We start from the raw sequence: 51,876 nt of genomic DNA on the forward strand, positions 1-51,876 counted from the left end.
TGAGAGTTACTCCAGATCCTTTACAAAGATGCTCTAAGCCCAGTACCAGATGAAAACAGGAAGTGGGAGGGGAAGCTGCCAGCCACTTCTAACCATGAAGAAATACCTGGGAGAGCCTTCTGGATGCTGGAAGGATGAATAACGGGGGTCTCTGGAGCCTGCCCCCTGTCAGATCACTGTAGCTTCTGAGCCTCCAGTTCAGTTCAGCCCCATGTGTCACGGCCGGTGGTAATGAGCCCTCGCTCTCTGTTTGGTCTTTATTCTCCCCCATGTGGGGCTGAAGTCTGGATTGAGCCGTTATTCAAGATGTACAGCTTTCTTGACAGGAAAGTAGTGTCACAGAAACAGCAGGGGCTTGGGAAGATGATCTAACTGCAAATCCTACCTGGCTCAGCCACCAGCTAGTTCTGTGATCTTGAACAACTTTTTTCACTTCTCTGAGGCCCTCTCTTGGCTACGACACACCAGTTGGTTGACAGGATGAAATGACGAAAGTGCCTCACACCTGTAATCCCAGCACTTTGGGAGGCCAAAGCTGGTGGATGGCTTGAGCCTGAGAGATGACAGCATGCCGGCAGTCCTCACAGCCCTCGCTCGCTCTCGGCGCCTCCTCTGCTTGGGCTCCCACTTTGGTGGCACTTGAGGAGCCCTTCAGCCCACCACTGCACTGTGGGAGCCCCTTTCTGGGCTGGCCAAGGCCAGAGCCGGCTCCCTCAGCTTGCAGGGAGGTGTGGAGGGAGAGGCGCGAGCGGGAACCGGGGCTGCGCGCGACGCTTGCGGGCCAGCTGGAGTTCCGGGTGGGCGTGGGCTTGGCGGTCCCCGCACTCGGAGCAGCCGGCCGGCCGGCCCTGCCGGCCCCGGGCAATGAGGAGCTTAGCACCCGGGCCAGCGGCTGCGGAGGGTGTACTGGGTCCCCCAGCAGTGCCAGCCCGCCGACACTGCGCTCGATTTCTCACCAGGCCTTAGCTGCCTTCCCCTGGGGCAGGGCTCGGGACCTGCAGCCCGCCATGCCTGAGGCTCCCACCCCCTCCACGGGCTCCTGTGCGGCCCGAGCCTCCCCGACGAGCGCCACCCCCTGCTCCAGGGCGCCCAGTCCCATCGACCACGCAAGGGCTGAGAAGTGGGGGCGCACAGCACCGGGACTGGCAGGCAGCTCCACCTGCAACCCTGGTGCGGGATCCGCTGGGTGAAGCCAGCTGGGCTCCTGAGTCTGGTGGAGACGTGAAGAACCTTTATGTCTAGCTCAGGGATTGTAAATACACCAATCAGCACCCTGTGTCTAGCTCAGGGTCTGTGAATGCACCAATCGGCACTCTGTATCTAGCTTCTCTGGTGGGGCCTTGGAGAACCTTTATGTCTAGCTCAGGGATTGTAAAACACCAATCAGCACTCTGTATCTAGCTCAAGGTTTGTAAACACACCAATCAGCACCCTGTGTCTAGCTCAGGGTTTGTGAATGCACCAATCGACACTCTGTATCTGGCTACTCTGGTGGGGCCTTGGAGAACCTTTGCGTCCACACTCTGTATCTAGTTAATCTAGTGGGGAGGTGGAGAACCTTTGTGTCTAGCTCAGGGATTGTAAACGCACCAAGCAGCGCCCTGTCAAAACAGACCACTTGGTTCTACCAATCAGCAGGATGTGGGTGGGGCCAGATAAGAGAATAAAAGCAGGCTGCCCGCCCCCCCCCCCCCCCCAACTAGCAATGGCAACCGGCTTGGGTCTTTATCCACATTGTGGAAGCTCTGTTCTTTTGTTGTTTGTGATAAATCTTGTTACTGCTCACTCTTTGGGTTCACACTGCTTTTATGAGCTGTAACGCTCACCACGAAAGTTTGCGGCTTTGCTCCTGAAGCCAGCGAGACCACGAGCCCCCGCGGGAGGAACGAACAACTCCAGACGCGCTGCTTTAAGAGTTGTAACACTAATGGTGAAGGTTTGCAGCTTCACTCCTGAAGCCAGCGAGACCACAAGCCCCCCAAGAGGAGTGAACAACTCCAGACGCGCTGCCTTAAGAGCTGTAACACTCACCGCGAAGGTCCGCAGCTTCACTCCTGAGCCAGTGAGACCACGAACTCACCAGAAGGAAGAAACTCCAGGTGCACCACCTTAAGAGCTGTAACGCTCACTATGAGGGTCTATGGCTTCCTTGAAGTCAGTGAGACCAAGAACCCACCAATTCCCGACAGAAGCCCAGGATTTTGAGATCAGCTTTGGCAACATGCTGAAACCCCTTCTCCACAAAAAAAAGTTACAAACATTAGCCGAGCGTGGTGGTCCGTGCCTGTGGTCCCAGTTACTCGGGAGGCTAAAGTGGGAGGATCGCTTGAGCTTGGGAGGTGGAGACTGCAGTGAGCTGTGATTGTACCACAGCACTCTACGCTAAGGGATAGAGTGAGACCTTGTTTCTCCCACAAAAAAATTGACAAAAGTGTAATAAAAGGTGCCTCACATGGCCAGCCACATTGGCTCATTCCTGTAATCCCAGCACTTTGGGAGGCTGAGGCGGGCAGATCACCTAAGGTCAGGAGTTTGAGACCAGCTTGACCAACATGGAGAAAGCCCATCTTTCCTAAAAATACAAGATTAGCGGGCGGCGGTGGTGGTGGTGGTGGAGCATGCTTGTAATCCCAGCTACTCAGGAGGCTGAGGCAGGAGAATCGCTTGAATCCAGGAGGCAGAGGTTGCAGTGAGCCGAGATCGTGCATTGCACTCCAGCCTGGGCAACAAGAGCCAAACTCTTGTCTTAAAGTGCCTGACATATAAGAGGTATGCAGTGCAATAGTTGCCAGGCAACATGTTTAAGAACGTGGAGGTCCTGCCTTCCATGATCCTGTTAAAAACCCATCGTCAAGGCCAGGTGCAGTGGCTCATGCCTGTAATCCCAGCACTTTGGGAGGCCGAGGCAGGTGGATCACCTGAGGTCAGGAGTTTGAGACCAGCCTGACCACCAACATGGTGAAATCCCACCTCTACTAAAAATACAAAATTAGATGAGCTTGGTGTTGCATGCCTGTAATCCCAACTACTTGGGAGGCTGAGGCAGGAAAATCACTAGAACCAGGGAGGCGGAGGTTGTAGTGAGCCGAGATCGTGCTGTTGCACTCCAGCCTGAGCAACGAGCGAAACTCCATCTCAAAAAAACAACAAAAACCCACCCTCTACTCCGAGGGAGCTGGGCACAGAGCTGGGCCCCATCAGTGCAAGGTGCTGAGCCACGGAGCCAAGGCGGAGCTGCACGACCGGGGACCAGATAACAGTGTGTGAGATCAGACGTCCCTGCCATTGGTGACCACCAGGGGGCCCCCAAGCACCAGAGATGGCCCCACCCAGTCACCACGTCCGCTTCTCATCCAGAGATGTCTATTTCTTGGCACACTGGGGTAAATTAGGACAGAAGGTGACAGTCTTGGGTGTGGTCAGTCAGACTGCCCCAGGCAGGCCCTGTGGCCTGTAGAAGACGTTCAGGCCTAGGCTGGGCACGGTGGCTCACACCTGTAATCCCAACACTTTGGGAGGCTGAGGCGGGTGGATCACGAGGTCAGGAGATCGTGACCATCCTGGCTGACACGGTGAAACCCCGTCTCTACTAAAAATGCAAAAAATTGGCCGGGCATGGTGGCGGGCACCTGTAGTTCCAGCTACTCGGGAGGCTGAGGCAAGAGAATGGCGTGAACCTGGGAGGTGGAGTTTGCAGTGAGCCGAGATCGCGCCACTGCACTGCAGCCTGGGCGACAGAGCAAGACTCCGTCTGGGAAAAAAAAAAAAAAGAAAACGTTCAGGCCTGAGCCAGAGGCCCAGGCTGTAATTCTGTCACTTACCATGACCTTGGGCAAGGCACTTCCTTCCCTGGCCCAGTTCACGGGGTTGTAATCGACTCCAAGGTCCCTTCCAGCATTAACACTGCATGGTTCTAAGATGAGAAGATGGGGCAGTTTCCCCTCTCTCACCCCAGCCCGTGTCCACTTCAAGGTGAATGGCCAGGGAAGTCACGTGTCCCAATCCCCCAGTTCCAAAGCCCTTGGGGACCCTACTGTCAGGGTCGTGCACGAGGAGGTGAAGGTCAGGTGAGCCAATCACCTCGAAGGGTCTTGCCTCATTCGGGACAGACATCCGGTTTCCTCTAGGCTCTACCGGGATTCTAGGGGCTTAGCCGAATGAGTCATGGGGGGCGGGGGGGTTTCTGGGGGAGTTCCCAGCTAATCAACTTGGGACAGAACAGCCTGGAACTTTCGATGGTGCCTATCCAAGTGTGGGGTGGGCACAGCAGCTAAGACCCAATGTGATTATCTCAGGTAGGGGCTCAGGAGTTCTCCCAGACAGGCAGCCTCCGGAGAGTTTGGGGGTAGGAATGGGGGCAACCAGCTTCTTTCTTTCTCTCTTAGAATTTGGGGGCTTGGGGGACAGGCTTGAGAATCCCAAAGGAGAGGGGCAAAGGACACTGCCCCCGCAAGTCTGCCAGAGCAGAGAGGGAGACCCCGACTCAGCTGCCACTTCCCCATAGGCTGCTGCCGCCTCCAGGCGTCTATCAGCGGCTCAGCCTTTGTTCAGCTGTTCTGTTCAAACACCCTGGGGCCATTCAGGCCTGGGTGGGGCAGCGGGAGGAAGGGAGTTTGAGGGGGGCAAGGCGACGTCAAAGGAGGATCAGAGATTCCACAATTTCACAAAACTTTCGCAAACAGCTTTTTGTTCCAACCCCCCTGCATTGTCTTGGACACCAAATTTGCATAAATCCTGGGAAGTTATTACTAAGCCTTAGTCGTGGCCCCAGGTAATTTCCTCCCGGGCCTCCATGGGATTATGTATAAAGGCCCCCCTAGAGCTGGGCCCCAAAACAGCCCGGAGCCTGCAGCCCAGCCCCACCCAGACCCATGGCTGGACCTGCCGCCCAGAGCCCCATGAAGCTGATGGGTGAGTGTCTTGGCCCAGGATGGGAGAGCCGCCTGCCCTGCCTGGCATGGGAGGGAGGCTGGTGTGACAGAGGGGCTGGGGATCCCCGTTCTGGGAATGGGGATTAAAGGCACCCAGTGTCCCCAACAGGGCCTCAGGTGGTAGGGAACAGCATGTCTCCTGAGCCCGCTCTGTCCCCAGCCCTGCAGCTGCTGCTGTGGCACAGCGCACTCTGGACAGTGCAGGAAGCCACCCCCCTGGGCCCTGCCAGCTCCCTGCCCCAGAGCTTCCTGCTCAAGTGCTTAGAGCAAGTGAGGAAGATCCAGGGCGATGGCGCGGCACTCCAGGAGAAGCTGGTGAGTGAGGCGGGCGAGAGGGCTGTGGAGGGAAGCCCGGTGGGGAGAGCTAAGGGGGATGGAACTGCAGGGCCGACATCCTCAGGAAGGGACATGGGAGAATATTAGGAGCAGTGGAGCTGGGGAAGGCTGGGAAGGGACTTGGGGAGGAGGACCTTGGTGGGGACAGTGCTTGGGAGGGCTGGCTGGGATGGGAGTGGAGGCATCACATTCAGGAGAAAGGGCAAGGGCCCCTGTGAGATCAGAGAGTGGGGGTGCAGGGCAGAGAGGAACTGAACAGCCTGGCAGGACATGGAGGGAGGGGAAAGACCAGAGAGTCGGGGAGGACCCGGGAAGGAGCGGCGACCCGGCCACAGCGAGTCTCACTCAGCATCCTTCCATCCCCAGTGTGCCACCTACAAGCTGTGCCACCCCGAGGAGCTGGTGCTGCTCGGACACTCTCTGGGCATCCCCTGGGCTCCCCTGAGCAGCTGCCCCAGCCAGGCCCTGCAGCTGGTGAGTTTCAGGAAAGGATAAGGCTGATGAGGAGGGGGAAGGAGAGGAGGGACACCCATGGGCTCCCCCAGGTCTCCAGGTTCCAAGCTGGGGGCCTGACGTGAGTATCTCAGGCAGCACCCCCTAACTCTTCCGCTCTGTCTCACAGACAGGCTGCTTGAGCCAACTCCATAGCGGCCTCTTCCTCTACCAGGGGCTCCTGCAGGCCCTGGAAGGGATCTCCCCTGAGTTGGGCCCCACCTTGGACACACTGCAGCTGGACGTCGCCGACTTTGCCACCACCATCTGGCAGCAGGTGAGCCTTGTTGGGCAGGGTGGCCAAGGTCATGCTGACATTCTGGGCACCGCAGCCGGGCCTGTGTACGGGCCCTGTCCATGCTGTCGGCCCCCAGAATTTCCTCATTTGTAATAACGCCCACTCAGAAGGGCCCAACCACTGATCACAGCTTTCTCCCACAGATGGAAGAACTGGGAATGGCCCCTGCCCTGCAGCCCACCCAGGGTGCCATGCCAGCCTTTGCCTCTGCCTTCCAGCGCCGGGCCGGAGGCATCCTGGTTGCCTCCCATCTGCAGAGCTTCCTGGAGCTGGCGTACCGCGTTCTACGCCACCTTGCCCAGCCCTGAGCCAAGCCCTCCCCATCCCATGTATTTATGTCTATTTAATATTTATGCCTATTTAAGCCTCATATTTAAAGACAAGGAAGAGCAGAACGGAGCCCCAGGCCTCTGTGTCCTTCCCTGCATTTCTGAGTTTCATTCTCCTGCCTGTAGCAGTGAGAAAAAGCTCCTGTCCTCCCATCCCCTGGACTGGGAGGTAGATAGGTAAATACCAAGTATTTATTACTGTGAGTGCTCCCCAGCCCCGGCTCTGCAGTGGGCACTGGGATGAGCCGCTGTGAGCCCCTGGTCCCGAGGGTCCCCACCTGGGACCCTTGAGAGTATCAGGTCTCCCATGTGGGAGACAAGAAATCCCTGTTTAATATTTAAACAGCAGTGTTCCCCATCTGGGTCCTTGCACCCCTCACTCTGGCCTCAGCCGACTGCACAGCGGCCCCTGCATCCCCTTGGCTGCATCCCCTTGGCTGGACAAGCAGAGGCAGCCAGAGCTGGGAGGCGTGGCCCTGGGGTCCCACAAATTTGCTGGGGAATCTCATTTTTCTTCTTAAGACTTTCGGGACATGGTTTGACTCCCGAACATCACCGACGTGTCTCCTGTTTTTCTGGGTGCCCTCGGGACACCTGCCCTGCCCCCACAAGGGTCAGGACTGTGACTCATTTTAGAGCCGGGCAGGTGCCTGGACATTTGCCTTGCTGGACGGGGACTGGGGATGTGGGAGGGAGCAGACAGGAGGAATCATGTCAAGCGTGTCTGTGAAAGGAAGCTCGACTATCACCCTCCACCTCTTCGCCCCCCACTCACCAGTGTCCCCTCTGCTGTTGCGTTGTAACTCAACTTCAGGATAATAAAGTGTTTGCCTCCAGTCATGTCCCTCCTCTTTCTTGAGTCCAGCTGGTGCCTGGCCAGGGGCTGGGGAGGTGGCTGAAGGGTGGGAGAGGCCAGAGGGAGGTCGGAGAGGAGGACCGGGGAGGAGGTCCGGGGAGGAGGAGGAAGGTTCTCAAGTTCTTCGGATATTCATTCCATTAGCACATATTTATCTGAGCACCTACTCTGTGCAGACGCTGGGCTAAGTCCTGGGGACACAGCAGGGAACAAGGCAGACATGGAATCTGCACTCGAGTAGCCACAGCCTGGCAGGGAAGACAGAGGCACAGGGACCACGGGAACCCAGAAAGGATAGGGCATGGGGTCTGGGTGGGCTTAACAGGCCAGACACAGCCAGACAAGATGAAGCCAGAGAGTGCTGAGCATCTGCACCAGGCTTGTCATTTACCATCTTCCATAAACTTGAGCCCATCTATCAAGTTGCCCACAAAGTGGAAGCCAAGTTCAAAGTGACCACTGGAGTCAGAGCTTCTCTCCTCAGACTCGGTCTCTGCACTCGCCCCAGCTGGTCACTTCCTGCTTGTGGCAGCCCTGGGCTGAAGAGCGCTAAGCTCACAGCACAGGAGGGTGGGGAGCTGTGGCAAGTAGGGGGGCCAGCGACCACACCACAGGTGTGAGGCCTGCCTGCAGCCAAAGACTCCTGTGTGGCTTTGGGGTACCCCCACCAGTCCCCAGTCCACTATCTGCCCAAGCCTTCTCCTCCTCAGCTCCTCAGTCCCTCCCACCTCCCCGGCCCGTGGCTCCTCGGAAAGCAGGGTCAGAAGTGCCCACTGCCAGCTCAGAGTCATCCATCTAGGGGCTCAGAGATGTATGAAGCAGGCAAGGAAGGGTTAAAGAAAGTTCCCGCCCCTCATCCCCCCGCCTCCCATCCCCCAGTCCTTTTTTGGAGGCAACAGATCAAATCCCAGGCTAGTCAGAGTGTGGGTGGGGTTGGACCAGGTTCGGGAGACAACAGAGCAGGCCACCCTGCCCCAGCACTGTGGGGCCCTGAGCCAAAGCCTCTGCCCTTTCAGGGTACAGCTGGCTTTGGGGGAGGGGGCAGCAGGCCGGCCAACTTGGCTTCAAGGAAGGGAAGCTGCTTTCCCCTGGCCCTTCCCCAGCTGAGCAAGCCCACATAGGACCCTGAACCCTGCCATCTCTGCACCTCTTCCTCCTCCTCCTCACCACTGGAGTGAGCCTTCCCCGGCCACAGCACAGGGAGTCCAGGGAGAGGACACTATGCCCTGCCCTGGGTGGCACCAACACCAACAGCACACACAGTCACAAAGGGACCCACGAGGAGCTTTATTTACACATGAACAAAGGGAGATATCCCTCACATATTACCAAATATATATATATATATGTATATACACACACACACTCTGCATCTAGAAAGTTCCTCAGAGGTAAGACTACTCCTGGGCTGGGGCGGGCGCACACAGGGGTGACCACTGGGTTTGTGGTCCAGGCTGCTCACACTCCTCAGGTGCCAGCAGATGGAGAGGAAATTTCGAAAGAAGAAACCGGGAGACATCCTGGAGGTCAGGAGTCAGGAGCGGGGAACTGGAAGCCGCCAGAGGCTCTTGCACCATGTGGAGCGGATGTGAGCCACGATGCCTCATCTTTCCTCACTGCTTCCCTTGGAGGCGCCTGGGGCTGCACCAGTCCCCAGCCCCCACTGCAGCCATGCCAAGCCCCTCAGAGTGCAGCAATGGCTTTAGCAGCCACCTGGCGGCCCAGGGGCAGGCTGAGGTCTGTGATGGCCAGAACCACCTTAGGGCTGGACATGGCTGACACCTTCACCAGTTCCGACACCTGCCACGGACAGACAGATGCTGCTTGCGGGACGGCTGCTGGCGGGTGTGCTGTCCCAGGGGGAAGGAGGCCCCTCCCTGCTCTAAGGGCTGCCCCGAGGCCCCAGCACCAGCAGGAGAGCCGGGAAGGTGGTACTCACGGTGGTGAAGGGCATGAACTGCAGGACACTGCCACGGCCGCCCTGCTCCAGGCAGTCCACACACTCCTCCATGAACCACTGCACGAACTGGGTGTGGGGGCCAGCGGTGCGAGACCCCAGGATGGAGGAGATGAGCAGGAACAGATTGGCTGTGGAGAGTGGGGGTAGAGTGACAGGAGGGAGTTCCATGAGAGAGGGTGAGGTCACACTCTGGGAGAAGGTGGGACTGAAAAGGGAAAAGAAACACATGCTGAGCATGTCCCCAAAATGGGGTGTCAGAGAGAGAAAACATAAAAGGCAATTGGGGAGGGGAGGAGGGGGAACTAGACAGGAGCCTGGGGGCCAGGACAGCCAACAATGAGGGGCATGGAGAGGAATGGGAGGGGCGCCGCAAGGCCCCTTCCAGCTGACAAGGTCTCCCAGCCTCCATGAGAAGAGGGACTCATCCACCTTAGCCCCAGGTTCAGCAGCAGGGGTGGGGAACTCACCCAGGACTCGGTTCAGAGGGTCCCGCATGTTCACCGTGTGGAGCTGAGAGGCTGAGAGGGAGCTGCTCATGGATCGGTCTGCTGTGGGACAGAGCAGACAGAGCGCTGGGAAAGAGCCTGCCGAGTGCAAAAGTGGTGCTCCCCGGGGATGCCCCCACCCGACCTTCACCCATCGGAGGTAACTGGTACATGGAGAGCCCAGAGAAGACCTTGAGATCAAGAGCACAAAGGGAGGCCAGGTACGGTGGCTCACACCTGTAATCCCAGCATTTTGGGAGGCCGAGGCAGGAGGATCGCTTGAGTCCAGGAGTTTGAGACCAGCCTTGGCAACTAGCGAGACCTCATCTCTACAAAAAATACAAAAACTAGCTGGGCGTGGTGCCAAAGCCTGTAGTCCCAGCTCCTTGGGAGGCTGAGGCAGACTGCTTGAGCCTAGGAGAACAAGGCTGCAGTGAGCCGAGATGGTGCCACTGCACTCCAGCCTGAGTAACAGAGCAAAACCCTGTCTCAAAAAAACAGGCTGGGCGTGGTGGCTCACGCCTGTAATCCCAGCACTTTGGGAGGCCAAGGCGGATGGATCATCTGAGTTCAGGAGTTCGAGACCAGCCTGACCAATATGGTGAAACCCTGTCTCTACTAAAAATACAAAAATTAGCCAGGCATTGTGGCAGGCGCCTGTAGTCCCAGCAACTCAGGAGGCTGAGACAGGAAAATTGCTTAAACCCAGGAGGCGGAGGCTGCAGAGAGCCGAGATCGCACCACTGCACTCCAGCCTGGACAACAGAGGGAGACTCCAACTCAAAAAAACAAACAAACAAAACAAAACAAAACAAAAAAAGGGCACAGGGGGCCTCAGATACAGAGATCCCAACGGAATGAGAGAGAAAAACTAACGTGTGGCGAACACACGGGGCCAGGGGCCGATCTTGGTACTTCCTAAGTTGCTTACTCCTCACAACACCCCATTTACAGATGAGGAGACCCAGACGGGGGCTGGCTCAGTCGCTAGCTAAAGGTCACAGCGCTTGTAGCTGGCAGACCTAGCATCTTTCTTCTGATCAAGTTATAGTTGGTCCCCTAGTTCCTAAAAGGCTTCAGAGAAAAGTTCAGGCTCAGGAGAAATCTCTGGAAACAGGAAAAATGCCACAGAAGGAGCCCTTGGCAGTAAGTCTGGCAGGGAGGAAAGGACAGTGAAAAGGATGACCTCCAGGGAAGTGGTGGCGGGGAGGGGTGTGCTCTTTAGGCAGGAAGGTGGGGAGTGGCCCCATGCCCCAACCCAGGCCTCTCCGGGCATGCTTTGGGGGAAGGAAGGAAGGAAGGAAGGTCAGAGCTGGTGAGTCAATGGCACAGGCTGTGCCTGAGTCGGTGAACTCACTCACTTGGGCAGCTTGTCATCCCCTCAACCCTGGGGAAGGGAGGGGGCAGGAGGGCTGCAGGGGAACAACTGTGGGCTGGGCTGGACCTGGGCAGAGGAGCTTCAACCCTCAGGGAGTGAGAACAGCAACCTCTTCTCCAGGGGCAGGACACAGAGCACCCCCTTGGGGGTTAGAACAGCAGGTCCCTGCCACACCCTCTCTGACCAGCTGCAAAGATGCCTGCAGCTGGGGCAGCGGCAGAGTGGCAGCATCGGGGAGTGAATTCCTAGGAAAGGGAGTGGCGCGCCGCCAGGCCACACACTCACTGGGGCTCGAAAGGATGTTGGCATCGTCCTCATTGGAGCTCAGCAGTCGCATCAACTTCGAAGGCTGCACATCGTCCAGGGGGAAGAGGCTGATATAATCCTAGAGGGTGTGATAGTCACTGTTATACATCCCTAAACCCCCCAGTTTCCAGCTGTCAGGGAAAAGAGCTTGAGCTCCAATTTGAGTGAGGTCAGCATGGCCAGCAGGGCCTCAGCCCCTCTCTGCTCAACCCCTCCCACAATCTGACAGGCCCCTTGTGCCCATGGGCAGGCTGGGGCCACACAAATCACCCATGCAGATTCCTGACCAATCATGCCCGGGCACGGCTGCCCCAAGGGCAGGGGCCACATCTGCTTCCCTTTGCCTGGGGAATCCTCAGGAAATGCTGAGCAAACCGGTGAACAAGTGAAGCCGGCGAGGGCAGCTGGGGGGGCCTACCTCAATGTCTTCCCGGTGTCTCTTCTTCTGGCGGGTGGACGCCTGTCCCTTGTGGGAGGAGTAGGAACTGAGGGCACACCACACGGCCAGCCTGGCAAAGGGTTCCAGAAAAAGGGGTACAGTGAGAGGCGCCCCAGGAGCTTTGTGTGTCTGACTGGGCTCCCCAAAGCCCAGTCTCCCAGGGTGGCACCAGGCGAGGGGTGCCTGAACCTGGGTGGCTGGAGCAGGGCAAGCTCTGAAGAGAATCTTACTTGGCAAGAGCAGTGCCTGGGGGGTCCATGAGGCTGTGCCACTTGGAGGAGTCAGTGAGCAGGCCAGGCAGGATGTGGCCCAGCAGGACCAGGGTCACTTGCTGCATGTCCAGGCAGAAGATGGAGTAGAGCAGCTCCACCGCCCGCAGCGTGTGCTCCTTCCGCGTCTCCTTCAGCAGCTCCTAGTGCGCAGGAAGGGCAGTTCAGGAGCTGGGGGCCCGGGATCTGGGGCTCTGATACCCTGCCACTCCAGCACTGGTGCGCAGGAAGGGGGGCAGTTTAGGAGCCAGGGGCCCGGGATCTGGGGCTCTGACACCCTGCCACTCCAGCACTGGTGCGCAGGAAGGGGGGCAGTTTAGGAGCCAGGGGCCCGGGATATGGGGCTCCTACCACCCTGCCGTTCCAGCATGGCTGTCCAGTAAGGCCCGCAGAGGGGGCCCCAGATGTTGCTCTGCCCCTCAGGCTGAATCCTAGTCTCTGGCCAGAGCTCCCCAAGGAGGCAACTCTGAGGCGAGGCATCCCGGGGAGGCCACCTGGCTCACGGCAGCCTCTCAGGGAAGCCTGGCAGACCAGGCCAGGTGTGGGGAGCCAGGGGACAGGACCCATGTTGGCCCACAGACACTCCAGCCCAAGTACCTTAATCAGGTTGTTGCAGAACCAGTAGACGCCGCCCATGTGCAGCAGGGTGTCAAAGATGTGGATGGAGCGGCTGTCCACCCAGCCCTTCTCCAGCACTTTGGCAAAGATGTCCGTCAGCACCTCCTTGATGGGCCGCTTGGGGGGCAGCAGGTTCCAGTAGGGCATCGTGTCCACCCCAGTGGAGGGAAACTTGATCTGCGTGGCCGTCTGCTGTAGCACGTCGGCACACATGCGCTCCAGGATCGAGTTCATGATCACCACCCTGGGGGAGGGTTGAGAGGACCTGAGGCTCAGGTGCCACTGTAGGGTGGGGAGGGAGAGGAGGGAACACCCATGCCAGACTTTCCCCTGGACTTGGGTTATGGAAATCTCCCTGAGGCATTAATCCAGTTTTGCTCTGGGGGAGGGTATACCCCGGGGCGACCTGCCCCCCCCTCCCCCCCACCCCGGCTCTGCTCCTGCCAGGTCTCTCACCTGCAGGACACAAAGCCTATAAATAGGGACTGGGGAGGGGCTTTCCTCCCCCTGGCCATTCCAGCCAGATATTCACATTTTCTTTTATTCTCCAACTTCCCCCATCCCCCAGGCCTGGGCCCTGCCAACCTGCCACATAAATAAACACAATCACTTCCCCCTAGGCTGAGTGCTTGGGGGTCCCCGCCCAGCCCTGGCCTCCTCCCAAAGTAAACTGTTCCTTCCAGGAGAGGCCCAAGGGCTGCCCCACAGGACTCTTCCCGGCCCCTGGTAGCTGGGCAGATAGAAGTGTATATCCAGGAATTTTCTCATGGAAATAGGCTTCGGAAGTGAATACAGACCTGGGTCAAGTGCTGACTGTTCCTGGAATGCAGGGTGGCTCTGGGAAAGTTGCTATGACTTTTAGAGCCACTTTTCCCACCTGCACAATGGAGCCACAGACTTCCCACTACCCCTTACCCAGATACGACTTAGGGTGCTTAGAATGGGTTACACCAGAGCAAAAGCTCCCTATTTGGTAGGGCGGGGCGGAGGGGAAGGTAGCGGAGAAATGAGAGAAGAAAGGAAAAAAGAAGGAGGCAAGGGGAAAACGAGATGTGCTTTTCCAGACCGTCCAAACCTCATTCAGCTCAGTGCTTCCCCTTCTCCCTATTAAGACATCCTCAGGCCCGGTGCGGTGGCTCATGCCTATAATCCCAGCACTTTGGGAGGCTGAGGTAGGAAGATCACCTGAAGTCAGGAGTTCGAGACCAGCCTGGCCAACATGGTGAAACCCCATCTCTACTAAAAATACAAAAATTAGCCGGGTGTGGTGGCGCATGCCTGTAATCCTGGCTACTCAGGAGGCTGAGGCAGGAGAATCTCTTGAACCCAGGAGGCGGAGGTTGCAGTGAGCCGAGATCGTGCCACAGCACTCCAGCCTGGGCGACCAAGCGAAACGCCGTCTCATAAATAAACAAACAAACAAATAAATAAATAAATAAATAAATAAAATAAAGACATCCTCAACATTGCCATAAAGACATGGCAACACCCAAAATGTATTGGCTGGTAAACACCCATGTTCACAGCATCACTATTTACTATAGCCCAAAGGTGGAAGCAACTGAAGTGTCCACTGACCGAGGAGGGATCAAGATGTGGTACAGCCACACAACAGAGGTTTTTTTTGTTTTTGTTTTGTTTTTTGAGACAGAGTCTCACTCTTTCACCCAGGCTGTAGTGCAGTGGCGCGATCTCGGCTCACTGCAACCTCCGCTTCCCGGGTTCAAGCAATTCTCCTGTTTCAGCCTCCCAAGTAGCTGGGATTGCAGGCGCCTGCCACCACTCCCTGCTCACTTTTGTATTTTTAGTAAAGCCAAGGTTTCACCATGTTGGTCAGGCTGGCCTTAAACTCCTGACCTCAAGTGAGCCACCCGCCTCAGCCTCCCAAAGTGCTAGGATTGCAGGCGTGAGCCACCACGCCCGGCCCACAACAGAGTATTATTCAGCCTTAAAAAGGAAGGAATTCCTGTCACGTGCTACTTCATGGATGAGCTTTGAGGACATCATGCTGAGTGAAGTCAGTCAGTCACAAAAAGGCAAGGATTGTATGATTCCAGTTAAATGAGGCATCTAAAAAGTAGTCAAATTCAGCAGGGCACGGTGGGTCACGCCTGTAATCCCAGGACTTTGGGAGTCCACGGTGGGAGGATCACTCGAGGCCAGGAGTTCAAGACCTGGCAATATAGTGAGACCCTGTCTCTACAAAGACTAGAAAAATTAGCCGGCTGTGGGCCTGCAGTCCCAGCTACTCGGGAGGCTGAGGAGAGAGGATCACTTGAGCCCAGGAGTTTGAGGTTGCAGTGAGACTCACTCTGATCTGGGCAAGAGTAAGACCCTGGGAAGCTGTTGTTCAGCGGGTATGGAGTTTCAGAGATGCAAGAAAGTTCTGGAGACCTGTTACACAACAGTGTGAATATACTTAACACTACTGAACAGTACACTTAAACATGGCTAAGATGGCAAATCTTATGTGTTTTTTACAATTAAAAAAAGCAAACAACTTATTGGTTGGGTGAATGAACTCAATGTAGCTGGTCACCAGGGAAGTCCTCCAAGCCCCTGAAGAGCCAGGGCAGGAAACTGTCCTAAGAGGTAACTGAGGGTGGGGGATGGCCTGTAAAATCTACAGACAGGTTCCTAGCTCCTAGACAGTCATACAGCTTTGTTCTTTTGGGAGCTAGTTGTCTAGAACTTGAGTCTCTGTGGGCAGACCCTGTTTGGGGTCTGCATTTCTGACAACACAGCAGGTGCTGGCATATAAACGCTTCTGCCACAGAGACACAGTACATATTTGCCAAGTCAGGTGAGTGAATGCATGAATAGGAAAGTGACTGAGTGAGTGATCAAGTAGCGTGTTTGCGAAGGTCAGAAAAGAGGGGTGCTTGTTATTGGATATGCTGACTTCTCACAACACACTTGAAGGGTCTGAGAAGGGAAGGCGGGTTACTGACCTCTCATTGTAGAACTGCAGGGTGTTCTCACTAAACAGTGGCCCTGCCAGCTGGCGGATCATCTGCAGCGACTTCTCACGCTCATCCAGCCCCAGCATCCGGACGTGGGCCACAAGCCAAGCCACAGCACACACCGCCAGACTGCATACCTTCCCTTTGATGTTATCAGTGATTTTCTACGGGAGACGGAAAGGTGATGGGCTACCATCTATCTCCCTTTCTTGAGCCAATATCACCTTCTCAGCCTCTGCGGGCAGCTTAGTGCAGCGGGTGGAGTCCCAGGCCACATTCCACACCTCTCTCCACGAGTTTGATCTTCCCAGAGCTACCTGGGCCAGAGGGAGTGGCTAAGACAACAATTACACAAAATATCAATATCAAAACATGAGCTCCTGGATTAAAGGTCTTCTTGCCCTTACGAAACATAACAAGTCATCACTGGCTGGCTCTGTGTCTCAGGGGAGCAAAGGCTGCTGGGAAGGCGGGGCTACCTGGATGGACTCGAAGGCCAGGACCCCATTCTCCCAGGCATTGAGGATTTCCAAGATGGCGGCTGAGATGCTGAGGCAGGCCTCATGCCACTTCATCTGCCTGCGGGTGTGCAGAGAAGTCAGCACAGGGGAGCAGGGGACGGGCTCAGGGAGCGGGTCTTGACCCTGCCCCCACCGCCACCCTTGGAGTGGGCACCCGGGCCACTGACACCAGCTTCATCTCCGATGAGTTGTTGAGCAGGGCCACCAGGGACTCCACTTTGGTGGAGTCGGGGCGGAAGCAGGGGTGGTCAGGGTTCAGGATCTTGCCCTCCTCAGGCATGCAGGTCTGCATCCAGGTCTCGAAGAAGGGCACCTCAGCTCCTGTGCGCGACTCGGACAGAATCACCTGGGAAAGGGGAAGGGGGGCACCAGCCAAGTGGGGAGGGCGCGGCGCCTGCCAGCGCTGGACCTGGGGCTGCACTGTTTCCCGCCAGGCTGCTGCTCCAGCCCAGCCCAAAGACTGGGGACGAACTGGTCTAAGGGAGCCAGACGGGGGCAATGCTGCCACCTAGTGGTCAATGTGAACATGGGGCTGAAGGGGCCTCTACGGACTCCAGCCCGGGTGGGCACCTGGTTTCTGAGGCCCACAGAACTAACTGGCTGAGAGGCTGTGGGGGCGCAGGCGGTGAGGTGGGGAGAGTTCTGGGTTACCTCCTTCCCCTGAGCCCCCGTCCCGGTCGCTCCCCTCTCTCACCTCTGAACCATAGGTCTGGGCCACATGGCACAGCATGAGGAAGGAGATGTCAAACAGCAGGGCCCGGACGGAGGCCGGTTTGGCTGTGGAAGGACAGGAAGGCTGAGCTCCCAGACGAGGGCAAGGGGGAGCCCGTGTCTGGGTCGACAGGCATAGGGATTTGCCTCTAGGAAGGTCAGGGACCAAGTGGCTCCTTCAAAGCTCTGAGGCTCAGAATCCTTTTCTTGGGTCTCAACTGGAACATCATCCCTTCCTTGAGACCAAAGACCCCCAGCACCCTCTCCTGGCATACCTAACCAAGTCATAAAAGGGATGAGGGGGCAAGGAGACACGGGGATGGTCTGGGAAGAATCCTTTTCCAGCATTATCTACTTTCAAGCTCTGTGGAAGCTTCCATTGGTCATGGCTCTGAGGAGGGAGCAGAGCCTCCCCCTGTTGAGCCCGGGAGCCCTCCTCCCTCCCACACTCTCCTGCCACACCCCTCCTCAGGGTCCACTGGGCCTGCGGATGCACAGGCTGACTTACTGCTTTCTTCGCTGCCATAGGTTGTGAATTCATTCAAACTGAAAGGAATGGAGACAGGTTGCATTGACCAGGGCATGAGCTGAGCAGTAGGTGGGCGCTGGGGCTACACATGTTCAGAGAGCGGTCGCTAGAGTCTGAGTTACTGGTTAAACTTAAAATGAGACACACTGCTACAGAAAAAAGGTTTTTTTGGTTTTGTTTTGTTTTGAGATGGAGTCTCGCTCTGTCACCCAGGCTGGAGTGCAGTGGCACAATCACAGCTCACTGCAACCTCCGCCTCCATTCAAGCAATTCTTCTGCCTCAGTCTCCCAAGTAGCTGGGATTACAGGTGCCCGCCACCACACTCGGCTAATTTTTTGTATTTTTAGTAGAGACAGCGTTTCACCAAGTTGGCCAGGCTGGTCTTGAACGCCTGACCTCAGGTGATCTGCCCACCTCGGCCTCCCTAAGTGCTAGGATTACAGGCGTGAGCCACCGCACCCGGCCAGAAGGATTTTTATTGTTAGAAGATTTCCAAGGCCTAGAGAATGGCTCACTGAATGGAACCATGTTCTATATATGTCAAATTCCAGGGCAACCAAAAAAGGCAACAGAATTGGAGAGCCCCTTATTAATAACTGGGCATACTCGGAATTCCTCCATGCCCAGTGTTCAACACCTCAACCTTACCCTCATCTCTTTACCAAACGTGTCCACTCCATCCTCAGCTGAAGAGAAATGAACACTTAGGTCGCGAGAACAGGCCCTTCCTCCAAGATCTCCAGCCAGGATGCTCTGCCTAGTCCCGTGGGTCTCTGGATGAGACCCAGACCCAGGCACCTGACTCTTACCCTGCTACCTCCTCCCAACGCACGGCCTCCCTGCACGCCCTGGGGTCAGGGGCTTGGCCTTCCTCACTTGATGAATTTCCGGGCGAAGGATTTCAGCTTTCCAGTGGCGGCGGCGGCAGCCAGCAGCAAGTCCAGACTCTTCCCGGACAGCATGTGGCCCAGGACTCCCAGCAGTCCCTCCGGTGACTTAGAGTGGTCTGCATCCATCGTCTGGGGACAGGACAGGAAATCAAGTCCTGAAGAACACTGAAGACCCCCCACCCAAGATACAGCCTAGCCACATTTTCTCTCTTTCACAACCTGGAATGTAATCTACATCTTTCTGACTTCAATCTGGAAAATCATTCCTAAAACCCACCCTTGCTCTCCGATCCATCCCTCTCATCTACACTGGCATGCAGGTGGTAAGGTTGGAGTGGGCAAGGTCATGGCTAGGATCTTCTCTGTCCTTTCCTTTTTTAGACGGAGTCTCGCTCTATCGCCCAGGCTGGAGTGCAGTGGCGCGATCTTGGCTCACTGCAACCTCTGCCCCACCCCGGGTTCAGTGATTCTCCTGCCTCAGCCTCCCAAGTAACTGGGATTACAGGCATGCACCACCACACCCAGTGAATTTTGTGTTTTTAGTAGAGGCTGGGTTTCACCACGTTGGCCAAGCTGGTCTCAAACTCCTGACCTCAAGTGATCTTCCCACCTCAGCCTCCCAAAATGCTGGGATTACAGGCGTGAGCCACCGCACCCACGTCTCTGTTGTTTCCACGTGAGACGGCCTAAGTGAAAGTGCCTACTGCAGTGCCTGGTGTACAAATGAAGCTCCCACGGATTAGCATTCAGTGGTAGCTGCCCTTGCCTCCCCTTTCACTACCTCCAAAGCAACTATGTATAAAAGCTAAAGGAGACAGAGGTCTGTGGCCTCTGTTTATTTATCTGCAAGCAGATGGAGCACTGGGAAGAAGAAAGAGAAGACTGTGGTGGCCAGGGAAGGGCACACTCACCTTGAGGATGTTTGTGACAGTGGGCTCCGCCCGGAGGATCAGCTGGATGTTGGGCTGGATGTTGGCATTCTCTCCTGATTTCTGCTGGGGTGCGTGCTCTCGGTCCGCTTTGCTGTGGACATCACCAGTTGGCCAAGGAAGGGAAGAGGAATGAAGAGAAATTCTTGACACGTTCCCTCATTCAAGCCCGGAAGGAAATGCGCAGAGGAGGTGGGAAGCATGTAAGAACCTCCAAGGTTGGGGTGAAGTTTATGGAAGCATAGTCAATGTTGCAATCACTGATTCAGCATTAGTCTTTTTTTTTTTTGAGACAGGTCTCACTCTGTTGCCCAGGCTGGAGTACAGTGGCGCGATCTTGGCTCACTGCAGCCTCTGCCTCCAGAGTAGCTGGGCAATCACCACCACGCCTGACTACTTTTTTGTATTTTTAGTAGAGACGGGGTTTCACCATGTTCTACTGGTCTCAAACTCCTGACCTCAGGTGATCCGCCCACCTTGGCCTCCCAAAGTCCTGGGATTACAGGTGAGCCAGCACGCCTGGCAATTTATCATTAGTCTTTTTTTTTTTTGAGAGAGAGTCTCGCTCTGTCACCCATGCTGGAATGCAGTGGCACAATCTCAGCTCAGTACAACCTCTGCCTTCCGGGTTCAAGTGATTCTCCTGCCTCAGCCTCCTGAGTATCTGGAATTACAGGTGCATACCATCGCGCCCGACTAATTTTTGTATTTTTAGTAGAGATGGGGTTTCACCACGTTGGCCAGGCTGGTCTCAAACTCCTGACCTCGTGATCCACCCGCCTTGGCCTCCCAAATGCTGGGATTACAGGTGTGAGCCACCACACCTGGCCTATCATTAGTCTTAAATGCTCTGAAAGCACATTTAAGATTAAAGGAAGATTCAGGATTTTTATTTATTTTTTTTTTTTTGAGACAAGGTCTCACTCTATCGCCCAGGCTGGGGTGCAGTGGCATGATTTCACCTCACCACAATCTCTGCCTCCTGGGTTCAAGCAATTCTCGTGCCTCAGCCTCCAGAGTAGCTGAGATTACAGGCACACACCACCACGCCTGGCTGATTTTTGTATTTTTAGTAGACATGGAGTTTTGCCATGTTGGGCAGGCTGGTCTTGAACTCCTGGCCTCCAAGTAATCCACCCGCCTCCAGCCTAGGATTTTTACTTTTATCACAAAGATGGGTATGAGTTAAAGAGCAGTGACTAAGAGTGTAAAACTCTGGTCTGAAGACATCCGTGCTTTCTTTTCCTTCCTATTCCCTGTACCCCCAGGCACGGTCCCAGTCACTTGCAGCCCAAACTTTCGACAGGAGGTTGAAAGGCATGCAGTCGCCCTGCCATAACAACAGAGAGGTCAAGGGGCTCTTGGGGTAGCACAGGTGCGCTTGCACTTACCGCTTAGCCATAAGGTTGTTGACGCTGGCCTCAGACAGAAGCCCCTGCTTGCCACATTCTTGGAGCAGGAAGTTTGTACAGTCACAGCTGTGAGGGAGAAAGATGCTGAGGGAACTGGGCACCTGGCTAGGATGGTGAGGGGTGGGAGTGGCAGGTCCCTGAGCAGCATCCTCCCTCTTTCAGGATGAGGAAAATCTGGAGTGCCTGAGGGACGGTAGAGGGGCTCTGGGGACTTGGCAACTATGGGCTGCTGCTTCCTGCCCCTGCCAAGGGAAGTGAACAAGGAGACAGAGTCCCCTGAGGCTTCTCTGGCACAGAGATCGGGGGAAGAGCCCAGAACGCCTTCCAGTAGGGCGGGGGTGACCAGGGGAGCTCATACTTGCAGCGCTGGTCAGCTTTGTCCAACAAGGGTGTGAGCTTCAGCAGGAACTCAAAAGCACAGTTGACATCCTCAGTGAAGTCCTAGAAAGAGGCAGAAGTGTCCATCTGGTTTCCAGGGCCACCAGGCCCTGATCATCTCAGGCAACCTTGTCTGCTGGAGGCATCGGCCTGAGTTGCCTGGCTGCTTTCTGCCTGGAGCCTGGGTGTATGTTGTGGGTGCACGCAGACGCTGAAGCACACACACTGGCTGAAGCACACACACACGCTGAAGCACACACACGCTGAAAGACACACACTGAAGCACACACACACTGAAACACACACACTGAAGCACACACACACACACTGAAGCACACGCACATGCTGAAGCACGCACATTGTGAAGCACGTGCACACTGAGGTGTACACTTGCATCCAGCTCTCTTCCAGGCATAAGAACACTGCCCAGCTGGGGCCTGAAGGACCCTCCCCTTTGCCCTTGTTTCTGCTCCCATGCCTCCATCTCAATCCCCAACTCACCTTGTCTCCATGAGAGTACTTCTTCAACTTCACCAAAACCTGTGGAATCTAGGGGGTGAGGCAGAGGGAAAAACAGGAAGATCCATTTCTTTTCTCTTTCATCTACCCCTGAAGGCATCCCCCCGACCCCCTGCTCCAGGAAGAGAGACAGAACACTCTACCCTGGGAGTGAGAGCACACTTTGTGCTAAATGAGAAAGCCAATAGGTGCCCAGGCCCCTGATGCCCCCAGGCCTAGGCACAGGACACAAGCACCCTGCACCTCTGCTAGCTCAACAGAAAAAAATGCCATAAGCAAAAGTGGATCCCCAGCTTCAAGGAGGACTGGGGCCCCTTTCCTTGGCTCCCTTTACTGCCCTGCACCTATCTGTCTGATGACCAAGCTAAACTGCACCTCTGTGGTAAGAAACAACGGAGTCTGCCAAATGGGCTAAATATAGCCCTGGCACTTTCAGAGAAAATGATCAATGGGAACTTGCGCTGGGATACCTGGCAGGCTGGGCCCAGCGCCCGCAGGGAGGAACACAGGGCAAAGGTCCAGGGTGCCACTGCTCTTGCTAAGAACCATTCCTAGACTGGCTCTGCCCCTCCCACATCCCCAGTACCTTGAGGAAAGTGAAAGCTGTCCACTTGAGCTCCTCCGTACCCTCGGGAGACTCAATGAGCCCCACGAAGCAAGCTTTCCAGATCTCCAGGACAAAAAGTGGGGTGGGGATATGCTGTGGGAAGAGCCAAGGACGAGGCCTAAGAGGGTGCCTGTACCCCGTCACCCTTCTGTGGACTCCGAGGATTTGGCTGGGTCAGAGACTGCATGGCAGAGTCACTCTCCAGCTGTGTGCTGAGAACGAGGGGCGTAAGGTCCAATGACAGAAGTGTGCACGACTGGCACCCACTTTCCATCATGGAGCAGGAGAAACCCCACTTCTCCCAGGGAGGATCAGAAGCATCCTCCCTCCTGCCCCCAACAGGCTGGCCCGCCTTGGAGAAGGGAGAGCCACTCGGCCCCTCCCACCTGCATGCGCTTCACCATCATCAGCTGCTCCACCAGGGACTGCGTCTCGCCTGTCAGGTTCATGGTGCCCTCGAGCAGGATCACAGCGTGGACAGTGGGGAAGCCGGTCTTGTGCATCTGCTCCGCATGCACAGACAGCATCGTGGGGATGCTGAGGGGTCACAAACACAGGTGACAGTGTTTGGGGGGCCAAAGGTGAAGGCGGAGAGGATGGCACCAGGTGCCACATCTTCCCACCCCAGGGTGTGTCCTCCCTCTCCCTCCACCACCATCCCCCAGGGAGCCGGTACCTCCTAATGAGGGTGCCGCACTGCTCAGCCTGGCTCCGGAGCTGTGGGTTGCTGAGATTGGCCAGGATCTCTCCAAGTTTCAAGAGAGAATGCTCGATGGCAGTCCAAGAAGCTGGCAGAGGGAAGGAAGTACAGAAACGTGATGGGAAACAGGGGAGAAGGAGCGCCTGGCCCTGAACTCCTCGATTTTGGCACCCCCTCCGGCACACGAAACCACACAGGAAGGCTTCCCCTGAGGACGACAGGGAGGGAGGGGCCTAAGGGCAGCATGCACTGTTTCCAGAAGGGGGGTAGGCACCTAGAGCTGGAAACCCCAGAGACCCCAAAGGCCTGACTGCCAGGGGACACAGCCAGCTGACTTCAGAAGGTATGGCATCACACAGGCTCAGGAGAGAGAGGCAGAGGGAGGCCAGAATCCAGTGGCTGGAACAGGGAGGGCAGCCACAAATCACTCGAGGAGTGGGCGGATCCCAAAGTCCAGTCTTGCAGAGGCTGTCACTCTCCTCTGGGGGAGCTGGGTCCCTAAATGGCCTTCTCATTCTCAACCACTCCCTCATCTAGGCATTGCGTTTGCTGCCCTCCCCTGCTGAAGGCCTCTCACACACTCTCTCTCCAACTCCCACCATGCTCTAAGCTTCTGTTCAAGCCCCAGTTCCTTTAGCAACTCACCCAACTGGTCTAACTCACTGTTCTCTCCTTCCTTAATGCCCACACTCATGGTCTAAGCCATATCAGTTAGCACTGAATTATAAGTTACTTATCCTAGTTACAATTCCAGAGGGTCAAATGATGAATAATGGCACCAACTAGCCCATTAACCTCCATGGAGCATAAAAGGGGAAAAAAAAGACAAGACCTGAGATCCATTAAAATTCAGTATTCATCCGATTTTCAGCCAATAAACATTTATCAAGGGCCCAAGGTAGGGAAGAGGCTGTCAACACAGTCCATTTTTATATAAAGATTGTCTTTTCGGACTTTTCACAGGCAGTAAAACATACTTGGGGAAGAAATAAATACACTAGTCGTAAAACAAGCTCTCCAACCAGGTCCTGAAGCCTCAGGAGTAGCCCATTCTAGCATACTTGTTCCTGGAGAACAAGAGATCTGTAGGTGGTCCCAAGCCACTTGGGCTTCAAGGAGCAAGACTATGGCCTTAGGACCCCGTTGCTGGAAATACCGGCATCTTCCCTCCCGCCAGGTGATCTGTCTGTTCTCAGGCTCTGGAAAGTACCAAAACTTAACATCTGAACTTGAGTCAAGAGGCATATGGTACAACAGGCCCAACAGCAGACAGGCACTGTGTTAAAAGGGGCATTTTAGGTAACATTCAAATACAAGAGTCATTTGCTTCCAGGCGATGAGTAACATGGAGACAAACACAATAATGGACACTGTGCTTGTCTTGTCCTCTAGTTTTTTCCTCATCTGTGACGTACTAGTCTTGCTCCCCACTAGCAGCTATGCTTGATGAGGGCAGGGACCCTGCCACATGCTCCTTTGGTAGCCCCCCACCCCCCCGCCACCAGCACCTAGCACAGTGCTGGGCGTACGACAATGCTCAGTAAATACCTGTTGGTTGATTGGCTCGGGTGCCACCCTGCCCAAGTCCCTGGGATGTGTGCAATGCTTATGGGGAGAAAAAAAAGGAAGTGGGATGGTTTCAGATCCTCCTGGAAAGAGGTGGGATGGCATCCTGCCTCTCCCTTCTCAATTAAAGGACCGGCTATGGGAGCAGCGGCAGGTGGGGCTCAGGGGAATCAAGGGACATACAGGCCTCCTCTAGTTTGGCGATGTGCAGCAGGGCCCGGTTCTTGGTGCTGCTGAGGGTTTTCTCCAGGCGCTGAAGGCACATGGCAAGCTGCTTCTCCCCAGCGGCTGGAGTGCCGGCCTCCAGCCCCTCCCGGAGCCGCTCTGCAGAGGCTGCCGTGCAGCGCAGCAGCCAGTGGAGGGCGCTAAGAAGGGCTCGGCACAGTCCGATGCATTCCTCTGCTTTGCCGTGACAGCTACAGGGAAGGAGGCAAAATCAGCCGCTGTTCTTCCAATGGCTGAAATCCGACCCACATCAATGTTCCCCAGAGTCCCTGGCACTCCCCTACTAGGGACTAGGGCTGAGAAGCTAGCAAAGTCCTGGGGAAGATGCTTAGCCCCTTTGGCTTCTACTGGACAAGATTTCAAATGAGCTACTCCAGACAGAGAGGAGGCACTCTGCCCTAAGGGAGTAAGAAAAGGAGGGGACAGGTGAGTGTGGATGGGCAGGTGGGGAGAAAAAATGTTCGAACCCGGAGTTGGTCTCGGTCTGTGTGCTAGGAGCTGCACCTCTGCACTAAGACAAGGCTGGAACATTGTATTGTGAGCCCCCTTACCCCTGCCCTTACCTCAGACGGTCACAAAACATGTCCATGATGTCCAGCAATGCCTGGACACACAGGTCCCGAGAAAAGTCATCAAACTGTAGAAAGGACAGTGGAGATGCTACGGAATGCCCCCATCCACCCCCAGGTCTCACATGAGGCAGACGGTGCGTTCAGGACTCCTGCTCCTCTCTCCTCCAACCTTGGGTTCCAAACTCAGCATCCTCAACACTGGACATTGGCTCCCAAGCACCAGCCCCTACTTGCCAGGATCCCCCTCCCATGGAAGGCCAGCAATGCCAGCCAGAGGCATCATGTGCTGCCTATCCAGCCTCACGGGTCACAGCATCAGGGCCGTCAAGGAGGTGGGGCCTTGTCTGTCATCCCCAACCTAGCTCCTGAGTGTCTACGGTCATACCTTACTGATGGCTGTGAGGACAGAAGAGTAGGACACCATCTGGAGAGAAGGAAGAAAGATAATCTTTAGACAACTAGTCTCCCACAGTTGAGAGGAACAAACACTGATGCTTCAAGTTGCTACAGCTCTCCTGAACCTCAACTCCTTCCAGAGGCCCTCTTCAACCCAAGGAAGGAGAGGCAGTGTCACTGTGCACTGCCCTGTTCCTGCCTCTGTCAGACTCACTGCAAATGGTATCAGCATAAGCCCATCAAGAAGATGATTTTGGGGATACTCAAAGGCTCCATGTTTCAGGCCGGGCACAGTGGCTCACGCCTGTAATCCCAAAACTTTGGGAGGCCGAGGCGGGTGGATCACGAGGTCAGGAGTTTGAGACCATCCCGCCCAACATGGTGAAACCCCGTCTCTACTAAAAATATAAAAATTAGCTGGGTGTGATGGTGCGTGCCTGTAATCCCAGCTACTCAGGAGGCTGAGGCAGAAGAATCGCTTGAATCAGGGAGTTGGAGGTTGCAGTGAGCCGAGATCATGCCACTGCACTCCAGACTGGGAGCAGAGCGAGACTCTGTCTCAAAAAAAAAAAAAAAAAAAAAAAGCGCCTGCTATTCACTGTCCTCAATAAGCATGGGTTAACTGACGGCTAGTGGGCAGAAGCATGGGCAAGAGTGAAGCCATGTCACTGTATTCCTACAGCTTCCGGCAAGAACAGGGGTTTTAATGGGTAAGAACTAGAGACAAAGAAACATTTCCTGCACTGAGCAGGTAGTACCTGCACCTTGAAACAGGGAGTGGCTGGGCGTGGTGGTTCACGTCTGTAATCCCAGCACTTGAGGATGAGGCAGGATTATCTGAGGTCAGGAGTTCAAGATTAGCCTGGCCAACGTGGTGAAACCCTGTCTCTACTAAAAATACAAAAATTAGCTGGGCGTGGTGGCCTACGCCTGTAATCTTAGCTACTTGGGAGGCTGAGACAGGAGAGTTGCTTGAGCCTGGGAGATGGATGTTGCAGTGAGCCGAAATCTTGCCACTGCACTCTAACCTGGGTGACAGAGTGAGGCTCTGTCAAAAGAAAAGAAAGGGAGGGAGAGAGAGACAGAGAGGGAAGGAAGGAAAGAAGGAAGGAAGGAGGGAAGGAAGGAAGGAAAAAAGGAAAGAGTAAGTTTTACTGTACAAACTCTTATTTGTTCTCCAGAACTTACTCCCTAGGACCCATCCAGGACACCTTCCCTGATCAACCCCAACCTCCCCCACAAAGCTGAAACCCTTCCTCTGTGCTCCAAGTAATCACCTAAGGCTCATCATTACACGGCGGGTGCCTGCAGTCCCCACTAAATTAGAAGCCCCTTCAGGACAAGGATGCTTTTACTCAGTGACCACCACAAACTTGATGTTTGTAGAATGAATAAATAAAAGCACACCTTTAGCTCAGCATGTCTCAAAGTAGCTTCCAAAGCTGCCCTATCCAATACAGAAGTCACTAGCCCCATGTGGCTATTTAAATTTAAATTAATTAAAGTTAAATAAAATTTGGCCGGGTGTGGTGGCTCATGCCTGTAATCCCAGCACTTTGGGAGGCCAAGGCGGGAGGATCATGAGGTCAGGAGATCAAGACCATCCTGGCTAACATGGTGAAACCCCGTCTCTACTAAGAATACAAAAAATTAGCTGGGTGTGGTGGCGGGCGCCTGTAGTCCCAGCTACTAGAGAGGCTGAGGCAGGAGAATGGCGTGAACCCGGGAGGCAGAGCTTGCAGTGAGCCAAGATCGCACCACTGCAATCCAGCCTGGGCGACAGAGCTAAACTCTGTCTCAAAAAAAAAAAAAAAAGAAATGTCACACACACACCCTGAGCTTGTATGTAACATAAATTTGAGAAACACTGGATTAAACAAATAATGAGAACTTTACCACAGAACTTCTCAGAACCATGATATACTCATATACAATGAGAATCTCTAAGAAGACTGATGATAAAACAAAGCAATATCCTTTAAATTTACTTGACCAAGGAATCTCATGTACCTAGTATTTCCAAAATACATTTTGGGAAATTCTGCCTGAATAGTAAGTTCCCAGAAGACAGAGATGGTATTGAATTTATATCTGTTTCTCTAGCATCTAGCCCAAGAACTGGTATACAATAGGTCCTCAGGAAGTTTTTACTGCTTTGAATAGATGAATTCTACTAACTAGTTGCCTTCTGGAAAAATCTTACCTTAAAATAAATTTCTGTTAGTAAAACCTATTCATCACCATCATAAGACTGGAGATCTAGTTCAAAAGAAATAATTTCTCCTAACTGAAATTAAACCCTACATAAAAAAATCTTGTCATATTAAAAAAATAATTATAGCATGTTGATAAAATATAAATAATGCCATAAAAAATAATTACAGTGGTATACTCAAAATCAGTGGCAAAGTATACCAAAATACAAAAGCAGTATACAATGATAGAAACTATCAGGACAATCACCTCCTAGGCTGTCTCTGCTGGAGGAGTGGAAGCCTCCAAAGATTTAAGAAGAAAGCTGTCAGCGGGGTGCAGTGGCTCACGCCTGTAATCCCAGCACTTTGGGAGGCCAAGGCGAGTGGATCATGAGGTCAAGAGATCAAGACCATCCTGGCCAACATGGCGAAACCCCATCTCTACTAAAAATACAAAAACTAGCCGGGCATGGTGGCGCATGCCTGTAATCCTAGCTACTCAGGAGGCTGAGACAGGAGAATCGCTTGAACCCAGGAGTCAGCGGTTGCAGAGAGCCAAGATTGCACCACTGCACTCCAGCCTGACAACAGAGCGAGACTCCATCTCAAAAAAAAAAAAAAAAAGGAGAGGAAGAAAGCCATCTGCTCAGTCACCTGGGTATGGCAAACTTTCCATCCATGTGCAGTTTCCCTCTCACCAAAATACACTGCTCTGTTCAGCCATCTTTCACTAGTACTCCTGGGTGAACAGGAGCAAAACACAGAGGGCTTAAATACCGTCAGTGTTCAGAACCACCATACTGTGAGGCCAGAGCTAGTGTCTGATATCCATCAGAAAGCTGGGAGCCTGCCTGGGCAGGATGACCATAACGTTCCGGCGAGTGTTTTGTTTATTTATAACTGATGTCCCCATAGCGAGTGCTTGGCAAAGAACTGAACCTTGCTGGATACCAACCTGCAGGGGGAGCTGGATGTCCCCACTAAACACTGACCCTCAAATGCCAGGAGAGAAACCCCCTAATTACGCATGTTCCGAGGGATGCCATTCGTCAAAATGAATTTATGGTCTTCAAATTCTGAATTCTGTTCAGTAGATTTCTGCTAACTGTATCAATAAAGCACACCTACTTCAGAGACCCAACAATGCTTTCTACATGACGAACTGTTTTACACAGCAGGATCTGGCCTATTCTAGTCTTAATCATTCTATCACAGTAGAAGCTCCGAACCACCACAGGCCCCCAGGGCAGGAGACCCTCTGTGTGGCCACCACACTTGTGGCTAGCCCCGCCTGACCCTGCAGCTGCTCTCAAATCCTCTCTGCTCTTCTGAATATTCAACACCCCAACTACTCCTAAGTGCCCTCTACTCGCATAACATTGGGCCAAAGAGCCTCTTGACTCTGAAGGAAGAATAAATTACTAATTTTGCACAGCACTTGAGAGGTCACAAGGGTCTTTCCTATCTATTTACTTCTGTTACTTCAGCCTCTTTCTCTTTCTTCCCTTTCCCATCAGTGTTTACACATCTCAAGACTCTTCTATTGGTCTGTTTGTTGTTTGAGACAGGGTCTCGTTCTGTCACCCAGGCTGGAGTGCAGTGGTGCTCCTGGGTTCAAGCAATCCTCCCACCTCAGCCTCCTAAGTAGCTGGGACTACAGGTGCACACCACCATGCTTAAATTTTTTTTTTTTTTTTGAGACGGAGTCTCGCTCTGTCGCCCAGGCTGGAGTGCAGTGGCAAGATCTCAGCTCACTGCAAGCTCCGCCTCCCGGGTTCACGCCATTCTCCTGCCTCAGCCTCCCGAGTAGCTGTGACTACAGGCGCCCGCCACCAAGCCCAGCTAATTTTTTGTATTCTTAGTAGAAGCGGGGTTTCACCATGTTGGCCAGGATGGTCACGATCTCCTGACCTCATGATCTGCCCACCTCGGCCTCCCAAAGTGCTGGGATTACAGGTGTGAGCCACTGTGCCAGGCTAATTTTTTTTTTTTTTTTTAGACAGAGTCTCACTCTGTTGCCCAGGCTGGAGTGCAGTGGCACAATCTCGGCTCACTGCAACCTCTGCCTCCTGGGTTCAAGCAATTCTTCTGCCTCAGCTTCCCGAGTAGCTGGGATTACAGGCACGCGCCACCATGCCCGGCTAATTTTGGTATTTTTAGTAGAGATGGGGTTTCACTGTGTTGGCCAGGCTGGTCTCGAACTCCTGACCTCATGATCCACCCGCCTCCGCCTCCCAAAGTGCTGGGATTACAGGCGTGAGCCACCATGCCCAGCTGCCTGACTTTCGTATTTTTTGCAGAGATGGGGTTTTGACATGTTGTCAAGGTTGGTCTCAAATTCCTGGTCAAGTGAGTTGCCCACCCACCCTGGCCTCCCAAAGTCCTGGGATTACAGGTATGAGCCTGGCCTAGATTCTTCTATTTTTAAAAGAGCTTCCTATAGACCCCACACTTCCATTTAACCACCATCCCATCTCTGCTGCTCTTCACACATATAAAAGTTATTATTTTTTTAAATTTTACTTTTTTCTTTTTTTTTTTTGAGACAGTCTCACACTGTTGCCCAGGCTGGAGTGCAGTAGCGCGATCTTGGCTCACTGCAACCTCCGCCTCCCAGGTTCAAGAGATTCTCCTGCCTCAGCCTCCTGAGTAGCTGGGATTACAGGCATGTGCCACCACATCTGGTTTATTTTTGTATTAGTAGAGACAGGGTTTCACCATGTTGGCCAGGCTGGTCTTGAACTCTTGACCTCATGATCCGCTCCCTCGGCCTCCCAAAGTGCTGGGATTACAGGTGTGAGCCACTGAACCTGGCCTTTTTAATTTTACTTTTTTAGTAGATATGGGGTCTATGTTGTCTAGGCTGGGCTCGAACTCCTGGCCTCAAGTGATCCTCCTACCTCGGCCTCAAAAAGTGTTGGGATTACAGGTGTGAGCCACTGAACCTGGCCTTTTTAATTTTACTTTTTTAGTAGACATGGGGTCTATGTTGTCTAGGCTGGGCTCGAACTCCTGGCCTCAAGTGATCCTCCTACCTCAGCCTCAAAAAGTGCTGGGATTACAGGTGTGAGCCACTGAACCTGGCCTTTTTAATTTTACTTTTTTAGTAGACATGGGGTCTATGTTGTCTAGGCTGGGCTCGAACTCCTGGCCTCAAGTGATCCTCCTACCTCGGCCTCAAAAAGTGCTGGGATTACAGGTGTGAGCCACTGAACCTGGCCTTTTTAATTTTACTTTTTTAGTAGACATTGGGTCTATGTTGTCTAGGCTGGGCTCGAACTCCTGGCCTCAAGTGATCCTCCTACCTCGGCCTCAAAAAGTGCTGGGATTACAGGTGTGAGCCACCACGCCTGGACAACATAAGAGTTTTCTACACTCCCTGGCTCTACCTGCACACCTTCCATTGACTATTCAACCCACTCCAATCACTTCTGTCCTGACCACTCTATGAATCTTCTCGTTAAGGTCATCGACAAACTCTTCATGTTAAACCCAATGGACCCTTCTCTGTTCTGATCTTACCTGACTTCCCAGCAGCATCTGACCCCTTGAAACACTCCCTCATCCCTCAATCCTCTCTTGGCTTTTCTTGGTAACACTCTCACTTTTCTTCCCTACTCTCTGGCCCCTTCTCTTCAGACTCCTATGAGGAATTATCCTCCTAAGTGTGTTCCTTAAATGAGATTGGTTCCTCAGGAAGTTTGGTTTAGTCACTTCTTTGCTCACTCTCCCTGGTCTCTCTGCACAGTCTCATCCATGCCCATAGCTTTGATTACCATCAGTAGCTGGTGACTTCTAAACCAAAAGCTCCAGTCTAGAACTCTCCTTTTGAGTACCAGACACCTATGTTCAACTGCCTACCGAGTATCCTCTTTTTGATACCCCACATAGTCTTCCTAAATTTAAAAGGCCAAGATCAAACATGTTATCCTCACCCACATCCCAACCCTACTCTGCTCTTCCACTGTCTCATGACCCATCAGCTATCTAGTGTCCAAACCAGAAAGCTAAGTGTTATCCTTGACCCCTTCTCCTCTCTCACTCTGCTTGTCCCATTAATCAAATTGTTTCAATGCCACTTCCTAAACTGTTCTTAAATTCATCATTTTTTTCTGCTGCCACTTCCCAATTTTGTGCTAGTATCATTTCTCACCTGAATTACAGCAAGAGCCTAAATCAGGGGTTGGAAAACTACAGCCTGCAAGTCCGATGTGGCTCATCACTGTTTTTCTTAATCAAATTTTATTAGAACACAGCTATACCCATTTATTTACAGATGGGCTATACCTATTTTTGAGCTGTAATGACAGAATAGTGATGAGAGAGACCATTCAGTCTGCAAAGCTGAAAATACTATCTGGGTCCTTTAAAGACAAAATATGCCAGACTCAATGATATCCCTGTCTTCTGTTTTACCTCCCTCCAACTCGTTCTTCAAACTATAACCAGAGTGATCTTTCTAAAATTAATCTACAAATTTCCCTAATTAATCTACAAAGTCAAGGAAATCTTGATTAAAATATAATAGGATTTTTATGGTAACTTAATGAATTGATTCTAAAATTTGTCTGGAAATGAAATGTCTGAAAACAGCCAAAAAATTTTTGAAAAATAAACTAAGGGAAGATTTGTCCACCAAGGTATCAAAACATACTATAAAGCTATAATAAAGTTCTGGTGCAACAAAAGAGAAAGAGGCTGGGCGCGGTGGCTCACACCTGTAATCCCAGCACTTTTGGAGGCCGAGGCAGATGGATCACGAGGTTGGGAGTTCAAGACCAGCCTGGCCAAGATGGTGAGACCCCCGTCTCTACTAAAAATACAAAAATTAGCTGGGTGTGGTGGTGGGCATCTATAATCCCAGCTACTTGGGAGGCTGAGGCAGAGAATTGCTTGATGCTTGAACCCAGGAGGAGGAGGTTGCAGTGAGCCGAGATCGCGCCACTGCACTCCAGCTTGGAAGACACACTGAGACTTCATCTCAAAAAAAAGAGAGAAAGATACCAATGAAATATACTAGGGTGTCAAAAAACGGACCCTTGTGTACAAGAGAATTTAAAATTTAAGATATGACAAAGAATGGCCTATTCAATAAAGATAGTTGAGCCACTATCCATCTATTTGAACAAATAATAAATGTGGATCCCATCCTTATACCACAATAAATTCTAAATGGATCAAACAAAGTAAATACAAAAAATAAAAGTCAAGTGTTGGCAGAAATTAGAGAATATATTTTTCATTTTATTATTTATTTATTTATTTATTTTGAGATAGGATCTCACTCTGTCACACAGGCTAAAGTGCAGTGGCGTGCTCTCAGCTCACTGTAACTACGCCTCCCAGGTTCAAAGGATTCTGCTGCCTCAGCCTCCCGAGTAGCTGGGATTACACATGTGCGCCACCATGCCCAGCTAATTTTTATATTTTTAGTAGAGACAGGGTTTCATCATACTGGCCAGGCTGGTCTTGAACTCCTAACCTCAGGTGATCTGCCCACCTCGGCCTCCCAAAGTGCTGGGAGCCACCACACCCGGCCTGTTGTTAATAATGAGATTTTCCCTTCAGATTTCCCCTTCCCAGATCCTGTTGTCTCAGACTGGTGGGATTTTCCCCACAGCCTCTTGACTGGCTCACCAATTGTTATGCTGGACCCCTATTCACTAGGGATGGCACCAGGTTCAAGAGGCTGAAGGGACCCGGAGACAGCAGATGACACATAGGGTTTTGCTAGGGGGAACTTATATGCAGGGACAGTCCAGGGGTGGTGGGCTGGACAGGAGAACCACCTGTAATTTTTTTTCTTAGTATGCAGAAATTTTTTATGTTTTTGTTGTCAGTTTTATCCTTTTTTTCCCTTACTGGGCTTTTGTCTTCCTTAAGGATTTTTCTGCTTCAAAGATTTAAATATTAGGTTTGAGACCCGCCTGGCCAACATGGAGAAACCCTGTCTGACTAAAAATACAAAGATTAGCCGGGCATGGTGGCACCCGCCTGTAGTCCCAGCTACTTGGGAGGCTGAGGCAGGAGAATGGCTGGAACCCAGGAGGCAGAGGTTGCAATGAGCCGAGATCGCACAGCTTGCACTTCAGTCTGGGTGAAGGAGTGAGATTCTGTCTCACAAAAAAAAAAAAAAGCCGTAACAACAACAAAAAAAGATAAATAGGCAAATGATATATTTATTTGTGTATTTATGAATACATAAATTATATATTAATAAATACATAGGCTGGGTGCAGTGGCTTACGCCTGTAATTCCAGCACTTTGGGAGTCCAAGGCGGGTGGATCACTTGAGGTCAGGAGCTTGAGAACAGCCTCGCTAACATGGAGAATCCCCGTACCTACTAAAAATACAAAAATTAGCTGGGCATGGTGGCACACGCCTATAATCCCAGCTACTCAGGAGGCTGAGGCAGGAGAACTGCTTGAACCCGGGAGGCGGACGTTGCAGTGAGCCAAGATTACCCCCCTATACTCCAGCCTGGGAGACTCCATCTCAAAAAAAAAAGAAAGAAAAGAAAATGCACACTATAATATGATATAATTATTTGCCTCTGGAAAAAGTTTTAAAAGATTCTGGCCAGGTGCGGTGGCTCACGCCTGTAATCTCAGCACTTTGGGAGGCTGAGGTGGGTGGATCACAAGGTTAGGAGATCGAGATCATCCTGGCTAACAAGATGAAACCCGTCTCTACTAAAAATACAAAAATTAGCCAGGCGTGGTGGTGGGCACCTGTAGTCCCAGCTACTTGGGAGGCTGAGGCAGGAGAATGGCATGAACCCAGGAGGCGCAGCTTGCAGTGAGCCAAGATTGCGCCACTGCACTCCAGCCTGGGCGAGAAAGCGAGACTCCATCTCAAAAAAAAAAAAAAAAAAAAAATTCTATCCAGCGTTGGCAAAGGTATGGGGAAATACTGTCAGACATTATGGATGGGGTATAACCTAATCCAATCATTTTTAGGGGGAAATTTGCAGGATCTACTATAATTTAGTATGTGTATATTCTTCAAATCAGATATTCCATTGTGAGGTATCTACCCTAGAGAAATACTTCCAGATATGCAGACAGGTAGGTATAAGGATATTCAGTGAAACATTGATTATAACAGTAAAAAATTACAAACAACCTAAATTAAAGTACATATGGGCTGGGCCAGGCACAGTGGCTCACGCCTGTGATCCCAGCACTTTGGGAGGCCGAGGAGGGCAGATCGCTTGAGGTCAGGAGTTTTGAGACCAGCCTGGCCAACATGATGAAACCCTGTCTCTACTAAAAATTAAAAAATCGGCCAGGTGTGGTGGTGCATGCCTGTAATCCCAGCTACTTGGGAGGCTGAGGCAGGAGAATCACTTTAACCCAGCGGCGGGGACGGGAGGAGGTTGCAGTGAGCCAAGATTGTGCCACTGCTCTCCAGCCTGGGCGACACAGCAAGATTTCATCTCAAAAAAAAAAAAAGTACGTATGGAATATTATGTAGCAGTGGTTTAGGGGTGAGCTCCATGGCTCACGCCTATAATCCTAACACTCTGGGAGGCCAAGGTGGGTAGACTGAGCTCAGGAGTTCAAGATGAGCCTGAGCAACATGGCGAAACCGTGTCTCTATAAAAAATGCAAAAATTAGCTGGGTGTTTTGGTGCGCACCTGTAGTCCAAGCTACCTGGGGGGCTGAGGCAGAAGGATGGCTTGAGCCAAGGAGGTCAAAGTTGCAGTGAGCCACTATTGTGCCACTGCACTCCAGCCTGGGCAACAAAGCAAGGATCCTGACTCTAAACATTTTTTTTTTTTTTTGAGACAGAGTCTCTCTCTGTCAACCAGGCTGGAGTATAGTGGTTGGATCTTGGCTCACTGCAACCTCCGCCTCCCGGGTTCAAGTGATTCTCCTGCCTCAGCCTCCCAAGTAGCTGGGACTACAGGTGCATGCCACCACACCCAGGTAATTTTTTGTATTTTTAGTAGAGATGGGGTTTCACCATGTTGGCCAGGATGGTCTGGATCTCCTGACCTCATGATCCACCTGCCTCAGCCTCCCAAAGTGTTGGGATTACAGGCGTGAGCCATCACACCCAGCCTCTAAAAAAATTTTTAATGAAAAAAAAATCTATGTGTCAACTGAGAAATACTATTCAGCAATTAAAAAATAAGAAGAAGAAGAATGGGGCCAGGCATGGGTGGATCACACCTGTAATCCCAGCACTTTGGGAGGCCAAGGCAGGAGGATCGCTTGAGCCCAGGAGTTTGAGACCAGCCTGGGCAACAAAATGAGACCCCATCTCTATAAAAATGTAAAAATTACCAGCCCGGGCAACATAGGAAGATCCCATCTTTACAAAAAAATTTAAAAATTAGCCAGTCATGGTGGTGCATGACTGTAGTCCCAACTCCTTGGGAACCTGAGGTAGGAGGATTACTTGAGCCCAGCAGGATGAGGCTACAGGAAGCTGTGATCCTGCCACTGCACACTCCAGCCTGGGTAACAGAGCAAGACCCTGTTTCAAATTTAAAAAAATAAATAAAAAGAATGTACTAACATATACAACATAAATAATAAATCTCAAAAACATTTATGTTAAACAAAAGACAGTATATGAACTATATCTCATCTGACTACATTACTACGAAATCCACATAAAGGCAATTGTGGGAGAGGGGAGTGGACTAGAAAGCGGTAAAAGGGAACTTTCTGAGAGAACAGAAATGTTCTGTATCTTATTTTGGATGCTGGTGACATGGGTATATACAATTGCTAAAACTCACTGAATAGGCCAGGCGTGGTGGCTCATGCCTGTAATCCCAGCACTTTGGGAGGCCAAGGCAGGCGGATCATGAGGTCAGGAGTTCAAGACCAGCCTGACCAACATGGTGAAACCCCGTCTCTACTAAAAATACAAAAAAACTGGCCAGGGAGGGTGGGGGACACCTGTAGTCCCAGCTACTCCGGAGGCTGAGGCAGGAGGATAGCTTGAGCCTGGGAGGCAGAGGTTGCAATGAGCTGAAATCGCCCCACTGCACTCCAGCCCAGGCAACAGAGCAAGACTCCATCTCATTAAAAAAAAAAAAAAAAAAAAAAACCCTGACTGAATTGATCTTAAGATCTTTGTTATGTTCTTTTTTTTTTTTTTTTTTTTTTTTTGAGACAAAGTTTTGCTCTCGTTGCCCAGGCTGGAGCACAGTGGCGCGATCTCAGTTCACTGCAAGCTCCGCCTCCCAGGTTCAAGCAATTCTCCTGCTTCAGCCTTCTGACTAGCTGGGATTACAGATGCCCACCACCACGCCCAGCTAATTTTTGTATATTTAGTAGAGACGGGGTTTCACCATGTTGACCAGGCTGGTCTTGAACTTCTGACCTCAGGTGATCCACCCGCCTCGGCCTCCCAAAGTGCTGGGATTACAGGATTGAGCCACTGTACCTGGCGCAAGATCTTTGTATGTTATTCTATGTTAATTAAAATATGTATATTTTTACGGAAGTCTTTTCATGTGACTCCTCCACTTAAAACCCTTTAAATGATTATTTGTCACCCTAAAATAAAGTCCAAATTCCTTAGCATCACTCAAAAGTCTGTTACAATCTTATCATTCTCTCTCCCTAAACCACTTTCCTCCTTAAAGTGCCAGCCTAGCAGCTCTAAAGGTATGGTTCAGGAACTCCTCAGGGTCCCCAAGACCTTTCAGGGGGTCTAGGAAGTCAAAATTATTTTTAAAATACTACTAAGACACTGTTTACCTTTTTGCTCTTTTTCTCTCACAATTGTACAGTGGATTGTCTTGGAGGCTCCATAACATGTGAGGATATGATATTATTAAATGCATCAACAATTGAAATATCTATATAACTTAGTCATGGATATTTTCCAAATTACCAATTCATGATGTGACAAAAATCATGCATAGATAAAAGATCTATTCAAGGTACAACAAAGAGAACAGTTAATTTTATTTCATTTAATTTTTTATTGAGACAGAGTCTTGCTCTGTCACCCAGGGTGGAGTTCAGTGGCATGATGTCAGCTCACTGCAGGCTCCACTTCCCGGGTTCAAGCAATTCTCCTGCCTCAGCCTCCTGAGTAGCTGGGATTACAGGTACCCACCACCACGCCTGGCTAATTTTTGTATTTTTAGTGGAGACAGAATTTCACCAGGTTGACCAAGCTGGTCTTGAATTTCTGACCTCAGGTGATCCACCCATCTCAGCCTCCCAAAGTGCTGGGATTACAGGCAGGAGCCACCATGCCTGGCCAATAATATATTTTTTTTAATATTTGAAGAAATTTATTCTGAGTCAAATATGAGTAACCATGGCCCTTCAGGAGGTCCTGAAAACATGTACCCAAGGTGGTTGGGTGCAGCTTGGTTTTATACATTTTAGGGAGGCATGAGATCAAATACAATAAAATATATTTAAGAAAAGTCTCAAAATTTTTAAGAATGTAAAGGGGTCCAGGGACCGAGCACAGTGGTTCATACTCATAATCCCAGCCTTTAGGAGGACAAGGAAGAAGGATTACTTGAGGCCAGGAGTTCAAGACCAGACTGGACAACATAGTGAGACCCCATTTCCACAAAAAATACAAAAAAAGAAAAAGGAGAAAAAAGAAAAGAAAAAGGGGTCCCGAGAGCAAACTTCTTTTCTCTAGCCATACCAAATTATTTTCAGTTCCTGAACAACATTATGTTATTTTTGCCTCCCACCATGTGCATACGCTTTTCTCTGCTTTGCACACACACTCTCCTCAATGTGCCTGGCTAACTCCTACTCAACATTCAGGTCCTGGTTTAAACATCACTTCCTCCACAAAGCCTTCCTTGATTGTTCAGACTGGACTGGGTGCCTTTCCTATGTATTCTCATAGCAAGGACAGTCCCAACTTAACAATGGTTCACCTTACAATTTTTCGACTTTATTTTTGTATTTTATTTATTTTATTTCATTTTATTTTTTGAGATGGAGTCTCGCTCTGTCACCAGACTGGAGTGCAATGGCACAATCTTGGCTTACTGCAACCTCTGACTCCCTGGTTCAAGCGATTCTCCTGCCTCAGCCTCCCAAGTAGCTGGGATTACAGGCACTCGCCACCATGCCCAGCTAATTTTTGTATTTTTAGTAGAGACAGGGGTTTCACCATGTTGTCCAGGAGGGTCTCGATCTCCTGACCTCGTGATCCGCCCACCTCGGCCTTGCAAAGTGCTGGGATTACAGGCGTGAGCCACCACGCCCCGCCTTAATTTTTCGACTTTATGATGGTGTAAAAGAGATATACATTCAGGCTAGGCGTGGTGGCTCAAGCCTGTAATCCCAGCACTTTGGGAGGCCGAGGCGGATGGATCACTTGAGGTCAGGAGTTTGAGACCAGCCTGGCCAACATGGTGAAACCTCGTCTTTATTAAAAATACAAAAATTAGCTGGGCGTGGTGGTACATGCCTGTAATCCCAGCTACTTGGAAGCCTGAGGCAGAAGAATTGCTTGAGCCCAAGGAGACGGAGGTTGCAGCGAGCCGAGATCGCACCACTGCACTCCAGCCTGGGGGACAAGAGTGAAACTCCGTCTCAAAAAAAAAAAAAAGAGATACGCATTCAGGTCAGGCACGTGGCTCATTGGCTCATGCCTGTAATCCCAGCACTTTTGGAGGCCGAGGTGAGCGGATTACCTGAGGTCAGGAGTTCGAGACCAGCCTGGCCAACACGGTAAAACCCCGTCTCTACTAAAACTACAAAAATTAGCTGGGTGTGGTGGTGCGTGCTCGTGGTCCCAGCTACTCGGGAGACTGAAGCAGAACAATCACTTGAGCCCAGGAGGTGGAGGCCACAGTAAGCAGAGATCATGCCACTGCACTCCACCCCTGGCCTGGGTGACAGAGTAAGACCTTGTCTCAAAAAAAAACATGAGATACACATTCAGTAGAAATTGTAGTTCAAGTGCTCATACATGTAAGCCATTATCCTCAGTGAAATAACTCAGGAATAGAAAATCAAGGAGGTTTCAGTGAGCTGAGATCACACCATTGCACTCCAGCCTGGGCGACAGAGCAATACTCCGTCTCAATAAATAAAAAGAAAGTCAAATACTACATATTCTCACTGATAAGTGGGGGCTACACAACGGGTACACATATAGAGCGAACTAACAGACACTGGAGAATATAAAAGGTGGGAAGGTGGGAGTGGGGTGAGGGCTGAAAAATTACTTATTGGGTACAGCATTCACTACTGGGGTAATGGGTATACTAAAAGCCCAGATTTCACCACGATGCAATGTATGCACATAAGAAATCTGCACTTCTGGCTGGGCGTGGTGGCTCACGCCTATAATCCCAGCACTTTGGGAGGCCAAGGCGGGCGAATCACCTGATGTCGGGAGTTTGAGACCAGCCTGACCAACATGGAGAAACCCAGTCTCTACTAAAAATACAAAATTAGCCGGGCGTAGTGGCATGCGCCTGTACTCCCAGCTACTTGGGAGGCTGAGGCAGGAGAATCGCTTGAACCTGGGAGGCAGAGGGTGCGGTGAGCCAAGATCGCGCCATTGCACTCCAGCCTGGGCAACAAGAGCTAGACTCTGTCTCAAAAAAAAAAAAAAAAATTTGCTGGGATTGGTGGTGGGCGCCTGTAATCCCAGCTACTCGGGAGGCTGAGGCAGGAGAATTGCTTGAACCCGAAAGGTGGAGGTTGCAGTGAGCCAAGATTGTGCCACTGTACTCCAGCCTGGGCGACAGAGTAAGACTCCTTCTCAAAAAATAAAAATAAGGCTGGGTGGCCGGGCGCAGTGGCTCAAGCCTGTAAACCCAGCACTTTGGGAAGCCGAGGCAGGAGGATCACAAGGTCAAGAGATCAAGACCATACTGGCCAACATGGTGAAACCCCGTCTCTACTAAAAATACAAAAATTAGCTGGGCGTGGTGGCACACGCCTGTAGTCCCATCTACTCAGGAGGCTGAGGCACGAGAATCACTTAAACCTGGGAGGCAGAGGTTGCAGTAAGCCAAGATCACGCCACTGCACTCTAGCCTAGTGACAGAGCAAGACTCTGCCTCAATCAATCAATCAATCAATCAATCAATAAAAAATAAGGCTGGGCATGGTGGCTCATGCCTGCAATCCCAGCACTTTGGGAGGCCGAGGCGGGTGGATCACCTGAAGTCAGGAGGTCGAGACCAGCCTGGCCAAAATGGTAAAACCCCATCTCTACTAAAAATACAAAAATTAGCCGGGTATGATGGCGGACACCTGTAATCCTAGCTACTCAGGAGGCTGAGGCAGGAGAATCACTTGAACCTAGGAGGCAGAGGCTGCAGTGAGCCGAGATCAAGCCATTGCACTGCAGCCTGGGCAACAAGAGCGAAACCCCATCTCAATAAACAAAGAAACAAACAAACAGGCTTTGTGTTAGATGATTTTTCCCAACTGTAAGCTAGAGTGTTCTGAGCACATTTAAGGTAGGTAGATGGCCAGGCACAGTGGCTCACACCTGTAATCCCAGCACTTTGGGAGGCCGAGGCGGGCGGATCACAAGGTCAGGAGTTCAAGACCAGCCTGGCCAAAATAGTGAAACCCTGTCTCTACTAAAAATACAAAAATTAGCCAGGTGTGATGGCAGGCACCTGTAGTCCCAGCTACTCGGGAGGCTGAGGCAGGAGAATCGCTTGAACCCAGGAGACGGAGGTTGCAGTGAACCGAGGTCACGCCACTGCACTCCAGCCTGGGCGATAGAGCAAGATTCTGTCTCAAAAAAAAGGTAGATGACCTTTGGCAAGTTATGTGTATTAAGTACATTTTCAACTTATGAGTGGTATCTCAGCACATCACCCCATTGTAAGTTGAGGAGCATCTGTACTCTATCCTAACCTTTATCATAAACCCATTTAGTGACTGCTTATTTACATGTCTATATTACCCACTAAATTCTCTGTATACTGGCATCAGGTTTTGTTCACAGCTTATATTCCCCAGGGGCTAGCACTGGCACATAAAAGCATTCATGAGTATTTCTTGATAGAACAAGTGAATGTAATCCTCTTTTTTTCTTTTGGTTGTTGTTGTTTTTAATAGACGGAGTCTTGTTCTGTTACCCAGGCTGGAGTGCAGTGACACAATCAGTGCTCACTGTAGCCTCAAACTCCTGGGCTCAGGCAAGCCTCCTACCTCCACGTTCTGAGTAGGTGGGGCCACAGGCCTGTGCTACCTGCTACAACTCCCAGCAGAATAAGTGAATGTAATATTCATCACAACAAGTGAAGTATTATTATTTTTATGAGAACACCGAAACTCAGTGAAATGATCTGTTCAAACAGATCAATCTAGAATCTTACTCTTTCATCTAGAAAGAGTAAGCTGACAATTGTACAGCTGCACCCCAAATTGTGTTTGTTTGTTTGTTTCCTGAGACAGGGTCTCACTCTGTTGCTCTGGCTGGAGGGCAGTGGCAGGATCATGGCTCATTGCAGCCTCAACCTCCCAGGGCTCAGGTGATCCTCCTACCTCAGGCTTCCAAGTAGCTGGGACTACAGGGGCACCACCACGCAGGGATAACTCTTTGTATTTTTGGGTAGAGACTGGGTTTTGCCATGTTACCCAGGCTGGTCTTGAACTCCTGGGCTCAAGCAATCCGCCTGCCTCAGGCTCCCACAATGCTGGGATTACAGCCATGAACCACCGGGGCCCAAATGCACTCCAAGTTTTTTACCCCCAAAACTCTCACTTCTTGGTGGGGGTTTGGGGAAAGCTTACCTGGGAACTAATGGCATACTTCAGGTAGGACAAGATGAGAGGATTGGGGGATGGTCCAATCATGGCCTGCTCTAGTAATGCCTCTGCAAGAGGAATAACAAAACACGACTGAGTGATTACAACTTCTCTGGGTTTATTCCTCTCATCTTTCTTTCCCAGTTCACTTGAGACCTGCCAGGTTGAGAATGTCCCAGGTGGCTCCTTTAGGAAATAATTTCTTCATGTTGATTGCCCATTGGTAGTCACTCCAGCGCTCCTTCCAGGCTTGCAAAATGGCTTGCTTCAGGTTGACCACCTTCATGATTTCACTCTGAGCAGGTGGCAGCGGTGGCGGCCAGCTTTGAGGTGAAAGAAATGGAGCTAAAGAAAAGGACATAAGATTCTAAGGAGAACCGGGGAAGGCAGAATTAAATAGAAAGGAGAAGATGCGGGAAGATTTAAGCGAGGCAGGCGAATTTGAAAGAAAAAGAGCTAAAGGGTAAGATCCTGTCAGGCTCTCTCCTCCTGAACCGCCCTTCCTTAAACTGGGGCACTAAGAGGAAAGTATCGGCCGAGCGCAGTGGCTCGCACCTGTAATCCCAGCACTTTGGGAGGCCGAGGCGGGCGAATCACCGGAGGTCAGGAGTCCGAGACTAGCCTGACCAACATGGAGAAACCTCGTCTCTACTAAAAATACAAAATTAGCCGGGCTTGGTGGTGCATGCCTGTAATCTCAGCTACTCGGGAGGCTGAGGCAGTAGAATCGCTTAAACCCGGGAGGCGGAGGTTGTTGGGGTGAGCCGAGATCGCACCATTGCACTCCAGCCTGGGCAACAAGAGCAAAACTCCGTCTCTCAAATAAATAAATAAAGAAGTATCAAAGGGACTAATAGATTAAAGAGGGCATCAAGGAGTTAAGGCAGTCCTGGTTGCCTAATTACGCCCTTAGCTCTAAAATTGTCCCTCGGCCACCACCACTCCAAGTCCAGATTTGCTCCCTCATTTCCTCCACCTTCTCCAGCCCTGTAACTATACCTCCTAATTTCCTTTTCATCCACCACCTCCCCAAATTTAAGCCTACCGCACAATCCAGTTCTAGGTTGTAGGCATCGCCATTTTGGCACTTGTCAAGAAGCTCACTTGCTATTGGCTGGGAGTAACAAACGCCAACCAATAGAAATGCAGCAAGGAACGCCCCGCTGTCTTCTGGGAATGGTAGTTCCTCGGACTGAAACCGTATTTGTCTGCGCTGGCGAGGAAACTAAGGGACTAGTCTAGTCGGCCCGCATTGTTCTTCTCCTTTAAGGGAGGACATCCAGGAGCTGAGGCACTACAGAGACTCGAGGGAGCTTGAAAGGCCGCTCACAGCCCGGCGTCGCCCACGACGTCACTGTCTACCGGGCTTCTCCATCACATTCCGACACCCTTTCGTTCGTTAGCCCCTAGTTAGTAGGTGCGGCAAGGGTGTGGCGTTCAGCAATAAGGTCTTTCTCTTTTCCTGGGCTCTTTCTGTTCTCCTAAGCCCCTGGAGCTACCAGAGCTATTCTCATTTCCACAACTATATTCTAAAAGAGACACTGAGGTGCCTTAGTTGCACACATATCACCGCCCCCGAATCTTACAGTCCTGTCAGAATCTCCAGGCCCTCCATACAGCTTGGATACAAGGGAAAGTAAAGAGGAAACTAAGGTGAAGGTGGTCAAAATCAAAGGAATTCTGAGAAACTGTCACAACTAAGAGGGCTAAGGAGACCTGATGACTAAATGTAATGTGGTTTTCTGAATGCGATCATGGAACAGAAAAAGAATACTGGGTAAAAACTAAGGAAATCTAAATAAAGCGTGGACTTTAATTAATAATAATGTATCAATATTAGTTCATTAGTTGTTACAAATGCATCATACTAATGCTAAGATGTTAATAAAAAGAGAAATTGGGTGCAGAATATGTGGGGACCCTCTATTACCTTCCATTTTTTCCCTGTAAATTAAAAACTATTTTTTTTAAGTTTCTTGTTGTTGTCATTGTTTAAACCTTGCTTATCCCAAAGATCCATATATAAATTATGCCCAGGGCCTTGGCCATAGCCTTTCCTTCCCCCAGTGAGAAACCCAAAAGCAAATGTTACCCACCTCTGGAGGCTCCAATGTCTGAGCCTTCTTATGCGTAGCCCTCATCCCTCCCATGCTATGGACTGATCATCCCTAACATTTACAACCAGGAATAAGAATAAATTACTCGGGAGGCTGAGAAAGGAGGATCACTTGAGCTCAGGAGTTCAAATCCAGCCTGGGCAACATAATGAGACTCTCAGCTCTACCAAAATAAATAAATAAATAAACATGGGGGCCTTTAGCCAGGGCCCAATATCCTAGTTCACAAGTTCAAGCTCAATCCGTATTCCCCAACAACGATTCTTTTTTTTTTTTTTTTTGAGATGGAGGCTTGCTCTGTTGCCCAGGCTGGCGTGCAATGGCGCAGTCTCAGCTCACTGCAACCTCTACCTCCCAGGTTCAAGCAATTCTCCTGCCTCAGCCTCCCAAGTAGCTGGGATCACAGGCGCGTGCCACCACATCCGACTAATTTTTGTATTTTTAGTAGAGACAGGGTTTCGCCATGTTGGCCAGGCTGGTCCCAAAATCCTGACCTCAGGTGATCCACCCACCTCGGCCTCCCGGAGTGCTAGGATTGTAGGCGTGAACCACCATGCCCAGCCTCCAACAACCATTCTTTGTTCACCCTTTGAGTGGCAAAATCAGTCCTCGGGAGGATAAATCTGGGAGAGCAGCCCACTTAAGGCTCTGGAAGCAAAACTGTGGCCATTTGAGCAGAGAATTACAGCGCCCTGGGTGTCTGGAGAATGGTCTAAACAGGGAGTCAAGAACTTCTGTTCCAAAGGGGAGAGTGTGGCTGAAGGAGGGTCAGATCATGTCCCCCTGCGGTTGGTACTGCCTATGGCCTTTCTTCCTCCCCATACATTCAATCCACACCCCTCCCTTAGGCTCCCTTTGTGCCTGCCGAAGTGACACCACTGGGGAATAGTGTGTATACAAAACAGCTGCCAAATATATGTTGCCAAAGCTTCTAAAGCAGGAAGGAGGGAGAATACAGATTCCTCACCTCACCTTCCAGATGACCCCCGGCCACTCCACTCACACTTGAGACTGCCACAAACCCTGCTTCTCCTCAGTCTCTCACGTATCTGACTTCCCCTCTTCTCCCAGGCCCCTCACTCTACCTTTGCCTGCTCCCCTGCTGTCATTCTGTGCCTGTTGCCGCAGCCTAAGGCCCTCCACCTGGAGCCATTCCTGGATCATCCTGGAGCCCCCGTCACATACCTCAGAGCCCAAACTGCCTCTCTTGGAGAGAAGCTGTCAACTGTGTGTCCAGTCCACACAGGACTGGGGACTATTTGGGCCCTGAGGATGGTGATATTTTGAGCTCAAACCATTCCCTCTGGCAGGGAGCCTGGCAGATTTCTAGGGAGGTGCCTCCTCCCCACTTCGCAGTGACAGGGAGGCGGCTTTTGTAGTCAGGCCATCTGCCTTCTCTGTCTCCCCACCTCCCACCAGCAGCCCTTTCTCTAGGCTTGGCAAGGTTTCCCCAAAGGCTGGACTCCTATGCACAAGGGCTCCCTTAGCTCTGGGCAAGGACCATTTTTAGTTTATCCACTTTGACCTCCCTGCCTCTCTAGTCTGTAAACATCAGAGGCAGCCTTTCCTATACCACCTCTTCCTTCCACACCACAATATCTTCCTAGAGACCCCCTTGGGCTCTCTGGCTCACTGCAAGCACGGGACCCCATGATAATCCTCCAAAGGGTGAAGAGAGATGCTAACATTTCCTTTGGGTGTACAAAAAAATAGCCCCCCAGCCAGGCGTGGTGGCTCACACCTGTAATCCCAGCACTTTGGGAGGCCAAGGAAGGCAGATCACCTGGGGTTGGGAGTTTGAGACCAGCCTGACCAACATGGAGAAACCCCGTCTCTACTAAAAATACAAAATTAGCCGGGCATGGTGGCGCATGCCTGTAATCCCAGCTGCTCGGGAGATGGAGGTAGAATTGCTTGAACCCAGGAGGCAGAGGTTGCCGTAAGCTGAGATTGCGCCATTGCACTCCAGCCTGGGCAACAAGAGCGAAACTCCATCTCAAAAAAAAAAAAAATAGCCCTCCAGCCCATCTCAAAGCCCCATCCTACTTACCTTACTTTCTTTTGCTGTTCATTTCCTCTCAACAGGGACATGGGCTGAGCTCCCACCTCTGCCCTCCTAGTTCCGAGCCCCAACCTTTCTTCATCTTGTTGGCTACCTTGGCTAGAGAGAGAAGGGGGCAGGTGGAAGTCAACCAGTCAGAGTGACATGGCAACCCTGGAGAAGTGTCAGAAAAGCAGCTAGGCCAGAGTGGGGTAAGAGGTGGCGAGGAACAGGGTTCTGGGTACCCAATGGGAAGGGAACATTCCTTACCTATCTAGGCTAGAAAACAGTATAAAGAAAAGTGGCAAGAGTCCAGACCCAAAAACCCAGAAACACTGAAATCGTTGGTAAAGCATACAAGGCACAGAGGGTGTCAGCTTCCCTTCTCTCTATAGGGAAACTGAGTCATTCCTTTTCCCTAAGTGGAACATTTTCCTCTGGAAGCTTGCCTGGGTCCCCCCACTATGGGCAGCAGGTGGATGGGAAAAGAAAGACAGTCACTCCCACACACTTATACACAGCTGGTTCCAAACCAGTTTCCTCCTCATACCAGTCACTAAATCAAAATCCCTGCTTTCTGTCTATCTGGGGGAGAGAATGATGGGAAAGAGGCCTGCAAGGTGGCTGCACCTCAGGGACTCAGGGACAACCCCTGGATCCCCCACAGTTGCCTGTCTCTGTCTTCCCACTGCCCCAGGAGAGTAAAAGGCAGAATTTGAATCAACTCTTGGAATAGCTTCCCCTCTAACACCCTGGAGGATGCCTTCCCTCTCCATACTCCCAGCACAGAGAAGAGAAGTGCTGTGATCCTGAGGCCCAGACCGGACAGTGGCTGGGAAGGGAGGGCAGCCTGCCATTTCCTTTGTGTGGCCCCTCCCTCCAGGCCCTGAGAGCTGCTCTGCTTTATACTTTTGGCTTCCATATTATACTGCCCTATCCCCTCCTTTAACTGGAGTGGGAGAGCTGCAGAAAGGTAAGCCCCAAACTCTGATGGTAAAGGAGACTTCCCTGCTCCCCCTCCTCTCCTCTCTCCTGCTAGCAAAGACAGGATGAGAAGACTCTAAGGGAAAGTGAAACCAGAAGCTGGGAGCATTTGGGGAATCTAATACCTGGCACATATTAAATGCTTAAAAAAAAAAAAGTGTCAGGCTGGGTGTGGTGGCTCACGCCTGTAATTCCAGCACTTTGGGAGGCCGAGGCAGGTGGATCATGAGGTCAGGAGATCGAGACCATCCTGGCTAACACAGTGAAAGCCTGTCTCTACTAAAAATACAAAAATTAGCCATGCACTGTGGTGGGCGCCTGTAGTCCCCGCTACTTGGGAGGCTTAGGCAGGAGAATGACGTTAACCCGGGAGGCGAGCTTTCAGTGAGCCAAGATCGCACCACTGCACTCCAGCCTGGGTGACAGAGCAAGACTCCATCAGAAAAAAACAAAACAAAACAAAAACAGTGTCAGATTAATGAATAAAAGTAGGAGAAACCCTGAAAGACAGCCTGGAAAAGGTGTCAGCTTCTTTTTCCATTTCTCACCTCATCTACCAAAAGCAAGGCTCAGCCAGGCCCGGTCCCTTCCCTGGCTTCCTCTTTTGTGACCCATAGCAATAGCGCCTGATGGGACAAAGGGGAGAATTAAGTGGCCACTTTCTCTTACCAGGGTAACTGCTAATTTGCCAATCTCTCATCTCCTGCGTCAGCCTCCCAAGTAGCCAGAACTGAAGGTCTGCACCACAACACCCGGATAATTTGTGGGTTTTTTTTTTTTTTTTTTTGAGATGGAGGTCTCACTATGTTGCCCAGGATGGTCTTGAACTCATGACCTGAAGAGATCCTCCCACCTCAGCCTCCCAAAATACTGGTGATGTCAGCCACCTTACCCAGCCTGCTCTCCAACTTTCTTTCCTCCATTTGCACCACTCTTTTTGATTGGGAAACCCCTAGGAGGGAGAAACATCTGAGCTTTGAGTTCTCTTGGCTGGTAGTACCTCAGTTTCCTCTGCTGTCTTTCCAGAGCACCTCCAATAAGTTCAGCTCTGTCTGCAGAGTCTAGAGGTATATGCTGGATATGTCATCACTTGCTGACCTAGGGTCCAGGAGGTCAAGATGAGATAGAGGAAGGGATTTACTAAGGCCCAGGCCACAGAGCTTGTTCCATGGGGGCTGGTAGAGGGGCCTGTCTCCTGTTTCCCCAAACTGCTAGAGATGTGTAAGGCTTTTGAGCAGGGGTAGAGGCTGTTGTGTGGAGTTTTAGCTGCCAGACTTTGAAAAAAAACCTCTTCAGAAAGGTATCTGGATACCTTGGTTCCTAGGGGTCGTATCCTCAAGAAATCTTAGGGTGCTTCCTAGCAACAGTCTGGAAGGAAGGGAGGGAGAGACGGAGGGAGAGAGGGAGGGGCCTGGGCATGGCTGTTCTGATGGGAGCCCAGAGAACAGGCCGTTCCTGCTACCTCCTTAGCAACGGAAATCTCAGCTGGAGGGGCCATCAGACATATCCCCTTGGAGGGTCTATCCAGCCTTACTCATGCCACCCCTACCCTCCTCATAGATTCGGGGAATGCTCTGAAGCAGAGGTGGGGAACGGGAGAGGACAGCCCTGGTGGGGGGGGATTTCATGACAAGGACGGAAAAGGAGCTGAGGATGAACTCAATCTGAAAAGAGCTAGCAGCTTCAAGAAATGGGTGGGCAGGGTGAGTGGGGTGGGAGGACAGATGAGGCAACACAGGGACAGTGGCTATAAGCCCAGACCTGGGCTGGATCCTGGCACCTGGGGAGAGCCCTGCTTTGAAGGCAGTGTGCCCTTCACTTTGCCCTGCCCAGACCTGTCACCAGTCCATACTGGGAGCCCAAGAAAAACAGAGAGGTAAAGAGAAGATGGGGGTGGCCGGGGACGGTGGCTCATGCCTGTAATCCCAGCACTTTGGGAGGCCAAGGCAGGAGGAGCACTTGAGGCCAGGAGTTCAAGACTAGCCTGGCCAACATGGTGAAACCCCATCTCTACCAAAAAAACAAAACAAAACAAAGAAAAAAACGAAAATTAGCTGGGCATGCTAGCACATGCCTACAATCCCAGCTACTTGGGAGGCTGGGACATGAAAATCCCTTGAACCCAGGAGACGGAGGTTGCAGTGAGCCAAGATTGTGCCACTGCACTCCAGCCTGGGCAAAAGAGCAAGATTCTGTCTCAAATAATAATAATAATAAATAATTATTATTATATACAATAATTATTTTTTTTATTATTATTATAAATTTTAAAAAGGAGAAGATGGGACTGGTAAACCCTTGTCTTTGAGTGCCCCACTCTGCCCCTCAGGAAAAGAAAAAGTGGATCAGGAGGCACTTCATTTTCTATAGCTCTGGGTTTAGGATTTCAGAAAGTCTTCCCCACCCAACATTATAGGGCCTTGCATCAAAGAGAGATACGGTGGGGAAAGCCAGAATGGAAGGGAGACAAAACCATAGCACCTTCCTCCTCCCGCTCTGGACACCATCACTCCTGCCCTGATCCAGATTGCTGCTGGCCCTCCCCACTGCCTCCTAGTTTTGCCTTTGTGATGCAGAGTATAAATGTATCTCATGCATTGGGATTCCCTCCCAGCTCCTTGAGCAGCCCAATCCCAAGGGACTAGTTCCATACAGGGTGGAGTACAGACCCTGAGCACTACATACTGCAGCCTTGCTCCCCAGGGTTCCGGCCAAACCTGATCACTGAGGAGGTGGCATCGACTGGCAGACAGCCACCCTCAGCGCACCTCATTCCGCTCACTGCACTGACTCTGCACACTGCAGCCTCCTGCCCCACACTGCAGCTGTTGCTTGTGTCCTGTGAGCCCAGACTGAACACAGGTTCGCTTACTGCATGGAGGCTCCGTATGCTGCAGCCTCAATTCCCCATTACAGCTGCCACTGCACACCACAGGCTCCTTTCACCCGTGGCATGCCCTCAACACCACCACTGCACTCTGCATGCCATAGGTTTCATCCCAGCTGCTCTTCTCATCTCCATGTTTCCAGGGACCCCAAGAGAGGTACCCTCCCCTCTGCCAAGCATTACCAACTCCAGTACCCCCTGTGAAAGAAATGGTTCCAACAGCACTGAGGATGCAGGTGGCTGAGACTAAGACATGAGCAAGGGCAGCCCAACTTGAGTAAGCTGTGGCTCAGAATCCCACACTCGCCAAGTGACTCTGCCCAGTATAAACTGGGCGATTAGCCGAGCAGCTCCCCCTAACACACACACACACACACACACACACACACACACACCCCTGCCCAAGAGCAGACTATGTAGCCAGGGCCCCACCCTGAAAGCCGTGGGAAGGCTGTGGCCCCCGCTGGTAAAACTGGGCTAATGACAGCAGGGGAACCGGCGGGCCGGGGGGGTGCTGGGGTAATTAGGGCTCGGCCTGGCGCTAGGAGATTCTGAGATGAAAGGTGCTCTGGCGTCACTGGGTTGGTTTTATGTCCATGAATGCAGGTGTGTGGTGTGTGTATGTGTGTGCTGGGGGTGGGGCCGACATGGTGGACACCTCTCCTTTGGGTTGGGTTAGGGGGTCCATTTGTATGCAGCCCACCATCTTCCTTAGATTGACTCTGGTACCATTTGGATTTTTGTGGGAGCAAACATGGGGGAAATACCACCACCCGGGAGCTAGGAATTGAGGGGGTATGGCAGATCTTGTCCCCTCCCCGAGCTCAGGAGAGGGAGCAGATTGTTGGGGAAATGGTTGGTGACAGAGAATAGAAAGAGCCTATATGGAGAAGGGTGACGTTGGAAAGGGGAGGCAGTGGATCGGTATTGATGTTAGAAATGAGAGGGGAGGGAGGTAACGGGGAATGAACCCCCACAAGGATTAAAAACATAAGATGATTGAAGTTAAAAGGACATCAGGGGTCACCTGCCCAGCCCTCGCAGCTGAAGCCTGAGGAAGCTCTGCCCCCGACAGCAGTGGCGATTTGTCAAGGTCACACAGTGAGTTACTGGCGGAGAAGGGACCTGAACTCCCAAACAAACTCTACACCTGCAAGCGTTTGGTGTTTAGACTTTCTCCCCGATGTATAAGGTGCAGGCTGCTCGTCGATACTTCCTCCTCCACCCTCACGGTGCACACCCGAAAACCCCCCAATTCTCCCGGCAAGCAAAGGCTATTTTTTAATGACATCTTTTCC

General features: G+C 51.7%; 2 protein-coding genes and 1 non-coding gene across 20 annotated transcripts; 1 reads left to right on the forward strand and 2 right to left on the reverse strand.

Annotated features, from left to right (window-relative positions):
* The first annotated feature begins 4,633 nt into the window (after positions 1–4,633).
* Positions 4,634–7,222, forward strand: CSF3 (colony stimulating factor 3). Of its 2 annotated transcripts, none has more exons than XM_054546647.2 (5): positions 4,634–4,911; positions 5,041–5,246; positions 5,634–5,741; positions 5,890–6,036; positions 6,201–7,222. In XM_054546647.2, the coding sequence occupies exons 1-5, from the start codon at positions 4,872–4,874 to the stop codon at positions 6,363–6,365; spliced, it is 666 nt and encodes a 221-aa protein (XP_054402622.1). In that variant the 5' UTR covers positions 4,634–4,871; the 3' UTR covers positions 6,366–7,222. The 2 variants fall into 2 exon arrangements, with proteins under 2 accessions (XP_054402622.1, XP_002827665.1); XM_002827619.4 differs by having other exon boundaries at positions 4,636–4,911; positions 5,092–5,246.
* Positions 7,223–8,510: 1,288 nt separating this feature from the next.
* MED24 (mediator complex subunit 24) lies at positions 8,511–43,678 on the reverse strand. 17 transcript variants are annotated; one of them, XM_009251838.4, is made up of 27 exons: positions 43,595–43,678; positions 42,706–42,872; positions 42,535–42,617; positions 25,606–25,644; positions 25,212–25,285; positions 24,607–24,839; positions 24,406–24,462; positions 22,834–22,945; positions 22,544–22,694; positions 22,137–22,250; positions 21,533–21,580; positions 21,012–21,094; positions 20,633–20,719; positions 19,224–19,335; positions 18,299–18,441; positions 17,401–17,438; positions 16,876–16,958; positions 16,349–16,527; positions 16,140–16,239; positions 15,649–15,824; positions 12,677–12,941; positions 12,041–12,222; positions 11,790–11,880; positions 11,351–11,450; positions 9,670–9,750; positions 9,182–9,330; positions 8,511–9,042 (listed from the first exon to the last, which is right to left on the reverse strand). In XM_009251838.4, exons 2-27 carry the CDS (start codon positions 42,833–42,835, stop codon positions 8,926–8,928), a joined length of 3,027 nt encoding a protein of 1,008 aa, XP_009250113.1. In that variant the 5' UTR covers positions 42,836–42,872; positions 43,595–43,678; the 3' UTR covers positions 8,511–8,925. The 17 variants fall into 17 exon arrangements, 15 of the variants coding, with proteins under 15 accessions (XP_009250113.1, XP_063574268.1, XP_063574266.1 ...); XM_063718198.1 differs by having other exon boundaries at positions 9,670–9,747; positions 42,706–42,894; positions 43,595–43,661; XM_063718196.1 differs by having other exon boundaries at positions 42,706–42,894; positions 43,595–43,661.
* LOC112129834 (small nucleolar RNA SNORD124) lies at positions 17,035–17,138 on the reverse strand. The gene has a single exon (XR_002912180.1). It is a non-coding gene; the product is annotated as a small nucleolar RNA SNORD124 (small nucleolar RNA).
* Positions 43,679–51,876: the final 8,198 nt, after the last annotated feature.

This window comes from Pongo abelii, chromosome 19 (assembly GCF_028885655.2).
Source record: "Pongo abelii isolate AG06213 chromosome 19, NHGRI_mPonAbe1-v2.0_pri, whole genome shotgun sequence".
Lineage (NCBI taxonomy): Eukaryota > Metazoa > Chordata > Mammalia > Primates > Hominidae > Pongo > Pongo abelii.

What these genes read in the sequence shown, in the direction of transcription:
- CSF3 (XM_054546647.2), top strand. Translation starts at nt 4,872, where the DNA reads ATGGCTGGACCTGCCGCCCAGAGCCCCATGAAGCTGATGG. An exon ending in CCAGCCAGGCCCTGCAGCTG is followed by an intron (nt 5,742 to 5,889) that starts GTGAGTTTCAGG and finishes TCTGTCTCACAG; the next exon opens with ACAGGCTGCTTGAGCCAACT. An exon ending in CCACCACCATCTGGCAGCAG is followed by an intron (nt 6,037 to 6,200) that starts GTGAGCCTTGTT and finishes TTTCTCCCACAG; the next exon opens with ATGGAAGAACTGGGAATGGC.
- MED24 (XM_009251834.4), bottom strand. An exon ending in CCGAGCCAATCAACCAACAG is followed by an intron (nt 22,946 to 24,405) that starts GTATTTACTGAG and finishes TCCCTCTGCCAG; the next exon opens with CTTCTTGGACTGCCATCGAG. An exon ending in TGGCCTTCGAGTCCATCCAG is followed by an intron (nt 15,825 to 16,139) that starts GTAGCCCCGCCT and finishes CGTCTCCCGTAG; the next exon opens with AAAATCACTGATAACATCAA.